Below are 72,089 nucleotides of genomic sequence, written 5' to 3' on the forward strand. Positions count from 1 at the left end.
AAACTTGTTTTGATTAGCTATAAACGGATTGATCGATTTGATTTTCTAGGGTTCTTAATCAATTTGGGGGTTTTGGGTTAATGTATTTAAAGTTTAGTTTCCATTCCTTAACTGAATTAGCCACTGGCTCAGTTGGCCAGTGCACTTGGGTTACACGGCTCAGGTCGCGTGTTCGAGTCCGGCTCAACTCAAATTTTTGTTATTTTTTTGTTAATCTATTTTAAGTATTTTAAAGGTTATAAAACTTATAAAAAATAATATTAAATATAAATAAACTTTTTCGTATTAAAACCGAACATCATTATAACCTGTTTTCTCGGCTCGACTCGTTAAACTAATTTTATCTATATATATATATATGTATAAATATATATTTATACAATGTTTAATAAATACGTTTTAATTAACTAAAAATCATAATAAATATTAAAAATAGTTTCTCATAAACTTATAAAAACCGACACTTTTATGTCGATCTTGTTTTAAGGTTTTCATGTTTATATATGTATATATATCTATATATATATATATGCATGTATGTATATATTGTAAATATATAAATAACGAACACTAACTTATTTAAACCTGACACCATCTTTTGGGTAAAGTTGTTTTCATAAAGATGTACATTTTCACATGATAAACGTAAGCCTTAAATCAAAATCTGTAAATTTGGAGCTTTTGGTGGTCAAATCGATCCCGGCCCGTTAAGGGGCATTTTAGTCAATTTTGGAATAATTCGAATACTCTATCTTCTGGTTAGAACTAGCTTTCGGACCAGAAGACTTTTCTGTTCATTATAATAATTTGAGTGTAGTGGTCAGAGCCCGACCCCAGACTCGCAGTTCGGATTCTGAACAGTACCAGCTCGCTTAAATATTGTTTATTTCATAACTCAAATTCTAGACATCCGTTAGACCTTATTCCAGCGGCTACGTTCTCTTTTTTAATTGCATATTATTCCCTCAAAGTTTCAGGTTTATTTATTTTCTGACCAATCAGCTCGCTTAACCGCATCCTTAAATTTCTCGTTAACTTTATTATTTCAAGGTGAGTACGTTCATACCCCGTTTTCCATATTTCATTTTGGGGGTGATATTGCAAATCTATTTAAACTAAATGTTTCATACTTGAGTTTTAAACCACAAACTTGGACGTATACATTACTTAAATAAATGCTCGATTTGGTGTTATATGCTTACATGCTTAAATGTTTATTGCTTTGGCGGGTAGCCACACTTGAATGCTAAACTTTGAATGCTAAGGCAGGTTGGCCTCACAAAATCCGATCTATTTGGTATCCCCTTATAGACGGTATCGCGATCCGAATCGAAATCCCGAATCCATTTGGTATTCTCTTATGGAGGGTGTCATTAATGTATTCTTATTAACGATAACTATTTAGCATGAGGCGGGTAGCCTCATGGACACTATGATCCGAGTATACTTGGTTGTTACCATTTAAAAAGGGTCCGAACTATTTATCTTTTGCATATCTAAATTGTTACTATTATTTATTGTTTTGTATACAAGATTGTGGAAATTTCATATTACTTACATATTGTTTAATCTATGAATTTGCTCACCAACATTTGTGTTGACAAAGTTTATTTTATCCAATATTACAGGTTTACTACTTGGTTGATTTGGAGACGTAAAGAGTTATTACCGTGAGACCGTTAGGTTATTAGCAAAATGAACAATATATTTGTTTACTTGTATTCAAATTGTTTTGTACGAACAAGATGTATTGTGTATTGATTCATGAAATAAATGAGTTAATTAATTATTGACACTTTAATAGTGTCTTGTGTATTTGGGCAATCGGTTGCACCCCGGCATGTTCCGCCGCCTTTGGTTGGGGTGTGACATATTCATCTAACAAACCCTAAAGAACCCTTGATCGCATCAAGTAAAATCCTAAAGAATAATTATTAGATTATTAAGCAATCAGTTATATTGATTCAAAAGGGGGTTGCGGCGCAGCTTGTTGCCCGTTTGTCTGCCACTTTATTGTAATCGTTTTATAGTAATTTTTTGTAAAATATAAGATTTAACAAAAAATAAATAAATAAATAAATAATTAATAGTATCTAAAGCAAGCAATCTTACGAAATACTAACCCTAGATAACTTGATAAGCTAAACACGACATCATGAACAAGGATCAACACAATAAGCAAGAATATTGTCACTAATCTATCCTATCATGCGATTGACCAAGACACATAATCAACTCCTCACCTTACAGCTATTGGAATTTAGCTGAACATTCAAAACCCTAACCAACTATCAACAAGCTTCTATGATCTAATGGGCTCATTCAATCACAATAATCAAAACACCAAGTATTGATTAGACATAAACCCTAAATCTAAAGAACACAATCAAGAGATAAAAGATCTATGTGAAGCAATAGTTAATAATCAATCAAGATAACAAATACTCATATGCATCATGAAAACAAAATCAAGTCTTTTACTATTAAATAACGAAATCCATAATCAAAACAATTGTCCAAAGCAAGAATCAAATCAACACATGTTCATCAAACCTAGGTAGACATGAAGTCTAGCCTAGCAAAGTCATAATCAAAGATAAATAACTAAACCAAAGAACAAAGAGAAACATCATGAAAGATAATGAACAAGAACAAAGATAAAGAACGAGAGAACCCGTCTTAATCGACCCTTGAACACTTGTATGAAAGCTTGATAATCCTCCTTGATTCCTAGCTCCAAAACACCTTCAATATTAGCTCTAAACCTTGGAAAATCGGCTGCAATATTTACTGTCTTCGTTTAGGTTTATAGACCTTTATATATTAAACGAGATGGGCCTTGAACAAGCAAAATCCGCATATCAGAACCCCTAGACGCCGCGCGACGGGCGTTGCCTCCCCCGGTCGCGCGGCGCGGCTTGCTTCAGGTGGAAATGTTTTTTGGTTTTTTTTATATTCTTAAATCTTGTAAAATCTTTTCCTTGAACTCCAAGTAACGATTAGAAACTTCTAGATCTTCTTTTCCTTGACTCCAAAGCCACCATCTACATGAAAACAAATCAAAACTCTAAGTGAACTAATCATGTAATCATTGATGAGCAAAAACGAACATAAACTTCGCATGAAAAGATATAAGAACTAAGTTGAACATGCAAGACACCAAACGAATCAAAACATGATAAATATGAAATACTTGACTCAAAACCTTAATTAATAAAAGATAAACGAAACACGAACTAAACCGAACTCAAAACATTAAATAAGCATAACTTTACAAGGGATTCGAGATGTATAAATAGATGTATATCACTTACCTATTCATTTATCTCTTGCTTATTGCTAAGGTGAGTACCACATTCCCCTCTTTTTACTTGTTTTCCAAGTTTTGGGGACATATGCGTAAATTATATTTTTTATACATACTTATACTCAAAACTGCAACTATTGTCTTATGTGTTAACAACTTATACCTTACTTTTTATGTATTTATTTGCTTTATATGCTTCCGCATTCGGAGAGGTCCAACATAATCTCAGTCTAGTATGATCATACGCCAGTCGTTATACCCTTTGTGCTTCTCGACATCTCCGTTATACTTACTCATTTGGTTAATTTGTTATTCTCATATGACTTGTTGCAAATTAATTATTTTTATATATACTATATGTACATTTAAACTGGTGTGTTGCTCACTCAGCATGTGTTGTTGACAAAATTCTATTTTCTACGCATATGCAGGTTATCGTAGAAATTTAATGCAGGTTGGATAAGACTTAGTGAAAAATTTAAGTTAAAAAATAATTAATCAAGATCATTTGTGATATAAGTTGTATTGTTGTATGTGTATGGATTTTGTATTTGTTTGTATTTGATTTATTTGAAAATTTAATATAATTAATAGATATTGTCATTTAAATAATGTTGCATGATAACCTTTGAAAAGTTGTGAGCAATCAGTTCGCGCCCCGACATTTCCGCCGTAGGTTGGGGTGTGAGAGGCACACCGCAACACACTTGGTCATGTCCTTCTCCACGATGGGCCGGACCTAAGTTATGTCCGAGTGAGACTGATAATGTGCATACGTATGGTACCTAAGTAATGTCGAACGCCGCGGTGTTTGCTGGGGTGTCTTGTGTGAGACTTAAGTTTACAATTGTGTGTTTGTTTTAAAAGCTTGATTATTCCTAAGCCACGATGGGCCGGACCTAAGTTATGTCACGAGAGGTAATCAAGTAAAAGAAAATATTTTAGCGTCAGCATATTCACCAGCATGTGTTGCTGACGTATTTTCTAAACATTTTGCAGGTAATCAAGAATAGGAGCTTGGAGGCTCGAAGTTCATAAGATATCCGATGGCTCGGATTATTTTGTTAAACTTTAAATTATAAAATGGTGGTTTAATATAAACTGATCTTTTGTATAAAAAACTAATACATTAAACGGGTATTTTATAATCCCGTCTTTTGTAATGTAATTATTACACTTTAAATCCACATAAATATAAGACTTCCACTTTTAATACGTAACTCTGATTTATTTACAAATGTGGTACCAACATATGAGTCACACGCCTAGGCCGTGGTCTGGGGTGTGACAAATGTTGGTATCAGAGCCATCAATCTTAGCGAATTAGGTATTAATTAATAATACCTAAGCTTCTATCCAAGTGAATAGGAAAACTATATTTTTATTACTTGTTAAATTTAAATAGTCATAAGATAGGCTGATAAACCTTTTCTATCCCTCCTCAATCTAAACCACCCAAACCTTAGATGTCGTTCAATAAGATGATGGATGGATTCATGAGAGACACAAAAAGAGCTGGAATTCCCGAACCTCTACCAAAGGATAACATGAGCGAGGACTACTACGAATCTTTCTTCAATCAAGATCAACCGATTGACCGAATCAAACCAATATACTTCCTGGAACCGAGCAATGTTCGATCAACTTACCTGATAGTCCACCAATGCAAAGAAACGATCCCCCAAGACACTCAAGTTACCATCCATCAAGCATACCGATGTATCATCCGTCCGAGATCCCGACGTATTATCCATCTGAGATCCCGACTTATCATCTGTCTGATGTTCCGACGTATCAACCACCCAATCCTCATCTGTCGTATGCATTCCTCTCCAACAAACAAATCAAGGAAGAACCTGACTCCGACTCGTCCGACTGGATGCATGCCATTCCGACTAAAGAAGATGGCATACTGGAACCTCAACTCCGTTGACTCTCACCCCAACAACTATGATGGACCTTCTCGAAAGCCAAAGATGAGGGTTATGATGTCGTATGAAAGTTTTCGTATGCACCCTATAGTAAAAGAGACTGCCCAGTTGATGGAAGAGGAAGATCCTGAAGAGGAAGAAGACCCTGAAGAAGAACCTGATGTGGAAACGACTCCAATGGAGGAACCATTTGATTGTGACTGCCCACCTGGACAAGGATGTGTGCAACCGTTCTTCCACAAAGACTTAAGTTATGGCTCCGTGGACCCATACATGCAATATCTCCAAGAACTCAAGAACAAGTCATCATCGAGTTTCCCACCGTATCATGGCAAGATTCCGTCAGTTGAAGAACAAGCAGACGAGATCCGTGAGCAAAATGAAGCGGTTGAAGCTTTCTTCGATTATCCGTCTGACGTGACATCATCACCATACCCCAAGAACCACTACGACATAGTTATGATGGGGTACCGCGATCCGCCACCACGATATGGACCAGCATATGTTGCTGACGTTATGATGGGCCGGACCTAAGTTATGTCTCGAGGGGTAATCAAGTAAAAGAAAATATTTTAGCGTCAGCATATTGTGACATCCCACATCGGTTGGGAAGGAGAACTAAGCCTTCATTATAAGGAGGTGGATACCTTCCCCATCATAGCGCGTTTTGGGCGCTTAATGGTAGTAGATGAGAGGAGAATTCCACTGTTAAGCGTGCTCAGGTGGGAGAAGTATGAGGATGGGTGACCAACTTGGCAACCGAAAGCAAATCCGTGAGGCGATGGTGGTACGTCCCGGCCAAAGCGGACAATATTATGGTGCGGTGGTATCTGGGATGTTACACATATTCACCAGCATGTGTTGCTGACGTATTTTCTAAACATTTTGCAGGTATTCAAGAATAGGAGCTTGTAGGCTCGAAGTGCATAAGTTATCCGATGGCTCGGATTGTTTTGTTAAACTTTAAATTATAAAATGGTGGTTTAATATAAACTGATTGTTTGTATAAACAGTAATACATTAAACGGGTATTTTATAATCCCGTATTTTGTAACGTAAATATTACACTTTAAATCCACATAAATATAAGACTTCCGCTTTTAATACGTAACTCTGATTTATTTACAAAGGTGGTACCAACATATGAGTCACACGTCTAGGTCGTGGTCTAGGGTGTGACAAATGTTATTGTAGTTTTATGAATATTATGTCATTGTTTTTTGACTTTTATTTAAATTTTTATGTTGAATAACTATTTTATTTGAATTGCAGCTTATTTAAAAATTTCTGTTAAATTTTAGCAGTCAGCAGATGTTAAAAAACAAACAGTCTTCTTCTTGCAAACTACAGAGGTTTGGTCCACCTCTTCTGCTACAGATGCCTGCAGATGTGATCCACAAACTGCAGACAGTTTACCTCTTAAAAAGCAAACAGCGCCTAATCACTTGTAACATCATTACTAGAACTATTTCTATCACTTTAGTTTTTATGTTTAAATCTAATTAAATTAAAACAATATTTTTTAAATTCATAAAATAAAATAAAGTAAAAATGCATTTTCATTAATTAAAAAGATACATTAAAATACAAATTCAAATAAATGCATTATCACAACCATGGCCATCTTTAAAAAACAAAACAAAATAATTATTTCGGTAAATGAAGTCTCACTTTAAACGTCTCAGCATTGTCCTTTAGGTTTCGACAAAGTTTTCATTAGAACTTCATGAGCCCTTCTTGATCACATCTCACACATTTTTTTTCTTTGATCCCCTAGTATCTTCTGCCACTTTGGCATCATCACAAGAAATTCAATAGTAGAATCAGACGAGTCAGGTGACAATAATGAGTGGAGTGGGAACAAAGTGATTGAATCCTTCATTTGAGTAGATTATATATATATATATATATATATATATATTGTAGAGATTATTAAGTTATGGTAGAGTAGAATACGAAATGTATGAAAAAGATAACCGGGTTATCTCTTTGGCAATGGTGGATTCAAGAACTTTTTCCAGTGGGTTCACTGTTTCCGTACGACTGAACCTAAAAATTTCTAGTTCGGTTTGGGCTAGTTCAATGGTTCATGTCGGGTAAAGTTCATCACATAAAATAAATACGATACAATAAAACCAAATTGTGGGTTTTCATCTTTTGAAAAGGTTGTATTACATATTCGACTGGAACTTGTTGAAAGAACTTCTTTTCAATGTAACAAATGCAAGAATCGTTTAAGTATACATCACCCATCCTATTACGCAATTCCGTCCTCACATGCTTCATTGAAGAAAAACATCTTGCAACACTCTCGTTGTTACAACCGCTAAATAATTACACAGTCAAATGTGTATGTTCTCAACACCAAAACCAATATGTTCTCATGGTTCTTTCTTTATAAATACTTGCTTTAAAGTATTGTGGTTATGGGGAGTTAAGATCATAAACTGCAAATTCAAATATAGGTTATGGGTAGGCTCCTATAATTGAAGTCAAGGTTAAAGCATTACGAAGGTGAATAACAAAATATGAATAAGGAAACAAGTACCATAACAGTAGGAGAGTGTGGGATGCAATAGGCAAAGACAAATTGTAAATTATTATAGAAAGTGGCTGGGGGTAAATGATTTAAAGCCTAAACATTATTCAAAAAATAAAAAAACGTGCTGGTAGAGATAATCGAACTCAGGTTCTATCAGTTGCAAGGCTTTATCTTTATGACTTCACCATATTTCAATATATGTATGGGTTCACTAATCAATTTACATATGGGTTCACTCTCATAATTTATATTAGAATTCTACTAAAAATTCGAAACTCAATGAGTTCCCGTGAACCCGCAACGATATATGTAAATCCGCCCATGTTTGGGCCAAACTACCCCATCACGTGCAACGTACATTTAATTCCAAAAGTTAACTTGGTTATCTTTTTGGACCAATAATGAAACCAAAGTTGATGGTTAGAGACGTTGCATGCAAGTTTTAAATATTAGGGATCATGCGTAAAATTTGACTCAAACCACAGGGACCATTCATGGAATTCTCTCCTGAAAGTATTTAAAAGTTTTGTTGGTTTTTATATAGTGAATTTTTCTTTTAATTCTTTTAACACTCTTTTGATTGTTAAACAACGTTCATGATGTAGATTTCATGCTCTAATCAAAAACAAGTATTTATGATGCTTAAATACCTATAACTAGTATGGGTAAGTAAGGTCGTCTCCACAGGGAATTAGTGGAAAGTGCAAGCAAAGTTCATAATTATTAATTAATTAACTAAGGTGGACAGACGATGTCAAGCGATTTATAAAAGATCACGGTTACTTGGAAAAGTTTGTAAACAATAATGAGAAAATAACCAAACTCTAGGGTTCGGGTTTTTCAACAAGTTAAGGAATTGATAAACTTCTTTGGACGGTTTCTTGTTAAAAATATGTAAATCAAAAGACTTAACTATTGGCTATGTTGATCGTCAGAACTGAATCCGAACAATTGACACGGCTTAATGAAAATCTTATTGATAATCGATTTTACTTATTAGAACACAAAATCAATAATATGGTTAATGATAAACGGGTCAATAACGAAAGAACTTAATCATAATTGTTGATGACCACAAATCAGTAACTGACAAAAGATTAAGCAATCAATATATAAAAAGCGTTTAAGCACAAAAGCAAACACAAAGAATTGATCAACCAAATGATTAACCAAATCTAAATCCAAAGTTAAAGTTAAGAATATCAAAACCTAATCATGCAACTCAACCCTACACCCGGAGATGGTTATGGAGCCTTTAGCCTTGCATCTTGATCTTCATGCTCTTGATGGTTGTGTTGAGGAATGATTTCATGGATCAATTTTGGGATTAGGATGGGATATGATGGTGGAATATCGCCTCCTCAAAGTCCCTCAACTGATAATTATTGAATGAGATCGACATTAGGGTTTTTGGGCCTTAAATATGGAAGAAAAATCACCAAATACCCATTTTCCGTCAGACCAGACCGTAAGCTACGGTCTGGCCACCGTAGCTTACGGTCAGACCACTCTGTCTTACGGTCCTGCTGGGCCAAAACTGTTTTCTTCATAAAATCTTCGTTTCAACTCCGTTTTCCTCCCCGTTTGCGGCCACGTCTTCGTATTTCAATTCTCTATCATCTCATAGATCATCACATTTACACTCCATCATGAATGCTCCAAATTAGCTTCTTTAAGCTCCAAGAAGCTCCGTTAAGCTCCGCACACCTGTAAACATAAAACCAATCAAAGTGTTTGTGTTCGATACATATAAACAAGTAAAACACACAATATAAAACACTTAAGGCACCTTATATGTAAAGGAGAGGTGGCCAAACTCCTAGACATTGAACTTCTCACTAGAATCTGCATGGTTACTTAAAAACTTGGAAGAGATCAATGTTAAAAATATATTATCCTTCAAATAACCAGAATACAAAATGAATAAGTAATCAGATAGATATTACCGATTTTAGGATCCTTGATCCTTTAAGAATAATATATTCTTTCAGGATATTGGATCCTAATTAGAAAAAATATTTCTTTAGGTGGATAGCATTCCATGCTCTTGGTAGTCTGTTGCCTTCCGTTGTAAGCAAATGATATGCCCCCTTTCCTGCTTCCGACTCAATCTGATAAGGTCCTTCCCATTTGGGAGCTAGCTTCCCATCAGCCGGATTTGTTGTGTTTTGGAAGGCTTTCCTTAACACCAAATCTCCTTCTTGAAATCTTCTGATTCTGATATTTTTGTTGTATGCCCTAGCTACTCTTTGTTGATAAGCTGCCATTTTGATATTTGCTAGGTCTCTTAGTTCTTCTATAGTATCCAAGTCTTCAAGAATGATACCCTCATTGGCTTGAGGATCACAGATGCTCGTTCTCATAGTAGGAACCACCATTTCTGTGGGAATTACTGCTTCGGATCCAAACACCAGTGAAAAGGGTGTTTGACCTGTTGCATTATTTGGAGTTGTCCTGTCTGCCCAAAGAATGTAAGGAAGTTCTTCAGCCCATTTTCCCTTCTTGGATCCTAGCTTCTTCTATAGATTGTTGATGATGATCTTGTTGCTAGACTATGCTTGATCATTGGCTTGAGGATGAACCAGAGTGGAAGTAATCATTTTGATGCCCCAACTGTCACAAAAGTTAGTGGTTCTGTTCCCGATAAACTGGGAACCATTATCACAAATAATTTCAGCAAGAATACCAAATCTAGTTATTATATTTCGTTTAATAAAATATATTACTTCCCTTTCTCGGACTTGTACAAATGCTTCTGCCTCAATCCATTTGGAGAAGTAGTCAGTCATGGCAAGCATAAAGACTTTTCCACCGGGTGCTTTTGGTAACTAGCCTACAATATCCATCCCCCATTTCATGAAAGGCCATGAGGAGGATATTGGATATAAAGGCTCCGCTGGCTGATGAAGGATGTTTGCATGTCTTTGACAAGCATCACATTTCCTTGAATACTCCACTGCATCCTTCTTCATTGTTGGCCAGAAGTATCCAGTTCTAAGTATTCTAGAAAATAATGCTCTTCCACCTGTGTGATTGCCGCAATCTCCTTCATGAAAATCCTTGAGTACTTCTTTGATCTAAGGATCCTCAATGCATCTCAAATATGGACCTGCAAGAGATTTTCTATATAGTATATCATTTAATAAAATGTACTGTGATACCTTGAGTTTGAAGGATCTGGGATTCTCTGTTGTTGGAATTTCTCCTGTTTGTATGTACTTTTTGATCGGGAGGATCCAGGATCCTTGATTGTCCGAGGATAATGGATCCCAAAGCACAATCTGCTTATCATTTGTTATTTCCCCAACTTCTTGATCTCCTATTGCTGGCGAGAGTATGTGGATTATCGGGATTTTCAAATCCTCAGGAATCTTCAGAGATGAGGCTAAGTTTGCCAAGGCGTCTGCCCCAGCGTTTTCTTCCCTCGGTACCTGTGTAATACTAAATATTTCGAAGGATTTCAATAACTCCCTCACAACATCTAAATATTTCATTAGTTTCTCATCTTTAACAACATACGAGCCATTAAAGTGATTAGTTATCAATAAAGAATCTACATAAACTTGAAGATACCTGATCTCCATGCTTTTGGCTAATTGCAAACCTGCGATTAGAGCCTCATACTCTGCTTCATTGTTTGTTTCCTGGAACTCACAAGATATGGATTGGGGTATTATGTCCCCCTGTGGCGATTTCAGTAGGATCCCTAATCATGTTCCTCTTACATTGGATGCTCCATCTGTGAAGAATATCTAAGGATCCTTGGTCTTTTCCAGTTGTTGGACCTCCAAGTCAGCTTCTTTTTGTAGATCACTAGTGAAATCAGCCACAAAGTCTGCTAATGCTTGAGATTTGATTGCTGTTCTTGGCTCATATTGGATATCAAATGCACTTAATTTCACAGCCCACTTGGCCATTCTACCTGATAATTATGGTTTCCTAAGAACATTCTTCACAGGATAATTAGTTCTCAGAATAATAGGGTGAGTTTCAAAATAATGTCTCAGTTTAGTAGAAGCCATAATTAAAGCAAGAATTAATTTTTCAAGATGAGAGTACCTGGCTTCTGCATCTAACATACTCTTACTTACATAATATACGGGGTGTTGTTCACCTTCATGATCTTTAACAAGAACAGCACTTACTGCATTACCTGAAACTGCTAGGTATAAATATAAGGATTCTCCATCTACAGGCTTCATTAAGGATGGTGCTGAGGATAAGTAATCCTTCAACGACTTGAGTGTTGCCTCATGCTTTTCTGTCCATTCAAACTTCTTATTCTTTCTGAGAATGTCGTAGAAGTCTTTGCATTTCTCGGAGGATCTTGAGATGAATCGGTTGAGAGCAGCTATTCTTCCTGTAAGCCTTTGGACATCCTTTGTGTTTGCAAGAGATTTCAAATTGAGGATGGCCTCAATTTGTTCGGGGCTTGCTTCAATTCCTCTCTTAGTCACCATATATCCCAGAAATTTTCCAGCCTTAACACCAAAGTGGCATTTTGATGGATTCAATTTCATGTTATATTGGTCGAGGATATTGAATGCTTCCTCGAGGTCTCTAAGGTGATCCTTGGATTTCTTTGAATTTACCACCATATCGTCTATGTAGACCTCCATTTTCTTACCCAACTGATCCTTAAACATCATGTTGACTAATCTTTGGTATGTTGCCCCTGCATTTCTTAGTCCAAACGGCATAGCAGTATAACAATATATGTCGGTAGGAGTCATGAATGCTATATCCTCTTGATCAAATGGTTCCATCTGAATTTGTTGAAATCCAGAGGAAGCATCCATAAAGGTAAGCATTTCATGTCCTGCCGTTGCATCCACCATGGAATCTATATGTGGTAATGGGAAAGGATCCTTGGGGCATGCCTTTTTTAAATCAGTAAAATCGACACACACCCTCCACTTTTCATTCTTTTTTGAAACAACGACCACATTAGCTAGCCATCGAGGATATTGAACCTCTCTGATCATACCGGCCTTAAGAATTTTTTCAACTTCTTCTTGTATGATCTTGTTCCTCTCAGGAGAGAATTTCCTTCGCTTCTGATGGACGGGTTTAACAGATAAATCAAGGCCGAGTTTATGAGTGATTACCTCTTTTGAAATACCTGTCATGTCCGAGTGCTTGAAGGCAAAGGTAGATCTTCTTCGCTCCAAGAAGGATATTATATCCTCCTCAATCTTACTTGGGATACTGGATCCTAGGAACACTTTTATTTCAGGATCCTCGGGGTCCAATGATACTTCTTTAAGATCTTTCTCCCTAGCTTGCATCACGTCCCTAGGATGTTGCTGTAGTTGCTATGCTATGGTTGGCTTGGTTGTTGGCTTCATCGATGATGAATAATAGTTCTTGGCCTCCGCTTGGTCACCTACTATCTTTACAACTCCCCAAAGAGTAGGTAGCTTGATGCACTGGTGATAAGTTGAGGCTACAGCCTTCATTCCATGGAGCCACGGCCTACCTAAAATAACATTGCAACAGGAAAGGTTATCTATAACACAAAATTTTTGGTATGAATTTAACCCTTCGATATAAATTGGGAGGTTGATGTCCACCAGTGTCTTTTTGGTTTCGCCACTGAAGCCAACTAGCACCGATGTTATGGGGATGATTTCTGAATCCGGGATATTCATTTTCTTAAGGACATCATGTTGGATAACGTTGACCGAGCTGCCACCGTCTACTAGGATCCTGCGTACATAATGGTTAGAGATAAATAAAGTAATAATCAAACCGTCATGATGAGGATCCTGAATGTTCAGCCTGTCTTCTTCATCGAATAAGATTCTCTTGTCTGTTGTTAATGTGGTTGACACTATTGGACGATCTCCGTTATCCATCTTGATCTCCTTGGCAAATCTTTTTGCAGCAGAGAAGGAAGTTCCACATATGTCTGAACCTCCCGAGATGAAGTTAACTGCTCGCACATCTGGCTTGTCTTGTCGAGGATCCTGGATCCTTGAATTAAAAAAGATTCTCTGATCAGTCACTCGAGTAATGGGGATGAGTGGTCTTCTCTCATTATCCAACTCGAATTCTTCTGCGGGACTTTCTGCTATGGCACAAGAATCTCTAAACAATTCGTAGTCTCTGGAGACAAAGTTGATCTCATGAGCATCCGGCGGTGGCGGTGTTGCCTTCTGTGGAGGATCTTCAGGATTCTGGATCTTGGATTTCTTCCTTCCCAAGAGTTCTTTAAAGTGACCCTTGCTCAGGAGGTATCCAATTTCTTTCCTTAAGGCGATGCACTCGTCTGTAGCATGGCCAAAATCTTCGTGAAAAGCGCACCATTTAGACTTGTCTTTGAAACGGACAACCTTTTCATTCTTTCGTGGCCACCTCGCTTTTTCTCCCAAGTCCTTCATGGCACAGATCAAGCCATGAGTGTTCACAGAGAAACAATAATCGGAGATGCAAGGATAGTCTTCATTGTCATCTCCTTCATCAACTGCCCGTACGTTGTGATTATTGGGTTTGGCGTACGGTTTTGAATTGTTGTTCCTATTCCAGGATCCTTTATTCTTTTCAGGAGTTTCTTGCTTCGTTTGTCCCCCGAGACGATCCTGGATCTTTTTATCTTCTTCTAAGCGGATGTATCTTAATGCCCTGCTTCTGACTTCATCTAATGTCCTGCATGGAGTCATCACTAAATCATCATAAAAATGGGAGCTCTTTTGAATTCTCATCTTGAATGCTTCAACAGCAGTAGTCATATCAAGGTTTGGTATCTCTAGAGTTTCCTTTCCGAACCTTGTAACGAAATCCCTAAGGGATTCATCACTAGGCTGGATAACACGATATAAATCACCGGTTAACCTCTCAAATTTCCGACTACAGGAAAATTGAGTGTTAAACAAATTAACTAAATGAGAGAAAGATGTAACCGAGAAACGGGGGAGACTTAGCAGCCATTTTAGTGCAGCTCCCATTAGTGTGGCTCCAAATCCTTTACAAAGGCAAGCCTCTTTGAGTCTCTCAGGAACAGGATTAATTTCCATTCTCTCCCGATATTGGGCTACATGTTCCTCAGGATCGGTGCTCCCATCATACGTCTTCATGTTGGGAGTTTGAAACCGTTTCGGGATTTCAGCATCACATATAGGCGGAGCGAATCTGGATAATTTGTGACTTCCCTCTGGTATTTCAGGGATTGGACGCATCACTCCCGAGACGTTGGATATCATATCCTTTAGCTTCTGTAATTCTCTGGCCATGGCCTGGTTGATACCTGAATCCTGCATGGGAACATGGTTAGTATCTACAGATATAGGATCGTACCAGTTACCTCTCTGCTGGGTGGAGTTTGGTATTCCAGACGAGTATCTGGGATAAGAGGAGTCAGGAATCGGAGTAGGTCGTCCAGAAGCTATGGTCTGCATGGGGATTATATCTCCTTCATGGACTTCAGAGGATCGTTGATGTTGGACGCATGAGGATCCTTGATTCGGAAAGAAGGATCCTTGATTCGGGGTGAAGGATCCTTGAGGTTGGGTACTATAGGATCCTTGTGGAAGGATGACCGATCCTTGCCGATAATATGAGGATCCTTGATTCTGCTGACCCATGGATCCCTGTTGAAGGATAGATGATCCTGGCTGAAATGGCGAGGATCCTTGAGTCTGTTGACCCATTGACCCCTGTTGAAGGATAGATGATCCTTGAGAGAACTGAGCCATGGATTCTGGACTGGTGAAATCCAACATCCTTGGCATCAAGGGGGTGAGATCCTCTGTTGGCCTCTTGGTCTTCTTAAGATCTTCTATCTCACGAAGGATCCTCTGGTTGATCTTGTTCTGCTGCTCCATATATGCTTTAACCTGCGAAAACATAGATGAAACATCATTGTTAGTATTAACCACCGGCACAGCAGCAGCGGTTTTAGAGCTCTGGAAGACTGGTTGTTGCGTCTTGCCCCCAGCAGCAGCAGCCCTTGGTGCTCCCGTGATTGGCGGAGGCATCGGTGGCAAAGTCCTTGATGAGAGAGAAACCGAAGACGGCATGGTTGATGAAGCAGAGGTTGATTGAGAGGCCGTTGAAAGTGATATGGGTATGAAAAAGTTGAGAATGATAAGGATAATATGGATTATAGCACCAATTGCCCCACGGTGGGCGCCAAATTGTTTTGGATAAAAATCTGTTAAGGATCAAGTATCCAAATCTGTTAAGTGAGGTAAGGTGCTAACTTGATAATGACAAGTGTGTAATCAGAATATTAGTGAACACAAAGGTTTGATCACGAGGGAAAAAACCCTTAACCAAGATAGTCTTACTTCGGTCAAAACTTATCAAGGTGATCTTTGGTAAAATAACTCCGGTCAAGGATTAATAAGATAATCTTTGGTTGGATTACTTTAGTCAATGATCAACAAGGTAACCTTTGGTCGAGGAGTATATGATTATCGTGATCTCCGGCACAAAAAACCCCCGGATGGTGAAAACTATCACCGTCAAGTTTATTAATCGAAAATCGGGTTACAATGGTGGAGATTATGATCAGTGATACAATGAAAGCTATGTGTGTGTGTGTGTGTGTGTGCTGCTACTGAATTCGTAGTGAGCAGAGTGTATTGTGTGTTGTTGTGTGTTTCCTAGCTGATCATAACCTCTATTTATACATAAAAGATAATAACTCTAAGGAGTTATAAATAATAAAGGATAATAACTAATAATCCCTAAAAATCCGCCTTATCTTGAATATAATCGTAACTGCCTCTTTGACCACGTGCTCCATCACTCAGGCTGCGAAATAGGGGGAGGACCAGGTCTTGGAGCCGTTACACTTGATAAATATCAGCCTTCATATAAGAAATAACCGTTAATAGCACCAAATACGGTGGATCCATGATCCTGACATAGCTCCGGAACTCTTCAGAAGGATAATGGATCCAACCACGTCTTCAAGAATAACATATCCTCAGTACTCAGTTATTTGTGACACAACAAGAAGTCCTATAAATCCGCCATTATCCCCACTAAACGTGTTACAGCCATTTGACCACGTGTTGCAGGTGCCTTGTAGCGAAATATTAGGTAGACCACGTCCTATAGCCGTTATACCTATCAAATATTAACCTACACATGAGAAACAATCGTTAGTAATACCAACTACTGAGGGTCCTTGATCCTGACAGGATCTGTCTAAGGATAACCGATCCTGACAGGATCTGTCTAAGGATAACCTCAGGATAACGTATCCACAGTGTCAAATTTCCCTGCCCTAACAATACTAGTGAGGTGTAAGGTCATACCCAATTCCCATGAACTGACACTGTCAAGGTTGATAACCCACCAAATAATTTAGTGATACATTATAAAACTATGAAACCGCCCAAACGAGTGTACTTTGTTTCCGGTTAAGGCACACATGTTCATACCCTTCATAATATAACATCTCTCCTCTCGGTTTAATATCTGGACCAGCAAAAAATGTGATAGTGTCTCTCTGCCCTCAATACCAAGTATGAACATAATGTAATAAGCTTGGGAGCAAGTCATATCTCCACCCATTACCCACCGGTTGCATAAAGAAAAGAACTAAGGGTTTTGTTATGGTTTAGGTTAGGGCGTGGAAGTGGATTTATTTAGTGACTTATGGTGGATGAAACCCAATTTATTGACGCCAACAAACAAACGAACAAACAAACTCACTAACTATTACTTACAACCAATAACGACTTTAAACACGAACTCTTTTTGAGTTTTTCTTTGATTTTTCTTTTCTTTTTTTTCTCTTTTTTTCATTTTTTTTCTTTTTCTTTTTTTAAACAAAAACTAATATCAATATACACAAACAAATGACCTGAGGCATACGTACATTGTGTACTATGCTCGACAAACAACTTAAATACAACTCTTAACATACCAAGTTTCATCCACATGTTTAAAACAAAAGGCCAAGGCTAACACGGCTTGTAATGTGGGTTTAAACAAACGAAAGGGAAAAGGCACAAACTTGGCTCCTAAGGATAATGTAGGGTAGGGAGTATTATTTTATTTTTATATGTAAGGCCAATATAAAGTAGGTTTTCTACAGTCCTATTTCTCCATATAGGTAGTGGTATTAAGATCTCGAAATGCATGAGACAACCAAGTTCTAGATATCATGGACATACTGGTTACTCTCTATAATGGCATTCAAATGACATGTGTATATACTATATATTATATGTGTGTTATATATAAGGCAAATCTTACACACGTACCAGAGGGATTGGGCTGCCGACATGAAACATGTGTACATGTCCCCATGACTCGTTATCCCCATCTAAACGGTCCATTTTAATTTTCTTGTTGAAAAACATTTGCATGGGAAAGACTTTCAAGAAGCTTAAAAACTGACAATGACCAAAGACCTCTACTTGGCATTAATACTAGAAATTAGCAAGTTACAATTCCGGCTTTTGCGCACAATCAAGGTACTCTAAGGCCAAAATTTTCAATTTTTCCCTCATCCCCACACTTGAGTTTGACATTGTCCTCAATGTGTAAAAATATAACTTTTAAAAGAACATTAACGAGGACGGGGTTAAAATTTACTGCTTATTTTTTTAAAAAATTTTAAAACCGGGTTTAATGTGATGGTCATAACAATTTATACAATTACACTTTTAACAACGCAACTAATAAAACAAAGAAAATTATGAAAACGAAATCACCTGATATAGGTAAATCGTGTGCACTCGTGCTTGCTCCAGATGAACATGTCTCCTCAACTCACTCAACAATATCTGCAAACTCTCACACGTGTAGAAGCATGCTTCTCAAAATATTAGAATATGCCTTTTAAATTGTTTGCAAAACTGTTGATTATAATTACCAAGCCGAGTTAAATAAATTTCATAATTAAATTTGTTAAACGAGTAAAAATATTAAAAGACCTAACTCACTTTCGTAGAAATCACGATTGCATTTAGCATATGCAACAAGCCCTTTAAACCTCCCGGTAGCCCGGGTGGACGAGTAAGGTCTCGTGAGGGTTTATAGTGAACTACACCCAAAAAGTTCAAATACAACAAAAATATACACGTACCTGAATCAACCGTAGCAAAGTATGAACACACCTTGGGTAGTTGCAACTGATGTCAAAATGATTCTTTACCAAAACATTGCAAACTCCGACTTTTCCATGTGTGGCATCCCCACACTTGACTTTTGCTACAATGGCACGCTTGAAATAAAACGGTTAAACAAACTACAAAAAAAATAATAAAATAAAATACAAATTGAAAATAAAATCCGGCTTGCCTCCCGATCAGCGCTAAGTTTTTGTTAAGGTATTTAGCCAGGTCGTTACCTGATTTGGCGGTTATGGTAGTCTAATGGAACATTTACCTATCGAATTTCCCATATAAGCTCGGTAGTTAGTTTGCCTTAACTCTGTTTCCTCTTTCACGTTCATCAAGTCTAATGAACAAACGCGTGCCGGTGTGAATGCACATTTACCTTCAACGTTTCCCACATATGCCCAGTAATTCACACATCGAGCCCGCACCCTCTTTCTTGAGATTAAAGCACTAGGATTCGGTCGTGGTCGAACTGAACATTTTCCCACCGAATTCCCCGTGTATGCTCGGTATTTGAGGTGTTGTGCCCATACCTTCCTCCTCATGGTTAACATGTCTGTAGAACCCACATGACCCCACTTCTTACCATTTTTCACACTATTCTTCCCCTTCACCTTCTTTTTATTCGAGTTCAAATCATCATCCCCGACTTTATTAATATGAATAATGTGTAACAGAGGATTATCGGGATAATCTGAAACTATCTTAGTCTCTGCTTCTTCTACTAATATCTCTTCATCCGAGTCTAGGTATTCTGTTCTATGCTCCAACAAGTTTGGATCATCTCCTTCAACTTCATCATCAGCAACTATAACCGTTGCATTCAATGGCTCTTCAGTAACCGGAGGAATTGGTGTGGTATTAGTCTCCACAACCACATTCTCAACTTCATTCTCTGATTGATCAAGATCCTCTTCTATCACTTCCTCATCAACCATGGCACCACTAGCCAACTTTTCTTTTTCTCGTTCAATTTGAGCCACCTCTTCTAATAGTTGACTCACCAGTTTATCTTGAGCAATATTAAACGTTTCCTGGAGTTCTAACCTCCGATTTAAAGCCTGATTGTGAGCTTCTTGATCTCTCTTCATCTCTTTCAGAAGATCCATAACGTCTTTCCAAGACACTTCTTTGTTACCCGAGGAATCTTCTTGATCTTGCTGATAATTTCTTTGATATGTACCACCATGATTATAATATTGAGGGTCCTCCTCGTATATTGGTTGATGATGTTCATGGTAGTAGTAGTCCTCCTCCTCTTGATAACTTACAAAACTTGGCATATCGGACCCATCACTATCATACTCCGAATCATCCTCAAACTGGTAACAATTAATTCTCTTTTGAGATTGAGAACTGCTTTGATACGAGTTTTCATGGTTACCTGTTGTTGACCCAAAGTAACCCTTATAATCAGATTGAGGCGATGAATAATTTTGGTACCGCATGTTGAGACCCTATTGGTTGAAGACCCTTTGGTTATCTGACTCGTAGAAGCCTTGAGAGTTTGGTGAAGGTGGGCCATGATATGAATGTGTACGGTACGAGTCATCGTCCTCCACGACCTTATATCCTTCATGTGGGTCATAGACCCAACTCCACGTCATCTTGAGTTACCTACACACATAAGACACACAAATACCAAGCGTAAAATCAACGAAGAAACAATTAAAAACAAAAATTAAAAACTAAGCTAAACTAGCACTTTGCGCGTTGATTCCCCGGCAACGGCGCCATTTTGATCGAGATGTCGTGCTCTAATCAAAAACAAGTATTTATGATGCTTAAATACCTATAACTAGTATGGGTAAGTAAGGTCGTCTCCACAGGGAATCAGTGGAAAGTGCAAGTAAATTTCATAATTATTAATTAATTAACTAAGGTGGACAGACGATGTCAAACGATTTATAAAAGATGATTTAATAAAAACACACGGTTACTTGGAAAAGTTTGTAAACAATAATGAGAAAATAACCAAACTCTAGGGTTCGGGTTTTTCAACAAGTTAAGGAATTGATAAACTTCTTTGGACGGTTTCTTGTTAAAAATATGTAAATCAAAAGACTTAACTATTGGCTATGTTGATCGTCAGAACTGAATCCGAACAATTGACACGGCTTAATGAAAATCTTATTGATAATCGATTTTACTTATTGAAACACAAAATCAATAATATGGTTAATGATAAACGGGTCAATGACGAAAGAACTTAATCCTAATTGTTGATGACCACAAATCAATAACTAACAAAAGATTAAGCAATCAATATATAAAAACCGTTTAAGCACAAAAGCAAACACTAAGAATTTGATCAACCAAATGATTAACCAAATCCAAATCCAAAGTTAAAGTTTAGAATATCAAAACCTAATCATGCAACTCAACCCTACACCCGGAGATGGTTATGGAGCCTTGCATCTTGATCTTCATGCTCTTGATGGTTGTGTTGAGGAATGATTTCATGGATCAATTTTGTGATTAGGATGGGTTATGATGGTGGAATATCGCCTCCTCAAAGTCCCTCAACTGATAATTATTGAATGGGATCGACCTTAGGGTTTTTGGGCCTTAAATATGGAAGAAAAATCACCAAAAACCCATTTTCTGTCAGACCAGACCGTAAGCTACGGTCTTGCCACCGTAGCTTACGATCAGACCGTAGCTTATGGTCAGACCACTCTGTCTTACGGTCCTGCTGGGCCAAAACTGTTTTCTTCATAAAATCTTCGTTTCAACTCCGTTTTCTTCCCCGTTTGCGGCCACGTCTTCGTATTTCAATTCTCTATCATCTCATAGATCATCACATTTACACTCCATCATGAATGCTCCAAATTAGCTTCTTTAAGCTCCAAGAAGCTCCGTTAAGCTCCGCACACCTGTAAACATAAAACCTATCAAAGTATATGTGTTCGATACATATAAACAAGTAAAACACACAATATAAAACACTTAAGGCACGTACTTTTACCCACACATCAGTTCATCTCGACCGTGATAGTGATCACAAAACCCTCTATCTCCCTCGTGATAAAATAGGTTGGGGCGGTGTACTGTGATGACCACTCAATAACAAATAGGGCTGTAATCGAGTCGAGTTTGGGCGAGCTAGGCTCACTAACTTTATTAAGATGAAAAATCAAGCTCAAGCTCGACTTGTTTAAAGCTCAGGCCGTGCTCGAGCTCGAGCTCGTTAATTTTTTCATTTATTTTTTTTATTTTTTCATGTATTGGTATATAAACGACAAAAATAAAAAAATTAACATCAATTTTTATTAAATTTTTAAACCAGGGAATTTATACATTATATTTTTACTTTTATTACTTTTTATAATGTTTTAAAGCTTGAGTGGCATAATATATGCATTATTATTATTATTATTATTATTATTATTATTATTATTATATATTTGAATTTAGGGTTATATCTAAATGAGCCAACGAGATGAGCTGACGAGTTGAGCCAAGACCAAGTCGCGAGCCGAGCCAACCCTGGCTCAAGCTCAGCTCGTTTAGCTTCGAGCCAAACATTTTTTGAGCGAGCTGCGAGCCACAAACGTTTTAAACAGTCTTAATCACGAAGATCCATCACGGTACTACCCCAGGTGCCCAAACCAAACGACATAACCCACAACTAATATTATAAAACACACGTTGTAAGACAAATAATAATAGTACATCAACTTTATGTGATATGCTATGACGTAGATTCGTGGATTATAGATGGTACCGGTAGTATAACATCTGGAATTAAAAGTATTAAATTAAATAGGAGGTCCATGGCAAGCCCATAGAAATTTGATCATTTGGACCCTACTTTCCTTCTGTAGTTCCCTAGCCCCTGGGTTTGCACATTGTTTCTATAATTTATTGAAGGAGATTATACACCGAATACTAATTACAATTTTTTTTATAAATCACTAAATGTGAATTTGTTATCCCACCATGTATAACTAATACAATAAACTTTTCATTTATACAGGGGCGGATCTATGGTACAAATGGGTGGTTCCTCGGAACCACCCGAGTTTTGAAATAATAGTGTATTTATGTATAAAAAATATTAAAGGAACCACATTATAAATTGGAAAGGAACCACCTCATTCTTATTTGACGCGCTTGTACAGCTGGTAAGTTGTTGATTTTGCAACCTAGAGGTCACATGTTCGATTCCGTTTTTTTACACTTATTTTTTTAACTCACTCTTATACCAATTAGGGTTTTATAATAATAATACACAAACACCACAAAACACACTGCAGCGCCTCTCCCCTGATCCCTCTTCAAGACTACCAGTCGTCCCCGTCCGTTCTCCGACCACAGCGGTACCGCCGCCGCTTTTCCGGCCGTCCTTCTACACTCCTCCCGCCGCTGCATAACCTTCCACTCTTCCTCGAAGCTCGATTGTTCGAATCCTCCCACTTTGAAGGAAAAGTTGCATTCATTGTTAGATGTTAATTGTTCTTTTTCTTCATTGTTAATTGTTCTTAACTGTTATTGTTGGTTTCAATTTGTTAGGTTGTTAGAAAGATAAGCTGCAGAAGGTTCTGCAGAGTGGATTAGAGGGTGTTTGTTAAATGTTGAATTATTATTATTAAAAGTGGAACAATAATAATAATGTTGATTGTTTGTTGAATTGGGTGTTTTGATTTAAATGGTGTTAGTTGCTTTTGGATTTTGAGAAGGTTGTTATGCTTTGGATTCCGGCTTCCTACTGTTTTAATGTATTCTCTCTGTTCTTTTAAGCGTAGTTGTCAAAGGCGCAAGGCGCGCTTAAAATGTCCTTAGATTAACAAGGCACGTAGCATAAGCATATCGTTTTTAGGGGCAATACGCATTCAAGGCGTTGTGACTTGTGAGCCTTGGGTCTAGGCATAGCTTCTTAGTTTTTAATTTGCTATTTTATCGTATTTTTATTTGTTATGAACTTTGCCCGAACTATCGAACCGACCCGAACCTCAAACCGACCCGGAATTTTTTATACCCGACTATATGAAATTGAAACAACAAAAAGTAGTGCACCACCTGAAAAAAATTCCTGGATCCGCCACTGCATTTATATTACCATAGATAATATTGGTGTTGATAACTTAATTTTAACATTATAAAAATTACAACTTTACTAATTGCATAGACATAAATTTCTAGCAATTGTTTGTAACGAAATCCACCAAGAACATTAGGTGATCCACGGATTTGGTTGTTACACGTACCACATTCTCCCCGCTGGTAATAGTCCGAGTATATATAAAACAAGCTTCAATAATCTCAGTCTTCTCCCCAGTTATTAAACTATATCTCCATCGATCGAATACCTTTTGTTGAATACTCATCAATCGGGTTCTCGAATATACCTGTTTATGAACTTATGCGCTTCAAAATTATAGAAGGGGGTTGGGTTCATTACCCGAAACCCAATATTAAAGTCATCTGAAATACTAACTTCAATATCAAATACTCAATTACATTTCTAACACATTTAACAAGCTGTTTATTATATTCTTTAAGATCATATAACATCATACATGCCCCAAAGTCCCAAACCGTGAAAAATTTTTAAAACGAATCTCATCCCCGGATACTTCTAATATCAACAACCTTTATATTATAATTTATAACCATATAAAATATCATGTCTTGTATTTAATTTGGTTTTGTATACGGCGTACTCTTTTGAACAAAATGTTATTAAATAAAGTAAGAATTAAATTGTTAGGTAATTAAATGCATATCTGCGGATGTATACGTCGTGCATGTATGGCATGTGGAGACCTACGTAGCTTTCTCAGTCCATCCATTAATGCACTCGATCTCCTCTGTTTCCTCTTATATAAATGCGTACCTCTGACTCTGAGTTCTTCAACACCAATTCATTACGTACATTACATTACATTATCACATAAATGGCTAATTCTAAACTTAAGGTTTTCTGCAATGGTGCCAACAGAGTCTTCATGGCTGTCACAACCTGCATCGTCGCTCTTGGTACGTTTACAAAAATTTCAATTTATAGACACAACATTAATTGTTTGCGCGTTTTTTTTATATATAAGTTGTTGAATTTATGGGTTTCAGGAGGAGCGAGTGTGGGAATGGTAGCGGGTACGATTAAAGGACCCACTATGGAAACTGGGATCGTCCGTGGAGCGTGTGTGGGTGCGATCACTGGCGCCATCACCGCGTTACAGCTCATGGATATGATTATCAATGGCGAGCCGTTTTCGAAAGTTTCGTTCCTGTATAGTCTGTTCAATGGTCAAGTGTTTGCGGATTGGGTGTCTCCTGCTTTGCTCAAAGCCTACCAGTGGCAAGTAAGTAGCTTCTGTAAGATGGTAAAATATTGAATTTATTGATTATTGAAGATTGACTTACAATCTATAGATATCATAAAAAACATAAATATCTTTAACGGTATGTGGGCTCATACTAGGGGCGGCTCTGAAAATTGGAAAAAAAAAATTAAGCCGAAGGTGAAAAATATTTTAGGCCTAAAGTAAATAAGAGTATTTTGTTAGGTTTAAACAATTTAATTTTAAATTGACTTTCTTGTTTATAATTTAGGTTGTTTAAAAAACTAATGTATAAATATAGGCTAAAACAAGTTTCAAATGAGGCTAGAACCCACAACCTTTTGGTTGGGAGTCATACTCATTTGCCACTAGACCAACTTATTTGTTTTGTAATTGTGTTAAAACATTAAGTATAGATATAGTTTTTCATCAAAATACATATAATTTTAAATAAAAAATTCCAGGCCTAGCGGGTAGTCGGGCATATGGCCGTCGACTACCCTGCCATATGCCATGGCCGGCCTTGGCTCATACGAATAAATAATACTTCCTTCGTTCCATTCAAAGTGTCATGGTTTGAAAAACACAAAGTTTAAGGTAAATTGAATGATTACTTTTTTTGTTTACTACCAAATGACTATAATGCCCTTGGAAATTAGGTCCATCACCAGTAATACTGTTTATTAATATAATAATATTACTCTGTAGTTGTGTGTGTTTAAGGACAAACTTAGAAATTAGCTAATAAATTTTGAAAGTGAACATTTGGAGTGAGACAAATATAAAAAACATACAGACGCTTTTAGCGGGACGGAAGGAGTAATATAATCCAATACTCTTCGCAGTCAAAGCCGAAGGAAACTTAGATTTAAAACAGGAAAAAAAACATACTTTATTTACGAATTCGGTCAACGAAACTTCTGCCAAAATTCCATAATCCTGCAATCTACAATTATATACAGTCTTTGATGTAATCAACACATTTCAAGGTTAAATTATTAAAACTGATTTTGGGTTATGATTATGCAGATTAGTGGAACTGAAACCGATTTTGCGGATCTTTTTGACGGGTGTGAGAACAACGGGTCGAAAGGATTGTGTGAAGAATCAATAAACAAATTACCAAGATTCGTGTTCGGGAATTCTTGCAAAATGATTAAAAGATTTGGAAGCCATGATAGCAACTGTGCTATATGCTTACAAGACTTCAAGAACAGGGAAGAAGGAAGAGAACTGCCTGATTGTAGACATATGTTTCATTTAATATGCATTGATGAGTGGCTGGTTATGAATGGTTCTTGTCCTGTTTGTAGAAGAAATGTTTAGGGTTGTTTTGTTAATTTGTAAAAGTTAAAGGGGTGGTTTGACATGGTTACAAAAGTATAAATGAATTTCTGTGTTTTTTTGGGACCGAAATGAATGTGTTAATTGATTTATTTAGAAACAGATAAAATTTAAACAAGTTAAAAAACCGAATAAGATCAAATGGACCAAATATTTAAAGTTATGGACTTATGGTATGCATATTATTTTTTATAAACCCTTGAATTATATGGACCATTTCATCTACTTATTAGGTGTTCTTTATTTTCTTAATATATAATTATATATATAACTTGCTTTAATAGTATTTAATAATTAAAAGATTATATTTCATAGAAACATACAAACGATTTACAATTAACCAGATCAAGATCAATCAAAATCAAAGTTGGTTTTGACTAACTTAAATAGTATCAAATAATCAATTATTTTCTCTATTAAATTTCTTTTTCTCAAGGCTTTTTTGTGTGAAGGATCTAGAGTTTTATTGCCAAAAACTAAAATAGAGCTCGTTTGATTGATTATTATAAAAATACAATAAAAAAAGTTAACTTCAATAATATATATTATAACACACCTTACGGATTAATAATATATAAATAATAATAATAATAATAAATAAAATTATACAATTCATAAATCTCTAAAAACCTATTTAAATACAAGATTGGACAGTGACATGTGTTATTAGAAGAAATGTTAAGATTATTATATTTAAATATATTCAAAAGTTAATTTATAACATACTAATAGGATATTTAACGAAATTGTATATATATATATTCATTCATCTACAATATTCTGTAACTAATTTGTTGGGATTTACAAATATAACATAACTGATTTGCTTGATAAAATAAGAAACTGTTCACATGACATTTACGTGACATCCTATGTGAAAGCTCTAGGAATGACGTCATGTAGAAAAATCATCTTGTTTTAATAATATAGTTATATTGTTCAAGCTTGCTTACTCACATTTAGAGAAACGACCTTAGTCACACCTCCATTGGTTATGTCATTCACCGACTATGAGCGGATTGGTTTTGTTCATTACAGGTTAATCAAAACTATATAAAAGAAGTCAAAAAGAAACTTTAAGATAGACATAAAAAATAGTATAAGGCCAAATTATTTGCGAAATATTATAAACTATAACAAACCGTATCCTTGAACCTAAAATATATCAAACTTCTATAATTTCTTTTCAACTAAGCTCCAAATTTATATACATAAATGTAGTCAACTTGTACCAGACACTTTTGACCCGTAGATCTGTAATATCTCTGTCAAAAAAATTCATCAAATTGATCTACCTGTTGAAACCAATCATTATTTCTTAGGTAATAACTTAATTTAGATAATTAGAAAATGTTAGAAATTCATAATTGATTTATTGAGGTAATTAATATTAAATACTAATAAATGCATTAACTGTTATATCATTTAACATAAAAATTTATTAAACTGAAGGAATGGTAATTAAAAATTAGTTAATTATATATAAATGAAAATTGATTAGTTGGCATCCCATGTGGATAACATATTTAATTGTCATGTAAAAAACATTTTTTGCTTTAATATAGTAGTTAGATAGCCAAAAATTGTGTGAAGTTATTATTATTTGCTATGCGTAACCCCCCCCCCCCCCCTCTTTAATTTTACTAAACGTAGGCCTGTAAATGAACCGAACGTTCGGTGAACTGTTCTTGAACCGTTCGGCTAGAAGTTCGTTTATGTTCGTTTATTTATTAAACGAACGAACACGAATAAAAAATTTGTGTTCGTTTAATTATATGAACGAACATGAACACATGTTCCGTTCATTCATTTATGTTCATGAACATTCGTTTATGTTCGTTTATTTATGTTTGTTTATTTGTGTTCGTATATGTATTAAAATAAAATAATTAATTATTATCTGGATGACTCATCTAATTAAATGTTTTATATTTTTTAATTTGTGTTCATTGAAGTGTTTTCATTTATGTTCGTTTATTTTTGTTGTGTTCACTTACATTTGTTCATCTATATTCATTTATGTTCGTTTATCTTTGTTCAGTTATGTTCTCTTAGATTAGATTATAAACAAATGAATATAAACGAACACAAATGTTCTTATTTTTAAATAAACGAAAAGGAACATAAATATTTGCTCGATTAAGAGTTCATATTCGTTTAAAGTTAAATGAACGAACACGTACGAATATGCCCTTGTTTGTGTTTGTTCGATTCCTTTACATGCTTTCATTATTCACATTGATGAAAACGTCGGTCTCAATCTCTAGGCTCTGTTGATTTTATTTGTGTCCGCTTGTGTTTGTGAACCGTTCGTGAACACATTCATTTGCTTAATTAACGAACATGAACATAAAATCTCGTTCGGTAAGTGTTCGTGAACCGTTCGTGAACACATTATTTTTTTAACGAACGAACACGAGCGAGACCTTGTGTAACACCCTTGGCAAACACAACATCGTCCCACTCTTAGGCTATCCCACATCGGCCGTGGACAAGAGAGATCACTGGTTCATAAGTAATGTCATGCCTTTTCAATCACCAACGCGTTTTGGGCAACTAAAAACAAATCCGTGAGCTCTTCGTGGGCAGAGCGGACAATATTGGTGGTGCGAGGGGCCGGATGTTACAGTTGGTATCAGAGCCAGGTTGTGCCGTTCGGGATGATGGGACATGCCTCATCGAGGACGATGAGTCCAAAGGGGGGTTGTTTGTAACACCCTTGGCAAACACAACATCGTCCCACTCTTAGGCTATCCCACATCGGCCGTGGACAAGAGAGATCCTTGGTTCATAAGTAATGTCCTGCCTCTTAACATCACCAACGCGTTTTTGTAAACCAAAAACAAATCTGTGAGCTCTTCGTGGGCAGAGCGGACAATATTGGTGGTGCGAGGAGCCGGATGTTACACCTTGTTCGTGTTCGTTCGGTTCATTTACAGCCCTAACTAAACGTATCCCCTCCTCTAAGTTTCACGTTTTTATCGTTTAAAAAATAATACAATTTAAACTTGCTTTTCTACTTTTGCCATTTTGTTATATTTTATCATCATATATTTTAAAAAACGTTTTATCTTTACCTTTTTTAAATAAAGTTTTTTAATATATATTATAAAACATTTTTTAAATTATTTTAAGCAACCAAAAACGTTTTTTCTTCTTTAAATCGTTTTTTAGTTTACTTTTAATTTTTTACAAAGTTTTTTTCAAAAATAACCGTGGAGATAGCTTGCATAAAACAAAAGTTTTATTAATTTTTAGTATATAACAAAAGATTAAATAATATATGACTTGATCAACAAGTTTGGTTTTGTTCTCAAATGCCATTAATAATATTCGCACAAATCTAATGAAAAAAATTCAAATGGTTTGACTTTTTGTGTGTGTGAGGAAGAAAAATAATATATATAATATATATATATATACACCATGCGTTTTGTATCGTGTCTATATAGACATAATGAAGAAGCTAGCTATATAAATACTGTTAAAATTATATTAAAATTTTTAAAGAAAGTATTCTAAAGTTATTATATAATTAAGTTTTTGTTTAGTATTAAAAGCATTTTTTGAAATAAAAAATAAAACTTTAGATATTTTTAGAATATTTTAAAGAAGACTATAAAATAATAAAAAAAATAAAGGAATGTAATATATCAATTGTTAAAATAATCTATCTATTATAATAAAAGACTACTCATTCATGCCACTTGTCAATATCTTAGCAATCCTCATTTTTTTCAACTCATTTAATATATGGTCCTTATCTTTTTAACCATTTCAACATATGAATTCAATATTTGTATTACATGTAAATTCTAACCAATTCATTCATTAACATTAGTTGTGAAATAAGAAAATAAGGATATATCAAAATTGAAGTTAGACGTGTTAGAATAAAATTTTAAAGTCACACATAATTGCAAATTAAAGAAAATAAAGGTACATCATTGTCATAAAATTTGGATTTGTATGGTAAACTACAAATTATTTTTAAACTGGGATTCAAGTAGCAATGCATAATTTTTTTATATAAGGTTGGTCTCAAATTTAGACTTTAAATTTTCTCATATGCATTTGAACCTAGGAAAATGTGTATTTTTTTAATTTTCTCCCAACATTTGTATAGATATTGCAAACATAGAGAATACATATTATATATATCTTGAACATTATAATTATAATCCATATGTATAACGATTTGCTATATGAACTATTTGTCATTTATTTATATGATATTTTTGTGTAGTATAAATGGTTATACCAATAAGATCAAAAAAAATTTAATATTTTATTCCATAACTCATACCAAAATGGTTCATAAATATATATATTTTATGGCTTATTTATATATTTTTTTATATAATAAATATATTTACTTGAATATGCCTTATAAGACAAATTAGTTAACTAAAAGTTTTCAAAAGATGAAACCAAAAAATCTGGTCCAATGTCATTCCTCTATTTTTGTTTTTTAAAAATCATTTACGATATTGAAACATAGAATATCGTTTTCATCAGTTATTTACATAATTTCAATATTATATTAACTTATTAATTTTATAGTTATACAAATACAACGAACAAGGGTTATGTTGGTTTTACCTGTTGGTAAATAAACAATTAAAGTGTTTATTATGGTTTATATTCAAAATAATAAAGTTATAAACAATTTTTTTAAAAACAACTACAGTTAAAACATTTATTATTAAAATTCATTAAGATTCACATCTTAATTATAATGTAACTTAGTAGAAATATATATTATTTTTATTTTTTATTAATATTTTAACTTAATCACGCTCCTCATTAAATTTCAGGGATATTCCATTTTCACATTATCTTTTTTAAAAAAATAGTTAATCCGCTTAAAAATCATTTACCATGCTTCCATAAAATCCGAAATCTTTGCTTCCTTTTTTATCTTTAAGTTGTTAATATATATATATATATATCGATTAGTTAAATATTCTAACAACTTCTCATAATATTAGCTAATAACATGGGATTAGTATTCAAAATATAAACATTCATAATCCAATACTTTCAACTATTATAAATAAGAATCATTACATTCACTTTATGTAACTTTAAATTTTCAATTATTCTGCTAACTCAGAATAATTATAGTTATTTGAACATGCTTCAAGGTTAATATGTATTTGTCATTTTTCTAGCAATTACATTCATATGAAATGAAACTAATCATCTTGTTATATTTTAATTTTTGGTTTTATATGTTGTTGATTATACAATTGTTAATTGTAAAATATTAAATCAATTAAAACTTTGTCATGCACATAATATTAATGACAACAAATTTATCACAATCAATCAGTTTCAAATTCTAAAGATTCTAAGGATGAATCTCTCATCAAAGTTCAGGTAACCTGGATTTTGGATAAAATGAGCTGACGATGATGATATTAATTGATTAAAATGTATGATATTTTATGTGTATGAATATTTTTTTTGTTTATTTCATGGATACATTATCATTTATCTAGGGTTGGTATGTACTTGAAAAACCTTACTCGTTACAAGGAAGAGTTATAACTAGACATATATGTTACCTTATCAAGAGTTATAAATGTACTATAACTTTTGATTTTTAATAAACAATGTATACCGATCAATACAATCACAAATGTAGTGTTCAAGGAATATTTTACTTATATGTAATATATTTGTATAATCTTAGTTATGTATTTTATGTAATTTTAATGTATATTGTAATTATATTAACAATATTTGATTATATTATTGTTACTTTTAATTTTTTATAAAGTATTTTTTCAAAAATAACCGTGGAGATAGCTTGCATAAAACAAAAGTTTTATTAATTTTTAGTATATAACAAAAGATTAAATAATATATGACTTGATCAACAAGTTTGGTTTTGTTCTCAAATGCCATTAATAATATTCGCACAAATCTAATAAAAAAAATTCAAATGGTTTTGACTTTTTGTGTGTGTGAGGAAGAAATATATATATATATATATATATATATATATATATACCAATGCGTTTTGTATCGTGTATATATAGACATAATGAAGAAGCTAGCTATATAAATACTGTTAAAATTATATTAAAATTTTTAAAGAAAGTATTCTAAATTTTTTATATAATTAAGTTTTTGTTTAGTATTAAAGCATTTTTTGAAATAAAAAATAAAACTTTAGATATTTTTAGAATATTTTAAAGAAAACTATAAAATAATAAAAAATATAAAGGAATGTAATATATCATCATCGTACTCAGTATATCCCACCAATAGCAAAGCTATGGTAGGGTCTGAGGAGGGTAAGATGTAGGCAGCCTTACCTCTACCCCAATAGCAAAGGAATGATATATATTAATTGTTAAAATAATTGAAAATATAAGAAAGATGCGGTATGACAAGTAGAGGCAAATTGTATCACCTAAATATGGTTGATTTTGACTATATTTAGAGTTAAATAAAGACAAAATATTCGTAACGCTTTTCTTATTATTCTAGAACAAAATTAAATTAAAAATAACATAAAATTCAAACATGTTTCACGTTTTTCTTACCAAAAGGCATTTCTTGATTGTCGTGTTAAATTTGATTTGCACAATATGATATTTTTGAAAGACAATGCAAAAAAATTCTGGAAAATTGCAAAAATAATTTGTTTTTTTTTTACAAATTTTCGCAATTACATTTTTTTCTCTTAATTTTACTAATTTTGTCAACTTTTAAAAAAATATTTTGCAATGTCAAACTATTTAAAAATAAAAAAAACCTACACAACTTGTTATTCAGGTAAAATATTTAGGATTAAAGCATAAAAGAAACTTTAATAATATATTAAAAAACATTTTATAAGTGACCTGATTAAAACAGTTTTAAAACATGTTTACTATTTTATTTTATAAAGTAATTCCTTTTTGAAAGTTACATACCTAAATTTATGGTTTATGATTCTAAAGTCTGGCATGCTAAATGCCTTTCAGAAAATTAAGCGGTAACCGATTTGACGACTTTGCCATTTAACATGAATCACGAATGGCCTAAAATTGACAAATTTGCTTGTTTTTCTATTGGTCAATCTTTGGTGGCTTTTGAACAGGAGCGTCAATTTTTATTATGACCGGAAATATATAGGAAAATGATCACGACTTGGATTGTTATAAAGATAATGTATTTATGTTCATTTTGACTTGTTTAACTCATTTAGTTCAACATGTTTACCCGATAACCTATTTAAACATGTCTAACGTGGTTTTCTTACAACCCATAACTTGATTAATGTAACATTTGTCATTTTCGATCTTTTTTGTATTTGTATTTGTATCAAAACCTGACCCGATTTGTAAACCAAATCTTTCACTAATATAAAATGTTGGATTTTTATGTTTCATAATCATCTCTTACCTTTTGGATTTTTTACTAGATTGTATTATTTAAACCTTTTTTTAAAAAAAAAACACATGCAGGTATTGATATAAAACAAGGAAAACAAGTTTGACTCCTTCCCTATATAAACAACCCCATCCTCTTCATTATTCTTTGCTCATTCATCTTCTTTCTCTCCCAAATAAAGTTCATATCTCTAACCTCTAAGATTCTTAATAATCAAGCAATAACCTTCTTTAATTCTTGTTTGTTACTTATTAATTCATATCTTGTGGCACAATATATATATAATATGCACCCCTTGTTTCCTTCGGCTTTCATCTTCTTCGGGAGGTGATATCTACAAGGCAAGGCTACATGGAGCACTCTTTGTAGTTCTTGTTTATACTATTTTCCTTTAATGCTTTCCTAGTCTTGTTCATATTGTAAGTAGTTTAGCTTTTAATTCATGTGTAAAGAGTTTCATGGTATTGGTTATGAAGTTACTAGTCTCGGTTTTATCCCGAGATTAGACCCGAATCAAGACCGAACCAAGACCAAACTCTTGTTTATACTATTTCCCTTTAATGCTTTTGTTTATATTGTAAGTAGTTTAGTTTTAATTCATGTTTAAAGAGTTCCATGGTGTTGGGTATGAAGTTACTAGTCTCGGTTTCATCCCGATATTAGACCCGAATCAAGACCGAACCAAGACCGAACTCTTGTTTACTATCTTTTGTTTTAAATAGTTTTGTTTACTAGTTTTGTTTAAAATAGTTAAATAAACATGTTTATAAAAGATTTGAACCTTGTAACTTCTAAAACCATTTTGATAGTTTGGTATGTGGCAACCATCCTCGGTATCATTCCGAGTCAAGGACCGAACCAAAACCGAACTAAACCGAGTTCACTTGCCTAAGACACACAAGTGTGTTTTTGGCCATCGAAACTCATCTTTTCTTCAAGAATGTATTTTAAACTAATTTTAAGTATTTTATCAACTTACTTGGTGTGTCGGTATCCAACTTGATCTTATAACAAGCTTGGACCGGTGATACCAAATACACACTTAACGGACGTTAAGGTTCTTCATAATAGAACTATATACTTGGTTAAGTCTTTCGATTTTATTGAGTTATCTCAAAACATTTTGGAAAGTTAACTTTGAATTTAGTTAATTATCTAGACCCAAGTTAACAAATCCGAACACTCGATTAAAACCTTGTTTTGGTGTTCATATACCCAAAGGGTCTTGCATTAGTGCATTATAACCCACATAAGTTACTTAACATAGGTTGAGTAATAATTATGAATGAAATACCAAGACCCGGTTTCGAGTAAACTTACTTTTTAGAACATGTCTTTAATTTCCCAAGTATTTACATTTTTAAACCATAAACTTCATTTATTTACTTTACTTGTCATATTTTATTTTAAACCCTTCCAAGACTACCTACTAACTTAAGACCCGTTTAATCTAGGTCTTGCTCGTTAAACCCGATCTCCGATTATTAACGAATCAATCTTTCAAGTTGCTTAGTTAACGTGAGTACATTTCATCCCCCGTTTTCACTTTTATCTTTTGGAGGTAACATGCATACTTATTCAAACAAAAATGATTTATATTATACTCATTTCTTAAACCACAAACTTTAGGGTATATAATGCTAGAATACTTGTTCTATTGGGTGTTATATGTCTCATATGCTTTACGCGTGCGAGTGTTTATTTTTATGTTGTTGTTGAGCCTCATTAAGTATGATCATACGCTCCCCTAAATACTTAGCCTTGTGCTAGTAGAATAGGGCCTCATTATCCAAGTATGTTGGTATTCTTACCGATTAGAAAGGATCCTCATTTACATATGTTTTATATACCATGATTGATGCTTTTATTTATAGTCTCATATACGTTTGTGGATTTCACTCATATTATATATACTCAAAACTATGAAATTGCTCACCAACATACGTGTTGACAAATGTTATTTTATGCATGTTACAGGTTTGATTATTACTTAAGTTGGAGTTTGAAGACGTCATTCTATTTTGATACCGCTAGGTTATTAGAAGAATGAACAATATCTATTTTTTATGTTTTGATGTTATTTGTATGAACAATATGTGTTACTTTGGTGATTGAATGAAATTAATGAGTTGATTAAATATTGTCACTTTAATAGTGTCCTGTGTATTTGTCCAATCACGTTGCACCCCGACATGTTCCGCCGCCTTTGATCGGGGTGTGACAATTAACAAGTTTACAACTTGATTAATACCCCCCAACAAAGACGTCAATTTATTTGACACATTCATATAACCAGGGTAATCGGGTTGTGTTCGGCAACACAAAAAAAAATGTTTCGATTAAACAATTTAATCTATAACCCGTCAACCCGATACCGCATTAGACTCGTTACTTTTCTCAAGGTGGGGAATCTAGCACCGTAGCACTGTCCACTGATACGTGACTATGTGGAGTCAGTCATGACAAACAAACGACACATGTACGTTGGTCGAAAATCAATAACTATATTAATTAGAATTAAAATTCCTTTGTAGAGTGGTTGCTTATTTTTTTAAGTGTTTCATGGCCGGCACTACAATTTTTTATTACAATTTTCGGAATGGGCCCATCAAAAACCCAATAATAAAATTTACATTTATTAAATAACAAAAAGAAACCTAAACTAGGAACTGCGCATGTTTTACTACCAAAACCCGTATGGTACGAATATGGTATGCATTTCAGTATCAAAATTTGTATCCGGTAATACTTGAAAATCGGAACCGAGTTTTCCAATATCTGAAATCTAGTTTTTCAAATACCCGATATATACTCGAAAAACACCACAAAAGCTCCTTAATATCTAATCTATACTTAAAAAATACTCAGGAAAAGCCCAAAAAATACAAAAATAGGCGAAAATAAGGTTATTCAAATACCCAGTTTTCAAATATCCGACCCAAACCCAATGCACATGGGGTATAGTTTTTAAAAACAATACCGGACCAAAACCTGACCTGGGTATTAAAATATTGTAGTTTCAAATACCTAGTCATATCTAAACCCGATTTCATACCCAGAACCAAGTGGTTAAAAAACTCGATTTATGCATCTTTAGCCCGGCACTAGAATTTTTTATTAAAATACTCCTACAATTTTCTGAATGGGCCCATCAAAAAGCAAGCCCAATAATAATAATAAACTTTATATTCCTTAAATAACAAAATAGCGTCTCGTTTCCATATTCCAGCATTCTTTCTTTCAGTCTAACAAAGTCAAGTGACGACAAAAACACACAGGATGGCTTGGACGGCTTCTGGCTTAGCATTCGCACGCTCCTTCAATTTTCCGGCGATTAATACCGGCGTACTTCGAAGCCGTGCTCCGATCATTGCCGGCTTGGCTTGCGCCTACGTCGCCGGCTCCAGATTGCGGTGGTCAATTGCGCCTCTGTTCTCCAATCGAAGTCCATTTGCCTGTTTCAGTGTTTCTAATGATGCTAGTGAGCAATCGGTTATTTATATATATATATATATATAATTAATTTGATGTTTATGTGTTGCTTGAATTGGTTGTGGAGTTTGAATTGTTACTGTTAATTTGGGATATTAAGTGAAATGATCGGTTGCTTGTTTGAACTAATTTGAGAAATGATTTGTAATTTGATACTTGGCAGATGAATTTGTGATAAATGAAGTAAATTAGAGCGTGTTTCCAATCTTTTGAATGTTGATTTAGCTGTTACTTCTTGATATGCATTATCTTGAATTTGCTTGTATACAAATCTACAATAAGATGAATATTTGTTGAAAGCTATACATTCAACATGATGAGGCTTGTAAACAAACCGAATGTTCAGTGGGAAGTTTGTTTATGTTCGTTCGTTTGGTAAATGAACGAACATGTATGAGGAATTTCGTTCGATTAACTAAATCAACGAGCACGATCATAGGCTTTGTTTGTTTTAAATCGTGTTTGTGAACGCTCAATAATGTGTTCCTTTACATTTGTTTGCGTTTGTTTATGTTCGTTAATTTTTGTTTTTGATGACTTCTCTAATCTTATCATATAGGTTTAAGCAAAATTATTAACTGTAAAACAAAAAAAGTATGAGTATTACATGATAAGTTTATGTAAAATTAGCATATGATAATGAATGTTAGAAGAAACACCAAAACAAATTTGGCAGCTAGAGTGAACCTTTGGCATTGACCATTCTCGGTTAGCCTAATCAAATAAAACATTTGTGTTAATTTGTGTTCCTGAATAAGTTCACATTTCCTTAATGATTTAACACGAACAAAACAGTTTGTTCACTTAGTTGTCCGTGAACCGTTCGTTTGGCCGATAAAAGCTTAACGAACAAACATGAACAGGAACTTGTTCGGTTCGGTTCATTTACAATTCTATATATTATTGATACATCTTTTTTACCTTTGTCGATTTTCTCTAAGCTATAAGGTGCTACCGTTATAACTTTATTCAACTAGATACATAAATGTTATGTTACTCATATTATCTGCAGGTATTAAGGAAGCTGTTGTAACAGACAAGGCTCCAGCATCTCTAGGTCCCTATTCCCAGGCAATTAAGGCCAATAATACTTTGTTTGTGTCTGGCGTTCTTGGTCTTATTCCTGAGGTATATTACCAATCATCATCTCTTATACTCAGTATACGTAACCATAATATTAATATGTTAGTTATGTTACTATACTTGTGCAGACGGGGAAGTTTGTGTCAGACAATGTAGAAGAACAAACAGAGCAGGTATCAACCTTAATCTTGAATCGTTTAAAAAGGTGGATTTTATCTTGTATTTACTTTTAATGTTTTTTTACGTTTATCAGGTTCTCAAGAATATGGGAGAGATACTGAAAGCTAGTGGAGCAAGCTATTCCTCAGTTGTTAAGACCACAATCATGTAAAACCATATTGTTTGCATATTTAATATTTGCAACAACTAAACATTTGATTGGTTGTCATATATTTTTCTGGTTTCAGGTTAGCTGATCTGAAGGACTTCAAGAAAGTCAATGAGATTTATGCTAAATGTGAGTTCACTGTTCACATCTTGTGTTGTTAATTGCATCTAAAAAGACTGAAATGCCCTTAAATATGTTGTTTTGCAGATTTCCCGGCACCAGCTCCTGCAAGGTCAACGTACCAGGTTGCAGCGTTACCGCTTGATGCTAGGGTTGAGATTGAATGCATAGCGGCACTCTAGTGTTTGTTTGACCCCGAGTTTCTATAACTTGAAATGTGACATATAATAAGGTAGCCGTGTTGTATATCGGATCCTTTTTTTTACCCAAAAGGGTCATTTGGATGCTGAAATTGACGGTTAATTTGCGAATATTTGGATATTGGATTAAATTAAGTTGTTTTTCTATGCAATGTGGTATGTACTATGTGGTATGTCTTATGGGAAAAAAATTCACAGCATTAAACATTGATCAATTGTGTTCAATCAAGCAAACTGAGAAAATGAACATTAAAAATGTCACTATATTGAATGTGTTTTGTACAAAGAAAAAAAAATGCAGTTAAAACGTTAAATGAAACCACTTACAGTTTCATTGTTATAAAATAACTGCAGATGGTTTAAATCAATATCGGGCGTTTGGTCTAGTGGTATGATTCTCGCTTTGGGTGCGAGAGGTCCCGAGTTCGATTCTCGGAACGCCCCAGATTTGTAGATTTTACACTATTATTATTATTTGTTGTTTTTAATGTGAGCGTTTTAAGAGAAAATAAAAGGATACCCTTGTAAGCTTACTTATGTTTTTCGTTTTGTTTACTTTAATAAATCTTTGAATGTGTGCTAGTGTTAACTAAAATCATAATTTAGTTACATTAGAATACATATTGGCTTACATTTTAAACTGGCTTAACTTATAAATGTAATACTTGTATTAAACCAAACATGTAACTTGTAAGATCGTTCTTTCAATTGGTTACAAAAATAGATGAACAATTATCTTGTCCGCTTGAAATTTGAATAAGCCATAGGTAAACAGTCCGCTCTTCATGTTGGATTTCATTTAGCCCCAACCAGATGACAATGATTTTTACCCGAAATATATATAGAGAAATATTAGAATGAAAACCCAATCTGTACTGAAAACTAGTAAATTCAGTAATTTGTTTTGAACATAAGTAATATATGTTATTACATTTAATACAAAATAAATATAATATAAAGTTAAGTTGTGTAGCAACTTGTTACGTACGTGTTACTAGAGGTGCACAATATCGGGTTTTTTTAAAACCCCGAACTGGGTAGGAACCGGTTTTTTGTATTCGTGTATAGAATGGAACCGGTTCCAGTCAGGAACCGGGTAGGAACCGGACCCGACCCGGTGGAGAAATATGGGAACCCAGTGGAACCGGGTAGGGTAGGAACCGGACCCGGGTTTTACGTAATAATCGGGTACACCGTTTTTTTTTAAATCTAAACAATTTGACCGTTAGGAACCGGTTCCAACGGCTATATAGCCGCTTTTGACCGTTGGAACTGGTTTTTTTTAACTATATTCAACTTACACACATACTATAAATAGCAAGGTGTTGTGTATAATTTGTTAAACCACTTTCAAAACTCTAAAACACAATCTAAATCACAATTAAGCTTAAACCGACAAACAATGGCAAGTAACGACGATGTTGTTATGGTCATTGAAACAACACGATGCCCTGAGGTTTGGGTTCATTACGATTTGTGTGTCATGACCGACTCACAAGATATGGTCCGGTGCAAGTACTGTTCCAAGTTTCTGAAAGCGAGGTCGAACTCTACCATTCGCAAGCATACCAATAAGTATTATCGTGAAAAAAAAATTTGGATGTCAAGAAAGCGGAAGCGGGAGAGTCGTCCGGCTCTACAACTCAAGCACCTACCGTGTAACATTCGTCATTTTCGGTTCTTTTTGTATTTGTATCAAAACCCGACCCGTTTCGATCTTTCGGATCCGTCGTTATTAATGAAATATTGAGTTTTATGTTAGTTTATGTTACACAAGTGTCGGATTAAGAAACCATCTTTTTCAGTGAGTTAAAACACCTCTTTATGACTAAAAACAACTTAAAACGAACTTCAGGGGCCTAAATCGTCAAATTTCAAAAGATGGAACAACCCCCCCCCCCCTGAAGGCGCCGCGCGACCACCCCTTCCATGGTGGTTGCGCAACGCCTAGTGCTAGCTGCAGATTCCATTTCGTTTTTGGTGTTGTTTTGTGCCTTGTTTGACCATTTTAAACATACCCATTTACATGTAAACCTTAAAAGAACCTTTATAACCCACCCTTCACTCTTTCTCTATATAAACAAGCTCATCCTCTCCATTTCACCTTGTTCATTCATCTTCTTTTCTCTCCATAACAAAGAACAAAACTCCATATCTTCAAGGTTTTTTAATAATCAACAACAACCATTCTTTAATTTTTGTTTTGTTACATAGTAATTGAAGCTTGTGGTACAACATATATACAATATGCACCCCTTGTTTCCTTTGGCTTTCACCTTCTCCGGCCATGATCGGTTGAGGTGATACGCTACAAGGCAAGGCTACATGGAGGACTCATTGTAGTCCTTGATTATACTATCTTCCTTTAATGCTTACTAGTCTTGTTTAAATTATAAGTAGTTTAGTTTCTAATTCATGTTTAAAAAGATTCATGGTATTGGGTATGAAGTCACTAGCCTCGGTTTTATCCCGAGTTGAGAACCGAACCAAAACTGAACTCTTGTTTACTAGTTTTATTTTAAATAGTTAAATAAAAATGTTTATGTAAGATTTGAATATTATAGCTTCTAAAATCATTTTTATAGTTCTATGGTATTTGGGTATGTGGCAACCATCCTCGGTATCATTCCGAGTCAAGGACCGAACCAAAACCGAACTAAATCGAGTTCACTCGCTTAAGACACACAAGTGTGTTTTGGGCTAACGAAACTCATCTTTTCTTCAAGAATGTATTTTAAACTAATTTTAAGTTATTTTATCAACATACTTGGTGTGTCGGAATCCAACTTAATCTTATAACAAGTTTGGACCGGTGAAACCAAATACTCGCTTAACGGACGTTAAGGTGCTTCACAATAGAACTATATATTTGGTTAAGTCTTTTGATTTTTATTAAGTTATCTCATAACACTTATCACTTTGGAAAGTTGACTTTGAGTTTAGTTAATTATCTATACTCAAATTGACAAATCCGAACACTCGATTAAAACCTCGTTTTGGTATTTATATAATCAAGGGTCTTGCAATAGTGCATAATAAACCAAATAATTACTTGACATAGGTTGTGTAATATTTATGAATGGAATACCAAGACCCGATTTCGGGTAAACTTATTTTTTAGAACATGTCTTTAATTTCTCAAATATTTACATTTTAAACCATAAACTTCATTTATTTACTTTACTTGTCATATTTTACTTTAAACCCTTTCAAGACTACCTACTAACTTAAGACCCGTTTAATCTAGGTCTTGCTCGTTAAACCGATCTCCAATTATTCACGAATCACTTTTTCAAGTTACTTAGTTAACGTGAGTACTTCATCCCCCGTTTTCATTTTTATACTTTTGGGGGGTAACATGCATACTTATCCAAAACAAGAACGATTTATAATACTCTATCTTCAAACCACAAACTTTAGGGTGTATGATACTTAGAATACTTGCTCTATTGTGTGTTATATGTTTCATACGCTTTACGTGCACGAGTGTTTATTTTCTGTTGTTGTGGAACGCAATAAGTATGATCATGCGCACCCCTAACTACTTAGCTTTGTGCAAGTAGCATAGGGCATCATTATCCGAGTATGTCGTTGTTACCGATTAGAAATGATTCTCATTTACATATGTTTTATATACCACGATCGATGCTTTTATTTATAGTCTCATATACGTTTGTAGATTTCGCTCATATTATATATACTCAAAACTATGAAATTGCTCACCAACATACGTGTTAACAAATATTATTTTATGCATTGTTACAGTTTTGATTATTACTTGACATAGAGTTTGAAGATGCCATTCTATTTGATACCGCTAGGTTATTAGAAGAATGAACAATATTTATTTCTTGTATTTGGTGTTTATTTGTATGAACAATATGTGTTACTTTGGTGATTGAATGAAATTAATAAGTTATTTAAATATTGTCACTTTAATAGTGTCTTGTGTTCTTGAGCAATCCGTTGTACCCCGACATGTTCCGCCGCCTTTGATCGGGGTGTGACATACCGCCACCGGTAACAACGCTTAATCATTGTAGAACGCCGGATTAAAACGACGGACCTTGTTTTTTATTTTAACTTGTTATGTTTAGTATCGTTATGTTTTAATAATATTTGTAATATGTGTTGTTTTTATAATAAAATGTACGTTGTTATTGTAATCAATTGAAAAAGTAACAACAAAATAAATGACTAATAAGAAATAAAACATTACTAGTAATATTCAAAGCAAAAATAAATATTACTTGATATTTGATCGTGTTACAAATTATTTTACTAAACCAAATAAAAATTACAAGTCTTCTTAGGCTTCATCCTTGTTTTCTTCACCACCCGAACTCCCGAAAGAAAGCCCTTCCTCCACCTCCTCTTCATGAATAAGACGCTCTATTGGTATTTTGTCTTAAGTTTGCCTTGTGTTGTATACGATCCATCGCATCCAAATGATCCTTTAGGAAAATGCAAACCTCTAGAGACTCGGGAGTTAGTTTTGTTCTTCTCATTGATAAAACCCTTCCACTAAGAGAAAAAACCGATTCGGAAGAAACCGTTGAGGCTTGGACGCTAAGCAAGTCACGAGCCATGGCGGATAGAATAGGAAATTCGTTTTGTTTTCCTTTCCACCAAGCCAAAATATCAATGTCGCGAATTTCGTCGACCGTTGCGCCCTCAACATAGTTTGCTCCACAATATCTACCAAGTTCGCTAGTTGGTGTGTTTCCTATTTGCCTCTTAGCGGCCGATTCACGTACCGCATTCATCAAATTTATAAGTTTGTCCTTGCACGGCTTACTTTTCGTTGTTTGCCTCACAAAAGTCGACCTTGCGCTTGGACCATAAACTTGAAATGATGGTCATAAAGTTCTTGAAGGTTTTTGTTAAACTTTTCATTCGCTTCCGTCGACAACTTTGGGTCGATCTCGTGCATGCCCATGTTGTCAAATATTTCCTCGATCAATGTCTCAACCCCGTTAACATTCCAATACGGGTTTAAAGCGACGACACAAGTAAACACCGGCGGTATGTCTTCATAATATTTTAAGAATTTTTCCTTCATTACCACAACAATATCATTGAAGAGATTGTTCTTCTCCTCAAACTCTCTAAAATTCAAAAACATGTTGTACAATTCTTGCAAAACCCAACAACTAGTAGGATAATAAACTCCCGATAACTTAGTTGTTGTGGTTTTGAACACATCAAGATACTCCAACAAATAACCGACATCCACCAAAACATGGTAGGGAAGCAAATCAGCCTCGCATTTATCAACAAGATGGTTATAAAAATTTTGTAATGTTTGGCGTTGAGCAAAGCACACTTGAGCATATGACAAGTTGAGTTCCAACGGGTTGGAACGTCCCAGTTCGGCCCCAAATCGACACCCATGCTTTCATTGCCGAGACCTTGTTGAACAACCAAATTGATAATATGTGCAACACATAAAACATGAAAAAAATTCCCGTAACAAGGTGGTGAATATTTTATGATAAACTTTTCGGCCGCCTTTGTATTGTTTGATGCGTTGTCAAACGACATCGAAATATTTTATGTTTCAAGTTATAAGTCGTTATAGCCTCATCAACCAGTTCAAACAATTTTCTGGCGGTATGTGGGTACTGGAAGTTTTCAAAAGTGATGGTGCGTTTCATCAATTGCCAAGACACCGGATCAACCCAATGAGCGGTGATGGTGACACATATGTATGATTTGGGTAACCCGTGTGGTGCCGACCAAACATAGCTAGTTAAACTCACCATCGATTCTAAAGTATGAAAAAAGCCGATTACCTCTTTTTTTGCACACTCCCACAATTTGATGCAATGACGTCTTAGGGTAGAACGACTTACATGTGCGTATCGCGGTTGTAGAGTTTCTCGAATCAACGACGTCAAATCCGGGTCGTCAAAGTGGTTAAACGGCAAACCTCTTGAATAACGAACTTTTCCATTCTATCTTGAACTTGGTTCATGTTGTAATGAAAGATTGTACCATCTTTGCGCAATTCCACTTTGTCGGTTGCACGAACGCCTTTCAAGGCCTTGCAAAATGGCTTTTCGATATGCTTTCTCAAAGTCGAGTTTGAATCGTGCTTTAAGAAAGTTCCACAAAGTGTGCAACGAGCCTTAGTATCACCATCGGTAGTGATAACCAAATCCCAATTCTTCTATACTTCTTTGTTGCGGTTATGGTCGAGGACCCTAACAACTCTTGGGTCCTCAATAGCACGAACCGGGTCAATACAAATGTTCTTGTTAGCCATGTTGTTAGTATTTTTGGTGGTTGCCATAATATTTTTGAGTCGGATGGTCGGGTTTGTAAATCGAGAAGTATTTTAGATTGTTTTTTGAGTTTGGTGGTGAAAAAAGGGGTAAATAAGCAATTTATATAAGCTTTTGGACAAGAAAAACCGGTTCCAACGGCTATATTACCGTTGGAACCGGTTTCAACGGCTACTTTTTGACCTGTAGCTGAGTTAAACGTAAAATACTCGGCGGAACCGGTTTTTCCGGGTAGGAATCGGAACCGGGTATAAACAAAAATCGGGTACGAACCGATTTCGGATATAATATGTAGACCATGGTTGGAATTTCGGGTATATAAATATCCAAACCGGGTTTTAGGTACACCAGGTACGAACTAGAACCGGTACCAGGTCAGGTACACCGGTTCGGGTCCGGAACCAGTTTTTTTGTGCACGTCTACGTGTTACACATTTGTTACAAGAGAGGTGAAAAGTTAAAATATTGATGCGTAACATAACAATTCGTTGCATGATTTTTCTAATTTTTTTTAATTTAAATGTGATAAAATATATAACTTACGTTTAAGGAAAAGACTGTTACATCAAGTTTTCACGGGTTTTCATAACTAAAGTGGGTTTTCATAATATATATATATATATATATATATATATATATATATGTATATATATAGGGGAGGGTTATCCTAAAAATAAGTAGTTTCCTAGGAAGACTAGGAATAAATCATGACCATTGGATAATGTTAATCAATGGTTGAGATTTAAATTTACTAAAAACCGACATAGTTTCCTAAAATTACTCTTTCATCAGTATAACCGATATAGTTTCCTATAATTGTTCTTTCACTGTCATTTGTAATGTCAAGTGTTAAAAATTTGTTGGTTCTTACCATTCCTATGAAACTCATTATTCTTATTTAAACCATTTTCTATATATATATATATATAAAAGGGTTCAAATAAAAAAAAGTTGTTTCTTAGGAATGGTAAGAACCAATAAAATTTTGACATTTGACATTAAAACCTATGGTGAAAGAATAATTCTAGGAAACTATGTCTATTATAATGGTGAAAGAGTAACTATAGAAAACTATGACGGTTTTTGGTAATTTTAAATCTCAACAATTGATTGATATGATCCAATTGCTATGATTTATTCTTAGTCTTTCTAGAAAACTACTTATTTTAGGATAACCCTCCCCTATATATATATATATATATATATATATATATATATATATATATATATATAGGGAATGGATATTTTGAGAACCTTGATGAGTTTTAAGAACTCAATTTTGGACTACACATTTAATTAAAGGAAATGAAATATGTGGCTGAGATTAAATGTAATAAAAAATGAATCAGGAGAGAGAATAAGTATTTTTTTATGATTACACAAGTTTAAATGCTAGTTACACATGTGTAATAAGTCGATTCGGTGTGTAAAAAAATACTGTACTTTTTTGTACATTATTTGCACTTACGTATTACACATGCATAAAAAAATTGTTACGTTGAGTTCTTTCAAGTTCTTAAAACTCAAAGCATTTCTCAAAAGAAATCAATCATATATATATATATATATATATATATATATAGGGGAGAGATATTTTAAGAACTTGATGAGTTATAAGAACTTTAAGAACTCAATTTAGGACCACATATTTAATTAAATGAGTTAGAATATGTGGCTGAGATTTAATTTGATTAAAAATGAATAAGGAGAGAGAATAAATATATTTGTTGATTACATAAGTTTAAACTTTAGTTACACATGTGTAAAAAGTTGATTCGGTGTGTAAAAAATTAAGGTAATTTTTTGTACATTACTTACACTTAATGTAATAAATTATATATAGCGTAAGTGTAAGTAATGTACAAAAAATTACCGTAATTTTTTACACACCGAATCGACTTTTTACACACGTGTAAACTAAAATTTAAACTTGTGTAATCAACAAAAATATTTATTCTCTCTCCTGATTCATTTTTTAATTAAATTTAATCTCAGACATATTCTAACTCATTTGATTAAATGTGTGGTTCAAAATTGAGTTCTTAAAGTTCTTACAACTCATCAAGTTCTCAAAATACCCTTCCCCTATATATATATATAAAAGGGTTAAAATAAAAAAAAACATAGGTTTGTAGGAAGAGTAGGAATGACACAAAATTTAGAGTTAGAAAACTATATAGCATAAATCCTTAATCTTAAGAAACTATTTGGTATTTTAAAAATTACCAATCTTAACCACTAGATCATAAATTCAATCAATGTTGTAAATTAGAATTACAAGGCCGAGTACTCTCCAAGTACTCGCTACAAGGTATGTCGCCGAGGTGAGTTAATGTAAATTTGCCTAGTTACTAAAAATTGGTCAAATGTGGTCAATCTCAGCCAGAACCACATCTTATCGATGAACTTGGACCAATTTTGACTAAAAAAATAAAAAAAATTCGTATTTCAATAATATTAACGAACAAGTATCATTTTTTTTTAATTAATGATTAGTAATTTTTATATTATTATTATATATATTAAAAAGGAGACTTGGTTCTCCTCACAAATCTACTGTTCAATTTCCTGTAGCTTCTTAATGCATGTCTTTTATTGTTTTATACTTTTATTATACAAGGCTATAACAATTAAAGCAAAGACTAATTCCTTTTTTGGTATATTACTAAAAATCTTTATTTTATTATATGTTATTCATATATGTTTTTTCCCCACACCATGTAATGGTATTTACTTCATTTGTTTTACTTTTATTTTCAACTATTATAATATTTAAAAACTATATTTTAAACCTTTAACTTAGACGAATGCCGGTATTACATGTTTTATTAATCGGTTAAACGATTTTTTTAATGTTTGCTTTGGTATATTTTAAAGTTAATCTTTACAATGACTGGAATTTTTTTTCATAATTTACAAATATCCCGTCATCACATGTGTTTTTATTTGTGTTTCTTTGTTTGATATCGCACATTTAAAATATGTTTTTTTCCCTACTAATTTACGTTTACGAGTTAGCGTCGGTACGGCCACTGCCAACTGAATTCACATCGATTCGTAGTTGTAACATACCCTCTTTTTTGGTGATTTTGTTCTGATTTCGTGAACCAATACAGACTGAATTCACATCGACCTGCAACACGTTTGTGTTTTAACATTTTTACATATTTTTTAATTGTTCAGTTAAACAATCCCGTTGCGAAGCACGGGGCCTAAATACTAGTTTTATTATTTAAAAATGTATTTCTTTTATTTATATTGATTTTTACCTATTTTGTTATAAATATTAGCAAACTTATTATATTTGACATATGCATAATATCCAAAAATTAATTTTCTTTATATTTACCATGTCCGAGTACTCTCCGAGTACTCCGACTACACCCAACTTCTCAGTCGGCTGCTGATGTGTTGTAAAACACACCTATTTTCCGTACCTTTTTATCATCTTCTAAGTGCTTAATTATATAATAATTGATAATTTTAACTCGTTTTAACATAATCTTACAAAGCTTAATACTTGGTGTAGGTTATGAGTTTTACAAGAGAAAAAGTATGGGTTTTAGAAGAGAAAAGAGGCCTTTTTGATCAATTTTGAAGATTAAAACTCAAGGCTCGACCCAACCCCACAAGATCAAAGCCTTACATGATATTATATAAGATTATTAACAAAAAAAACAAACCCTAACCAGCCCTAAATCCCGAAATCAACACCCCCTTCACCAAGAAAATTCGTTTTTTGCAATTGGCAGCTAAGAAAGAAAGAAAAAAGTTGTGTGGAAGCTTTGTGGCGGCTAGAGGAAGAAGAAGAAGAAGGCTAAGGGAGACTTTGGACAACAGCTAGGGTTGTTATTAATCAATAAACTCAGCCCCAATTGTAGTAAACAATCTATAAACTTTACTTTCTTGTTCAAGGTTCATACTTGTTGAATTGATCTTTAAACTTGAGTTGTTTTGCAATTGAATTGAAGATTGAGTTGTTATTGATCTTGATAGATTGTTGAATGATTAATATGATGTTTATGATGATTAATATGGTGTTTATAATAAGATATACTTGTTGTCCAAAAATAATGTTAGGCTAAACTTGTTAGTTCTACCTAGGGTTGATGAATATTGTTAGGTTTTAGTAAGTAATGTGGATTGTTTGATCATCATGACTTGATTTGTTAATGAAAGTTTGTTTTAATATTGAATTAGGTTGTGTTTATTGGCTGTGATTTTGTTAATTATACTCATATACCCCTTGCTCTGATTGATTGAATTAGTTTTGATTGATTGTTGCTTGTTTGACTCTTTACTTTGTGTCTAGAGATTGTTTGCGGTATGATCAACCGTAGGGTTTTAGTTGGGTGTGTTAATTGGTTGAATTCAGCGGGTAGGCACCTTCTTAGAGACCGAGAGGTGATAGGAAGTAAAATCGTCTCATAGCTTTTACTTGTTAGGATTAAGATCGCGCAAGAGCGGGTTCGGTTCTTGTCGGGTTTGGGTTTGTTAGCGATTAGTTGATCTAGTTTAAGTTAAACCAAATTGTTCCTCTATCCTTGGTTGCGTAGTATTCGTTTCCATTAGGGTCGTGTGTCGGTGAGACCTAGAGGAGAGTCGACATTAGAACACTTTAACAATTCGTTTCCCGATTTGTTCTTAAAATCAATTAAGTGTAAGTTAGGGTTTGTTAGTGAGACCGAGAGGTGATCTAGCTTTCTTGAGCGAACCTTAGTTGTGTTGTCCTTAGATACCGGTGTCATGAGATTATTCAATCCATTAACTTGTTAGACCTTCAATATGATTCTTCCCTAGGTAGACGTTTTCTCCATTGTTAAGTCTCATTTTTAAAGTTTCGTTGTCTTGTTAAGTTTAGTCTTTTTAATTTGGTTAAAGTAAGTTAGGTTAAGTAGTTTAATAATTAAAAATCAATTTAAAAATATTATTCTTAGGAAGGTCTTGTCTAGAGTTAGTGATCAAAAACGTTTTCACATGTCCTTGTGTTCGATACTCGAACTTCCTTAGTTCTATACTATTTAAGATACACTTGCCGGTTGTGTGTGGATTCATTAATAGGAGTTTCGTTTTATAAATTTAAAGCTTAGTTGTGAGTTACTTAGAAAGAGCATTCATTAGCCGCCTAGGGTCCGCCTAGCGACTTTTGCAACCTTGGATCCAATGGCCTAGATTTATTCTTACTTTTCCTAAAAAACTATTTTCTTTTTATAATAACTCGAGGATCTTCGACATGCCGGAGAAATATAATTGTCGGAAAACTGTCCCGTCGCCTAGAACTAGTGCTGCTTTAGCGGGATTGGGTGGCATCAAAACGTGAGGGGCGGTGGCAGGGGATGAGGAGGACATACAGCGGTTACGTAACGTCTGGTAGGAGAATTTATTGTTGTAGAAGAAAGTCACTTGTAATTTCCACCATCTTGTTCGAAATTTTATAACTTTATCATACGTTAATAAATTTTTAAAAATTATACATAAAAACATATATTTTTTCTAAATGAGTATATAGTATTGCTATATTTCTTTTAAAATAATTTGTGGTATTTGATATATTTTTTTTAAATTGAGATATCTATGAGGAAAAAATAATATCAAATAAATATACAAATCTCTTTTTTATGCTCTGTTTCCAATGCACTTTCGTTTCTTCTTTTTCTATGTAATCGCTTTTTTAGACTTACGTCAATTTATGCATGGTCGTATGTAGATAAGTCTAAAAGATAAAGGTCGGTCAACGTATATAGTCCTATGCCAAACTCAAAGATGCATTAATAAGTATCATCAAGATACAAATTGACATAACTGCTAGTGCTACCACCATAAAGCCATAATATGTTATTACTTATTAGTAGATTATATTTCACTAAATTAATCATTTAAGTCAATCACGTATACACTGAACTATTGGTCTAATGGTATAGATGTATATAGTATTTACTTACAAGAATTAAAAAAAGTTTAAATTCTTGCAAGTGCAAACTAAATGTGAAATTTGTTCGTTTTACAAATAAAATCAACTTAAAAGCTTTTAAAATTTTATCTAAAATTAAGTTGAGTGAGTATATAGGGTGATATATATATGTATATAATTAAATCGTCTATAATTATATCACCATCCATCGTTCACGAAACAACCACCGATGCCTCACATGACACCACTAAGCACTAGTCACGCCGCCACACCATACAACGGCGCCATCATATGCCATTGAACAATCGCCACCCACATCCTTGACGTCATCATCTTAGCCCCCAATTTGTTTATCTATACTAATCAATTTAGTTTCTTATTTCGTTTGTAATTAAGCTTATTTAGTGACATCTAATTTATTTTAATAGTTTAATGAATTAATTAGCTTTAAAAATAATAACAATGTCTAGTAGGTAAAAATAAAAGGTACTACTATTTTAAATTGCATAGAAGAAAACATATTTTACTTGAAAAATCAAATAAAATTATGTTTTGATATATGCTAAATAATATTATGATTCATTTAAAATAATTATAAGAAAACTAGTAGTTTATAATCGTGGACCTATCTAGCTATTATAAAAAGCACATGCTTATGTGACACATGACATACTATTGATTGAAATTTCTTAAAACAACTCTTATCATTATCAATTATAGATATTATACTTACTAGGTTAGGTACCAGTGTGATACACGGGTTGGATAAATTATATTATAAAAAAGTTAATGAAACTAAAGATTCACTCAAAACATCTAATATATTACAATGAAGACAAATAGAATTATATGACATAGCTCTCATAAATCTCTAAAAATCTCTTTATATACAACGTTTGTAGTCTTATTTGAAACTTGACCATCTTCATAAAAAATGAGTACTTTGAGCCCTTCTCTTGTTGTAACTCTAGACAGTGCAACATATAACTGGTCATGGACGAAAACTGGTTGTCTAAGAAATTTTATTGTGTTGACTTATTTCTTATATGGAAACGAAATTTCAAATTATTATCAGATTAGTAGTCAACTCGAATTCACTATATATATATATATATATATATAGACAGAATTACAAATTTTGTCCTTTAAAAAAAGCCAAAAACCGGTTCGTGTCCTTTTCTAAGTTTCCTTGCAGGCGGTGTCCTTTAAACTTTTTTTTTCTACACGTTATGTCCTTTACGCTAACTGGGTTAGAAAAACTCAGTTAAATGCCCTCACGTGAGACGCATGTGAGGGCATTTTTGTCTTTTTGCCTACCCTTCTTCTTCTTCTTCTTCAGATATGAACACCTCTAAATAAACCCAGATTCCGGTCAAACTCGCCAAGGGATCACCACCGCCACCATAGCTCCGCCACCAGCCACCGCCGGAGAACCCATAAACCCAGATTCCGGTCAAACTCGCCGGAGAAGACACAAACCCATCTCCGGAGAAGACACAAACCCAGATTCCACTCTTTATCCCCATCTCTTTCTCTCATCTCTCTTTCTCTCATCCCCATCTCTTCCAGATCCAACATCAGGGCAGCCACAAAACCACAAAACCTAATTAACCTACAACAACAATTCAACATAATCGAAGCAGCCACTTGCACACCATACCACCAAACAACCATAATAACACCATCGCACTTAATATCTAAAATTAGTGTTCTAAATAGCTTATTAGGTATGAAATTAGGGTTTCCGACGGACAACAACCACATCGCCGTTAAGATCTAAAATAAGGGTTTCCGGCGGAACACTAATCGAGGTCTTGGTACACTTACCGTCCCTTTATTCATTTGGTCACTAGTCCGATTGGACTTCTAATCATCGTCTAATGCTTCAATCACCACCAATCGCTACAAAGGGAGCTTCTTTTGGTCGCCGGAAACGAGAAGGCTTGTACCCTTTACTGTCGTCGCAAACAAGCAACCTCGTGATGCCCAAACCATGTTAGTATACACCGGTTTTGTGGCTGCCCTGATGGTGGTGGTGTTAGTAACGGTGGCAGGTGGAGGTCATGGTGGCTAGGAGAGAGAGAGATGAGAGAAAGAGATGGGGATAAAGAGTGGAGGTCATGGGAATACCGTAATTGTTACCGGATCTGTGTGTTAATAGATACAGAAGAAGAAGAAGAAGAAGGGTAGGCAAAAAGACAAAAATGCCCTCACATGCGTCTCACGTGAGGGCATTTAACTGAGTTTTTCTAACCCAGTTAGCGTAAAGGACATAACGTGTAGAAAAAAAAAGTTTAAAGGACACCGCCTGCAAGGAAAGGACACGAACCGTAATTTGGCTTTTTTTAAAGGACAAAATTTGTAATTGGGTCATATATATATATATATATATATTGGTTTGACTTATTTTGTATTTGAAAACAGAATAAAATATACATTTTATTCAAAATATATATTTTATTTAAAATATTAATCATCACAAGTGACAACCTAAACAACTTCAAAACATACGGTATGTGATGTCAAAACAAAATTTTTATATTAAAGATTTTTTCGTCTCCTATATATACACAGAGTTAAAAGCATGTTTAATATATATTTAGTTACTATATTAGTAGTCAACTAAAATTGGTGATTTCAAATACTATCCATAATTTCAGAGATTTACGAAAAAATACACAAATGAAAATTACAGAGTTTACCCTTAACATGAAACATACTCTTTTACCATTTTACCATTAACATGAAAACTGAATAATGAATAGTTCTTACCTAAATCTGCGTCCAAGATGAATTTGTCAATCTTTGTAATCTATAACTATACTACCTTGAGAAGCCTAATGTACAACAACATAAAATAAGTTTTTAGAAAATTTTATGCTAATGTGTAGGATGGATATGCTTACTTTATTCTTTAAATACTCGGGATTTGTTGACAGAGATTGAATGAGGGCACTTCGGTCCTGTTTAAATGAGAAAAAGGGATCATTATATAAGATGATGATGATATGTTTTATAATATAAGAATTATAGATGAAATTAAAAATAATGTCCAAACAAACCTTTATCCATAGTGCTGAACAATCAAAGTTGGTTAAAAACCATTTATGGCAGTTCATGTTATATGAATCTGCTTCTTCTATGCCATTCAAATGATGACGATATTCAGGGCAAATACAAGCACTTCCTGCATATGCAGCATCCACATGACACCATATTCCATATTTCTGTCAAACAGTTAACATAGATATCATTTCAGAGATGTGTTAAAATGGAAAGCATACTTTGAATAATAATAATAATAATAATAATAATAATAATAATAATAATAATAATAATAATAATAATAACAGAAGTACATAATTTTAAATAAAATTCAAAGATCCATAAATATGAATATGATTATTCGCTATCATATTCATCATATTCTTATGTTTTTAAATTCATCCAACAATGCTAGTAATATCTTAACAGTAGCCTAAAACAAATAATAAGAGAAAAAGATAACATTTTTACCAGGTAATCTTTGTGTCAATTGCAGTTGAATAAGCTCGTTACGTTGGTTGTCCAGCTGGATATTCACATAATCCTCTGTGTCATCGATGTACTCACGAGCATGCGTTTTAGAAAATAACAAATAAATTCATATGCCGGCCTTTAATAGAAACAATACAGACGGCTCGGATCATTGCATAGTGGGTCAAACCATGTCAAGTCAAAAAGAATAAGTTCAAATGGGTTAGGTTATTAATCATAACACTTGTCTGTATACATCTTTTAATTTGTATGTTAAAACTATTTTTCTTCTACATCAGGAACCCCATCCTCATCCTATAAATTATGTGGGAACCTACAATAAACCCCCAAATTTGCCAGTAATATCTATGTTTAATACACTTCCAAAAAATTGTTTTAGAACAGACTATGGATCCGACGGTTGGTACTTTGTTGATAACGTCCTATTCATTAGATGATTAACAATTTGAAATAGGGATATGGGTTATTAAACTATTAGGGTTTGCATACAATCTGAAATTATAGATTTGAATATGGATTTGTATAACGATTTCAAGAATCGTTATTTAGGGTTGGCAAAACAATATAATCAATCTACTTTGTATAACGATTTCAAGAATCGTTATTTAGGGTTGGCAAAACAATATAATCAATCTAGGGTTTGGAAACATACTGATTTGAAGATCCGGATTTGGTGTGCAAACTAAAGACGTAATTTGAAATAATAGTAGATAGACGTGATAAGTGATAGGATAATAGGGAATGTTTTAATGTAAATCTTAAAATTAAATTTTTATTTTAATATAATAAATTTAAATAGAAATTCCATGGGAGTGCCACTTGGCATAATATTGGACCAACTAAGGAGAATATGGGACAACCAACATTTTCATATATTATAATAGTAGATTCAACCGGTGAAAGACCTAAGTATCTGCCAAACATTATGTTGATTGCTTTAACGCTATCATTATTCTTCCGTGTTTTCGATCCAGTTTTATTATAAAACTAAGATTTATGTATTATCTCCATTCATTCTACGCTAAATAACTTAAATGTTACAAATTATTCTAATATATAAATATCTTTCCATATTTGAAACTTTGATGATTTCTGCTTGTATGGTATATTGGTATACGAGTAACATAGTTAGTGTAATGCTAAATTAACTTCTAAGTTCTGTTACACCACCATTTGCCGACATGAATGGCTTTGTATATATATATATATATAATCTCGATCGATTTTCTCCTTCAATACAAGTTATTATTTTATAACAATATTGTTTTATATGAAAAATAATGATACGCAGACTTATTCGCGGGACCCGTCACTTTAGTCATGCCCTTATTTTCCAACTCTTCGTACGTACTATATATGTATATACAGCCAGTCAAATTGAGAGGGCGTCGCAAATTCTATTTTTGCCATTCCTGAATATGACAGGAAGATCCGGCCGAACTTAATATATAACTAATGACTAGAAAATCCGGTTTATTAATTTTATCAAAACGAAAAAAAGCATAAATCGGTAGACATTAGACCATTTAGGATATACCCTAACGATAGATCAACCATCCAAAGAAAATGCTAGTTTAAAAAAAAAACACATTGCTTTTGAGTACTAAAGATCAAATTAACGACTTTTACACTGTGTTCCTGAGTCTCATTTGACAAGGGGAGTGGAAGTAAAATAGAGGAAAATATAAAAAAATCATGTTCCAGAGATTTTTTAAGAAAGGGAGGGAAGGGGATATGAAGGAAAATGCTCGAAAATTTAAGCATATTATCATCCTTTCAAATTGGAGAGATTATGAAAGAAAATATTTGTGTCTAATTATAATTTTTATCAATTCCTAAATTACCCTTATATTTAACTCCATGTAATAATTTACTTAAAGATTATAATAGGAAAATGAATCTTTATTTTCTTTTCCTCTTAACTCGGGAACACCTAAAATGTTTAATTTCTCTTCCTTTTCTTTCCTTTTCATTAAACTCGAGAACATGAAATAAAATAACATATTTTCCTTCCCCTATCTTTCTTTCCTGTCATAATTCCTCTTCTTTCTCATCCCCTCGTTAATGGTATAAAGTGCTGGATAGATGTGTTGTTTTTTAAAATTGTGAGTGTGCAAGCCCCGTGATTAACATAATTACATAAAATGTATAGATTTGAAGTAGTGTAAGGGAGTATATGCGTTTTCCGTTTTAAAGAAAAAAAAGTACTATATGGTTACGAAAAAAGGCGGAAAAAGAACGGATCAGCTAAATTTATAAAAATATATGCGTATAACAATTAATTAAAAATACTTATACATTATAATATTGTTTAATTCTTATACATAATGCTTTTTTTTACTATTATATATAAACTTATATAGATATAAACTTATATAGATAATTTTTTTTTATATATTTCGGTCAATTAGGTTTCAGAGGCCGTATCCAAATCATGCAACCTGGTTTTCCAAACTGTAAACCGTAAAGTTTACCGTCTGTCTTGTCGAAACAACTAATATAATTCTGTTTAGATGGTTTGAATGATTTATGAACTCCTTGAATTCAATAATTAGTAATTACAAATCAAAGGCATTTTGTCTAGGGTATTATAGAAGTGCTAATAAGACCTTTTACTTCAAAGAAGTGAATATGGTTAAAAGTCTGTTATCGTGTAAAAAAACCCCGGTTTTGAATTAAACCGGTAGGGTTTGCGGTTGAACCGTTTAATTAGATCCGTACGGAAGTGAACCACTGTAGAGATTACGAACAATGTTTAAAAACCGGCATTTTACTTGTACCGGATTGGGCTAAAAAACGGTACAACCGGTTGAACCGGGTTATACCGGGAGGTTCAACCGGTTGAATAGTTTACCTTATAATTTCCTATAGATGTAACTTCCATCCAAACATAACCCAAAACTAAATGATTCTTATAACAAAAAGTAATCCAAAAGTTAATCCATATTCAAAAGATAATGCAAAATCACTCGATTTTAAAAAAATAGTCATAAAGTTTACACGTTTGAATGCTAATTGTTGAGTTAAAAGTAATTTTGAAAAAATATGAGCTGCAAATATCAAAAATTTATCAGGGCTTAAAACCGGTTTACCGGTAAAAAACCGGTGTTTTTGAACCGGTTTTTAAAACACTGATTACGAATAACGACCATTGGTCAAACTTTAACTTTTGCATGCAACTGGTTCAACTTTTCAATCCGACGTGGCAGTCCAATTCCAACTCCCAACTTTCAAACTTCGTCGTTTGCTTCCTATATATATAAACTTATAAACTCACAACCCAACAACTCCTGTTTAACTAATTATTATTATTATTATTATTATTATTATTATTATTATTATTATACTTAACATGGGTAACTGTATCAAAATACAGCCAGCAGTTCAATCTGACGACGATGACTGGGTGACACCGACTACGTTATACGAAAACAAGCATTTTTCGGGCAACCAAGAGAAGACGGAAACGACGGAGGTGAAGATAAAGATATCGAAGAAGCAGCTGGAGGAGTTACTGGGAAAGTCGGACGTGCAAGGGTTAACGGTGGCACAAGTGCTTTCTCGGTTGATGAACGCTGGTGATCAAGGGTTTGAATCGCATCAGCAGTCATGGAGGCCTGCTTTACAAAGTATTCCCGAGTAGTTATTGGATATATATGATATTGTAACTCCGAGCTGAGGGTACCCGGTTACGAGAGTTTTTTTATTTGTTTGTTTGTTTTGAATTTGTTATATGGAATTTGTTTTAGCTTGGTATATATAATTTATATGGTTTTTTTTGTTAAAACTTTGATAACAATCTACATATAATCTTTGAACTTGATTATTTCACATCGGGTTGTAGTGGCGGCCTAAGCTTTTCAGAGACATCGATCAAACTAGTTATCAAGTTAAGGGCCTTTAAAGAAAAAATCATATGAACTCTCTCCTCATTTACCTGGGCTTGGGACCTGCAATAAAAACAGAAAAGTTTATAGTTAGGTGGAGTTAATTATTATTTGTTTTAACTTATTAAAAAATGTGTACATAAAATTTACCTTTCTGGCTTTATTTGATACAAATTATTTAATACCATAATCTTTCAAATAAGAATTATAGCAATTAGTCACATAATGGAGGAAATCAGAACAAGAATCGACAGGACCCTCCACCAAACCGCGACCCTCCTTATGCCACTTGTGGGAAGCCACATAAGGGTCTATGTCGCCGAGCCGAAGGCCTTTGCTTCAAGTGCGGAGATGCTACACAGAATTAGAGATTGCCCTCAGCTTGACCCTGGAGCTAATAATGTAGAAAATGCTAAACATGCGCAAAAAGATAAGTTCTTGGGAAATGCAAGTCATGAATCGTTATGCATATCCGTATTTTTTTCCGTCTTAGTACTCAGTTTTCTATCAGTTAATGTGGGTTTGATTTAGTCTAAATTGGGATTTTGTTAAAATCATATTTCTCCGTTTTATTATCTGTTATGTTAAGAAACTTTCATATTTTGATACGTTTAAGTTTTGTATATCTAATTTTAGAAGTTTGAAGTTATGCTTCATATCCGTTATGGCGAAGTTCATTGGTTATCGGTAACTAGCAATTTTAAGGTCGAAATTTTAAAGGAAGATAGACTTGTAATACTCATAATAAGTTTAAGGTTAATGAATTTTTACTTTCAAAGTTTAGGGTTAAATAGTGTAAATAATAAACAAAAAGTTTTGTTTTGTAACTAACTGAATTAACTAAAAACAAAGTTACCTCTTCATCTCACGCGCCAACTTTTCAGTGAAAATGGAGATTTAGGTGCTGTTTGTTTTTCAGAGATAAAATATCAGAAGACTGCGAAACCACATCTGCCAACATCTGTAGCAGAAGAGGTGGACCAAAACTCTGCAGTCTGCAACAAGAAGACTGTTTGTTTTTTAACATCTGCAGACTGCTAAAATAAGCTGAAATTTAAATAAACTGAAATATAAATAAAAAGGTCTTCAACATCAAAATTTAAATAATAGTCAACAACACTGAAATAATATTCATAATACCACAAACATTTTTTAAATCATTTATTCCGTATTTTGCATTAACTGCTCAGCAATTTCATCTCTTAACTGAGTCATATATTCCCGATCTGATGCAGTGCCAAGTGCTTCAACCTCGTCTTCATCAGCATCAATTTGCCCACGACTATTTCCAATCGACACATTGGGTTGATCGTATTGTGTAAACAACTCATCGTCCAAACCTTGTTTGAGCAAAACCAAACCGTCGATATTGAACCGTTCACGAACAAGTTCATTTCCTTAATAAACGAACAAATATGCATATCAGGCAGTATGCAGTGAGCTTTTTTGTTTGAATAATGCAGTGTGTAAACATGTAGTAAAGGATGTTTGTAGGGCATGAAAAGAAGCCAAGGTGTCACACCCGGCCCTGAACGGCGGAAACAGCCGGGCGCGCGCGAGTGGGGATTGATAATTAAGCACGGGCCATTGCAAACATTCAAAGTAAGATTTTCATTGCGCATGAAATGTTTAATACAAATACATTACATTGTTTAAAAATTACATAAAAACATCCAAGTATGAAAACTGTTGAAGATTTCCACGCCATATCCCCTTTGAGCGGCGGGAACAACCGCGCGCATCGAAGGGATAGAACTAAAATCTTCCAAAAAGCTAGTTTTAGATGTTCAGCGTGAGGTGCTCTAAGTGTGACTCCATGCGCTATCTAGTTATCTCCTGAAAGACACGTAAAACATTTGAATCAGTATAAACTGAGTGAGTTCACAAGTTTTAGTAACTTGATAATTCGTATTGCATCACAGTCTTAATAAAAATCATTCTAAAACATAATTCTGATAGCATCATTAAAACACATGCTTAGTAAAACATAGTTCTGATAACGTATTCTGATAAAATCGTTCCGCGGGCTACGCGCGAACATTTCTGGGAACCGTGCTCGTCTGTGTAAGTGGCGCTGCCACTACGAGCGAAATAAGTAATACCGTCCCGCGGGTTACGCGCGGACACTTCTGAAAAACCGTGCTCGTCTGTGTAAGTGGCGCTGCCACTACGAGCGAAATAATACCGTCCCGCGGGTTACGCGCGGACGTTGTGCCGGAAAACAAGGCGCTCGTCTGCATAAGAGGAGCGACCTCTACGAGCGGGCTCAATCCCATAGTACTGCCCCGTGACATGCTAGGCACTCGTCTGTGTAAGAGGTGCGACCCCTACGAGTGGGTGGATCAAACCAGCAGTCCCTACCCTTAGAGTTCCAATGGTAAAGTGATCACTTACTCGTATCGCACTCTCATCGAAAACCATAGATAACCGTTTGCATTGCTCGTAAATATACCATAATGAAACATTATTTAAACACATAATTGCTTGCATTGCTTGTAAGAGTATCATGATAAAACATAATTTAGGTACGTGTCCCTCGCCCCAAAAACAGTTTAAAAATAGTGAAAACAGTGAAAATAGGGGCTGTGAGACTCACCTGTGGTTCTTGTTAAGGGATTTATCGAGATTCGGGTTTTCTTGGTGTTGGCCTCGGAATTGAAGGTCTAGAATACGATTAAATAACAAGAAGTATATATATTAAGATCAAGAAATAGGAGAATATAAGGGTTGGAAAGTAGTTCTCAAGGTTATAATCTCGGCTTACCTAGTAATAGGATCGGAAATGAAAACAACGGATGCTTGGGAGATGATTAGTGCAAGTTTGCAGTTCTTAAGAGAGAAGTTTGAAGTGTGTTTGGGTGATAATTTGGGTTACATATTTATAGGCAAGATTTAGGGAACACAATCCCTTGCTTTAGGGGATTGTAATCTTTTCATATCTAGGTGTAATGATGATAAAGTATGGAAATTATTATTATTTATTTAAAAGTGGAGGAGTGGATAAAAGATTTTGATTTGATTTGGACAGGGCATGCAGGTCTGTGGTTGGTGGGAGTAGGGTGGCTGACAGTTGACTTTTCATGTTACAGTGTGCTTTTTCAGGTGCTTTTGTCAGTGTACAGTTAAAAAGTAGAAATCTCTGAAACACGCATCTGTTTCCTTTTTTGGGCGGGAATAATCCCCTTATATCTGGAGATTAGGCTAAGTGTTCTGCGCGTATAACTTTGTGCGCATAGCTTTCTGTGTGAAGGACATTTCCTTGCTGCGGGTAGGTGCGTAACCTTCTCGCAGTTAGGGACATTGAGTTTCATTTGTAGATTCTCCAGGTGGTCTTGGTATTTCAACAAAGTGATCAGTCATGTTGAAGTCAATTCCATCTTGGAGCTTCAGACAAACTAGCTCTCAATGTTCCCGCCATGCGGGGAGGTTAGTTCCCTTTCCGCATGCGCATAAATGTTTTGGGATGCACCCGCCTTAGCATCATGCGGGACGGTCAACCCATCAGACAACATAAAGTTAAGTTACATGAAAACATAAAGCCAAAACATTCGCGCATGGCGCACATAACATATGCCCACGCTGGTTCTTACATCGCGCGCTCGCGCAGGGCGCACATAACGTGCCCGCGCTGACTCTAACATAGCGCGCTTGCGCAGGGCGTATATAACACATGCCCGCGCTGATTCTAATATACCGCGCTCGCGCAGGGCGCACATAACGTGCCCGCGCTGACTCTAATTTAGCGCGCATAATATTCACAATCACCTAATTATTAGGTTGATTACTTAGTTTATAGGATTGGGAAATTACCGGGTGTCACATTTTCCCCCTGTTAAGAGAATTTCGTCCCGAAATTTAGGAGACGTCGCTGGCAGAAGCCATGTTCTGAAAGAGGTGTGGGTATTTCATGCGCATCTGGTCTTCTCTTTCCCAAGTGAATTCAGGCCCACGCCTCGAGTTCCATTGAACCTTTACTAACTTGATTCTGCTTCTGCGTAACTTTTGTTCTTTCCAATCGGTTACTGCTATAGGTTCTTCTACGAAGTGCAGTTGTTTGTCGATGTGAATCTCTTCCAACGGCAAAATCAACGTTTCGTCAGATAAGCACTTTTTGAGGTTGGATACATGGAACGTATCATGAACCCCACTGAGTTCGGCGGGTAAACGGATTTTATAAGCAACCGGACCGATCCTTTCCAGGATCTCAAATGGTCCAATGTAGCGTGGATTCAACTTTCCTCGCTTGTCGAAACGGGGGACTCCTTTCCATGGAGACACTTTCAAAAGTACTCTATCCCCTACTTGAAACTCCAACGGTTTCCTTCGCACATCTGCGTAGCTCTTCTGTCTGTCGCGCGCTGTCTTAAGGCGATCCCGTATCTGAAAAATCTTGTCTGTTGTTTCTTGGATCAATTCTGGACCAGTCATTTGCTTGTCACCCACTTCAGCCCAGCACAGTGGGGATCTACACTTGCGCCCATACAAAGCTTCAAACGGCGCAGCCTTGAGGCTTGTGTGATAACTGTTGTTGTAAGAAAATTCAACCAATGGGAGGTGAGTATCCCAGCTACCTCCGAAATCGATTGCACACGCGCGCAGCATATCTTCTAATGTCTGGATTGTTCGCTCGCTTTGCCCATCCGTTTGGGGATGATATGCCGTACTCATGTCAAGACGAGTACCTAAAGCCCCTTGTAACGATCTCCAAAACCTTGAGGTGAACCGACTATCTCTATCAGAAATGATGGACACTGGGACTCCATGTTTTGAAACTACTTCTCGAATATACAATTGGGCTAACTTTTCCATCTTATCGGTTTCCTTGATCGGTAGGAAGTGCGCTAACTTAGTTAGCCGATCTACAATAACCCAGATCGTGTCATAACCCCCAGGTGTCCTTGGCAGTTTGGTGATGAAGTCCATAGAGATTTGTTCCCACTTCCACATGGGAATTTCTGGCTGCTGAAGTAACCCCGACGGCTTCTGGTATTCAGCCTTTACCTTCGAACACGTCAGGCACTTACTGACATACGTCGCGATGGCGCCTTTAAGATTGGGCCACCAATACAGCACTTTAACATCTTGGTACATCTTGTCTGCGCCAGGATGTACAGAATATCGCGTTTTGTGAGCTTCGTTTAATACTTGCTCGCGCAATCCTCCCTTGAGAGGGACCCATATGCGGTTAGCAAAATATCGAGTGTCGTTTTCCTTGATCTCCAAATTCTTAATCATACCCCCAAGGGATTCGTTTTTAACAAACTCTGGTTTCAAGGCTTCTTGCTGAGCGTCTCTGATGCGGGTAGAGAGATCTGCGCGAATGGTCAACCTTAGAGCCTTGACTCGTAGCGTTTTTATTCGCTCCTTCCTACTTAGCGCGTCTGCTACCACGTTCGCCTTTCCAGGGTGGTACTTAATTTCACAATCATAATCATTCAACAACTCCACCCATCTTCGTTGCCTCATGTTTAAATCCTTTTGATCAAATATATGTTGAAGGCTCTTGTGATCCGTAAAGATTATACACTTTGTACCATAGAGGTAATGGCGCCAAATCTTTAGCGCGAAGACAACCGCTCCAAGTTCCAGATCATGCGTTGTGTAGTTCTTTTCATTGGCATTGAGTTGGCGCGAGGCATACGCTATGACTTTGTCTCGCTGCATAAGGACACATCCGAGTCCCTGATGTGAAGCGTCGCAGTAAACGACGATGTCATCCGTCCCCTCGGGCAGAGACAAAATTGGCGCACTACATAACTTCTGTTTCAACATTTGAAATGCCGCTTCCTGATTTTCGCCCCAAACAAACTTCTTGTCTTTCTGAGTTAGCGCGGTCAGAGGTAGAGCTATCTTGGAGAAGTTCTCAATGAAGCGTCGATAGTAGCCAGCTAGTCCTAGGAATTGCCTCACCTCAGATGGGGTTTTTGGCGCTTCCCAGTTTTCGATGGCCTTGACCTTGGAAGGATCGACGTGTATTCCTTTCTCGTTTACAACGTGACCGAGAAAGTGAACTTCTCTAAGCCAAAACTCACACTTGGAAAACTTCGCGTACAACTTTTCCTTCCTCAACAATTCCAAAATCAATCTCAGGTGTCGCTCATGCTCGGCCTTGGTCCGAGAGTAAATCAGAATATCATCTATAAACACAATCACAAACTTGTCCAAGTATGGTTTGCACACGCGGTTCATCAGATCCATGAATACAGCCGGCGCATTAGTTAGCCCGAAAGGCATCACTAAGAACTCATAATGGCCGTATCTAGTTCGGAAGGCTGTTTTCGGCACATCTTCCTCATGGACCCTAAGTTGGTGGTATCCGGACCGTAGATCTATCTTCGAGTAATAACTGGATCCCTGCAACTGGTCAAATAAGTCGTCAATCATCGGTAAGGGGTACCGATTCTTGACTGTCAGCTTGTTCAGCTCCCTGTAGTCAATACACATTCTGAACGAACCATCCTTCTTCTTAACAAACAGTACTGGAGCTCCCCAAGGTGAAAAGCTTGGGCGTATGAAACCCTTATCCAATAGTTCCTGTAACTGATTGGATAGCTCTTGCATCTCAGATGGAGCTAATCGATAAGGCGCTCGAGCTACTGGCGCAGCTCCTGGGACTAAATCAATACGAAATTCGACTTGTCGCGGCGGCGGTAATCCGTGCAAATCTTCAGGAAAAACTTCTGGAAATTCGCGCACTACTGGTAAGTCTTTAATTCTTCGCTCATCTCCTTCCTTCTCTACTACATACGCCAGGAAGGCGTAGCACCCTTTCCTTAGGCACTTGCGCGCCTTTAGGCACGAAATCAGTTTCGTCGCAACTCCCCTTCTTTCCCCTTGAATCACCAAGGTTTCTTCGTTCAACAGTGGGACCCGAACCTGCTTCTCATGGCAGATAACCTCCGCGTGGTTCTCGACTAACCAATCCATACCTACCACAACATCAAAACTTCCCAAGTCTATTGGCAACAAGTTAATATTGAACCCGTGACCTCCCATGACTATTACACATTGTTCAGTTCTTTCGTTCGCGCATAACTGCCTACCGTTGGCTAGTTCTATAGTATAAGGTGTGTCTAGCCTACTGGTTGCTAGGCCTAGGGAGTCTTTAAACTCAGCGGATATAAAACTTAGGTCAGCGCCAGTATCAAATAAGACAGATGCAAAATGGCCGTTAAGCAAAAACGTACCGGTTACCACATTCGGCTCTTCTTTAGCTTCGCCCGCGCCGATCACAAAAGCTCTCCGCGAGCTTGGTTTCCCTTTTGCGGGCAATCCCGACTAAAATGCCCTGGCTTCCCGCATGCGTAGCAGTTGTCACTGGCTCCAGCTTCCTTAGCACGGCAATTCACCGTCTTGTGCCCTGGCCTGTTACATTTGGCGCACGTGACGCTCGCGCATTCACCCTCATGGTGAAACTTGCATTTGTTGCACCATGGGTAAGGCCCGCTGTATCCTTTCCTTGATGGCTCCGCGGCTTGGATCGCGTAAACCCTTGCGCTTTCCTGCTTCTTGAACGGTGGCTGCTTGGAGTCGGACCCTCGGTGGTGAGAGTTCCATTTCCTCTTGGAGTCAGAGGTTCGCTGCTCGTTCCGCGCGTAGTCAACATACCCGCACGGACCGTATCCCTTGTAAGGGTGATGGCCCGCGCTACCGCCTCATCAAAGGTTGGAGGCGCTGCGGCGTTGAGCGGAACCCTAACAACAGGAGGTAACCCAAAGATATATCTCTCGATCTTCTTTTCCTCCGTGTTTGCCATGTCTGGCACCAACTGGCAAAGCTCGTTGAACCGGTTGTTGTAGGCGTCGATATCCGTTCCTACCATGGTGTGGTTCCAGAATTCCTGCTGTAGGCTCTGAATTTCTGCGCGAGAGCAGAACTTTCTTATCATCATTTCCTTCAGCTCCTCCCAGGTCTTGTGAAGAGCAACTTCTCGTCCCAAGGTCTTCACTTGAAGCTTCCACCAAGACGAAGCTGCTTCTTGGAACATGCAGGTCGCGTAAAGGACCTTCTGGTTCTCACTACATCTGCTAATGGAGAGAACTGTCTCCATCTTGTCAATCCAGTTGTAGAGCCCAATGGCCCCTTCTGTGCCCTTGAATGGCCAAGGCCTACAGGCCATAAATGTCTTATAGGAGCACCCTTTGTCCAAAGCTCCTGATTCGGGTTCTGGGGTCTCGTTCTGACGACCCTGACTTGATTCGGCCTTGCTGGCCTCATGTGTCGCGATCGCTTGCGCGATTATTTCCGCGAGTTCCTCGGGTGTCATGGTAATTCCCTTGGCTCTAGTTGGAGGCATTCTCGCTTTAAAAGAGTGAAAATATATATCAAACTTAGCACATGTACTCTGAGCACATAATGTTCTTTATCTTTATTCACTAGACACTGTGCGACCCGTGTTCCTAAGTGTGTGTATAGTTTCTTTTGAAAATATTTTCCTTGAAAAATATTTCATGCGATTCCCCAACGGTTATAGTCTAGGTTAAAACTTCTTTTCCTAGTTCGCTATAACCAGTGCTCTGATACCAATCTGTCACACCCGGCCCTGAACGGCGGAAACAGCCGGGCGCGCGCGAGTGGGGATTGATAATTAAGCACGGGCCATTGCAAACATTCAAAGTAAGATTTTCATTGCGCATGAAATGTTTAATACAAATACATTACATTGTTTAAAAATTACATAAAAACATCCAAGTATGAAAACTGTTGAAGATTTCCACGCCAGATCCCCTTTGCGCGGCGGGAACAACCGCGCGCATCGAAGGGATAGAACTAAAATCTTCCAAAAAGCTAGTTTTAGATGTTCAGCGTGAGGTGCTCTAAGTGTGACTCCATGCGCTATCTAGTTATCTCCTGAAAGACACGTAAAACATTTGAATCAGTATAAACTGAGTGAGTTCACAAGTTTTAGTAACTTGATAATTCGTATTGCATCACAGTCTTAATAAAAATCATTCTGAAACATAATTCTGATAGCATCATTAAAACACATGCTTAGTAAAACATAGTTCTGATAACGTATTCTGATGAATCGTTCCGCGGGCTACGCGCGAACATTTCTGGGAACCGTGCTCGTCTGTGTAAGTGGCGCTGCCACTACGAGCGAAATAAGTAATACCGTCCCGCGGGTTACGCGCGGACACTTCTGAAAAACCGTGCTCGTCTGTGTAAGTGGCGCTGCCACTACGAGCGAAATAATACCGTCCCGCGGGTTACGCGCGGACGTTGTGCCGGAAAACAAGGCGCTCGTCTGCGTAAGAGGAGCGACCTCTACGAGCGGGCTCAATCCCATAGTACTGCCCCGTGACATGCTAGGCACTCGTCTGTGTAAGAGGTGCGACCCCTACGAGTGGGTGGATCAAACCAGCAGTCCCTACCCTTAGAGTTCCAATGGTAAAGTGATCACTTACTCGTATCGCACTCTCATCGAAAACCATAGATAACCGTTTGCATTGCTCGTAAATATACCATAATGAAACATTATTTAAACACATAATTGCTTGCATTGCTTGTAAGAGTATCATGATAAAACATAATTTAGGTACGTGTCCCTCGCCCCAAAAACAGTTTAAAAATAGTGAAAACAGTGAAAATAGGGGCTGTGAGACTCACCTGTGGTTCTTGTTAAGGGATTTATCGAGATTCGGGTTTTCTTGGTGTTGGCCTCGGAATTGAAGGTCTAGAATACGATTAAATAACAAGAAGTATATATATTAAGATCAAGAAATAGGAGAATATAAGGGTTGGAAAGTAGTTCTCAAGGTTATAATCTCGGCTTACCTAGTAATAGGATCGGAAATGAAAACAACGGATGCTTGGGAGATGATTAGTGCAAGTTTGCAGTTCTTAAGAGAGAAGTTTGAAGTGTGTTTGGGTGATAATTTGGGTTACATATTTATAGGCAAGATTTAGGGAACACAATCCCTTGCTTTAGGGGATTGTAATCTTTTCATATCTAGGTGTAATGATGATAAAGTATGAAAATTATTATTATTTATTTAAAAGTGGAGGAGTGGATAAAAGATTTTGATTTGATTTGGACAGGGCATGCAGGTCTGTGGTTGGTGGGAGTAGGGTGGCTGACAGTTGACTTTTCATGTTACAGTGTGCTTTTTCAGGTGCTTTTGTCAGTGTACAGTTAAAAAGTAGAAATCTCTGAAACACGCATCTGTTTCCTTTTTTGGGCGGGAATAATCCCCTTATATCTGGAGATTAGGCTAAGTGTTCTGCGCGTATAACTTTGTGCGCATAGCTTTCTGTGTGAAGGACATTTCCTTGCTGCGGGTAGGTGCGTAACCTTCTCGCAGTTAGGGACATTGAGTTTCATTTGTAGATTCTCCAGGTGGTCTTGGTATTTCAACATAGTGATCAGTCATGTTGAAGTCAATTCCATCTTGGAGCTTCAGACAAACTAGCTCTCAATGTTCCCGCCATGCGGGGAGGTTAGTTCCCTTTCCGCATGCGCATAAACGTTTTGGGATGCACCCGCCTTAGCATCATGCGGGACGGTCAACCCATCAGACAACATAAAGTTAAGTTACATGAAAACATAAAGCCAAAACATTCGCGCATGGCGCACATAACATATGCCCACGCTGGTTCTTACATCGCGCGCTCGCGCAGGGCGCACATAACGTGCCCGCGCTGACTCTAACATAGCGCGCTTGCGCAGGGCGTATATAACACATGCCCGCGCTGATTCTAATATACCGCGCTCGCGCAGGGCGCACATAACGTGCCCGCGCTGACTCTAATTTAGCGCGCATAATATTCACAATCACCTAATTATTAGGTTGATTACTTAGTTTATAGGATTGGGAAATTACCGGGTGTCACACAAGGTGTGATGTTGGTTTGTTGTATCAGTAAACGGGCCAAATCACCACCATTAATATTATAAGATAATTACCCGATATAGCAGGAGTGAAAACACCATCACCAATTGTCATGCATGTTCCAAGAAGAACAAAAATCAACACCATCACCAATTGTCATGCAGGAGTGAAAACAGATTTTGTAAATATGGTAAACCGTTTATAAACTTTGGCATTTAATGTGTTTTAAAGGTGGCACATTTGCACTGTACTCCTTATTATGCCGCCACGCAAAAATTAGCATGCTTCCAAATCAACAAGAAACTGATGAGAAACTATCTGCATAAGGTGTCAAAAAGACTGCAGAAACATGGCAAAGTTTTGCATTGAAATCTTTCTTTGAAAAACACACCAAGTTTAGAAAAGGATTGTTGATTTTTGTTCTTCTTGGAACTTGCATGACAATTGGTGATGGTGTTTTCACTCCTGCTATATCGGGTAATTATCTTATAATATTAATGGTGGTGATTTGGCCCGTTTAATGATAACGGGTCAAAAAATAAAAATAACACATAAAGTTGTATTATGTTCTCAAGTTTAAGCTCACAAATTCCGATTTTATGCTCCCCTGCTCGTTCTAATATGCTGCATTTGGGTATTGAGTTTAGAACTAGGCTAAATAATCCCTCAATGACTACCTTTAGCAGCAGTAGTAAGCAGCGGCCGTGTACCGACACGACGGGTCAAGTTATCGACGGAAGCAGACATACATATACATACACAAACACAAACACACTGTAGCATGCGATTAACAAGATTTAGCACAAATTAGAACCTAACTACAATACAATCACTTAACAAATCATTTTCAGTTTCACCTAATGAAAAGAATAGAAAGAAACCCTAAAATGAAAAGAATAGAAAGAAAGCATACCTTCAAGAAGATGCCGGAGCAGCGGCGGCAGCGTGGTGAATGGAGCGGCGGCGGCAGTGGAGAGGAGGAGGAGTGGAGTTAGCCGGCTTGGAGCGGAGGAGGTGTGGAGCGACCGGCGGCTTGGTGAGGATGAAGGAGTTGAATAGGGTTAGGAGGAGGATGATGATCGGTTATAAGCTAAAATGTGTAGAAGAGGTTAAAGAAGTGATAATACCAACACTTCTGGGAGAAGAGGGCGCGCAGACGTTTTTTAATGAAACGTCTTCGAAAAAACAAACACACTGCAGAGCCCAACGTCTGCGCGCCCTCTTCTCAGTGCAGACAAAAGAGGTGGAGAAGTCCTTCTGAGGAAAAACAAACAGCACCTTAGTCATGATGCACTTCAAGTGCCATATTCAAAATTAACTCATAAACCATAAACATTACTTAATTAGCACATGATCAACAAAAGTACTAATCTATTAACCAACAAATTCTTTTTTTTTCAAAGTTCCTCTCAGCAAATCATCATCTAACTACTGTTCTTCAATCTTAATTTCTTTCCAGTATACACACCAACATGCACCAAATTGTTAGAATTTAAAAAATCTACCGATTTCTGGGAGATATTTACTAATGCAAAATTATTAGCCATAGCTTAATCTAGCATCCAACTGCTTCACAGATGTTTGTCTCCGAGGCGTCCCAATCTCACAAGCATTGACCCTTGCAGCAAACCGAAGAGAACAAAGTGACTCATTAATTGAGCTAGGTGCTGGTGATACATTCACCACCATCAGAGTCTTGGAATCGCCGCCTAAGCAAGGCTGATCAATTTCAAATATCAAAAACAAATTCAGATTCAAATTCATCAACTGATAAATCATAAACATTAGGTGTGTACCTGAAGAAGATATGTAAGTTTTGAGTTCCTAAATGGTACATGTTCTTCCTTCTTTGCTAAAGCAAATATAACATCGCTTAACGATGACAGACTTTTGTTAATGGCTTGAGTTTCTTTCAAACGGTCCCCGGTTGATCCACTTAAGAACACCATGCACTTGTTGCTCTGTGCTCTACAACATTAATCAAGACTTCATATTTAACAAACAATATTAATGAAACGATATAAAGAATTAAAAAAAAAGAAAAACTGAAATTTCCCGTACCTCGTTAACTCCCGTTATCCTCATAGTGAACACAAAATGGCTTCTTGACGATTGTTCGTTCATTTGGGTCATACCCACAGACCTAAATATGAAACAAATTAAGTTTAGCGGGTCAAACATGTGAAATCAAAATGACCAGCGTAAAATGAAACGGGCCGATCCAAAGTATATATTTTGTGCATTAAAACTCCTTAATCATATAATTAAAAACAAATTACTAATACAATATAACCACTAACTACTGTTAAAAAGAAAACCAGACAAAAGTGTTTCAGGTCAACCCAACCCAACACAACCTGACCCAGAACGCTCCAATCCATTCAAAAATACCATTTTGACCCAGTATATAACTGTTAACGAGTGACTGAAATAAAAACTTGCAGAACTAATGTTCGGGTCAAACATGTAAAATTAAAATGACTAGCCTAAAAGAAAGCGGGTCAAACGGATCAAAAGTAACTATATAGCCC

At 35.6% G+C, this 72,089-nt stretch overlaps 3 protein-coding genes, 1 non-coding gene and 1 pseudogene across 5 annotated transcripts in view; 3 read left to right on the forward strand and 2 right to left on the reverse strand.

The window, feature by feature from the left end:
- Window positions 1-19,103: 19,103 nt before the first annotated feature.
- Window positions 19,104-21,107, reverse strand: LOC143550304 (uncharacterized). The gene is made up of 2 exons (XM_077040982.1): window positions 20,305-21,107; window positions 19,104-20,217 (listed from the first exon to the last, which is right to left on the reverse strand). Exons 1-2 carry the CDS (start codon window positions 20,307-20,309, stop codon window positions 19,104-19,106), a joined length of 1,119 nt encoding a protein of 372 aa, XP_076897097.1. The 5' UTR covers window positions 20,310-21,107.
- A 3,552-nt stretch (window positions 21,108-24,659) lies between these two features.
- Window positions 24,660-26,657, forward strand: LOC143550292 (NEP1-interacting protein-like 1). The gene is made up of 2 exons (XM_077040967.1): window positions 24,660-25,169; window positions 26,178-26,657. The coding sequence occupies exons 1-2, from the start codon at window positions 24,762-24,764 to the stop codon at window positions 26,472-26,474; spliced, it is 705 nt and encodes a 234-aa protein (XP_076897082.1). The 5' UTR covers window positions 24,660-24,761; the 3' UTR covers window positions 26,475-26,657.
- A 10,473-nt stretch (window positions 26,658-37,130) lies between these two features.
- Window positions 37,131-39,221, forward strand: LOC143550293 (reactive Intermediate Deaminase A, chloroplastic-like). Its single transcript, XM_077040968.1, has 6 exons — window positions 37,131-37,362; window positions 38,386-38,501; window positions 38,585-38,629; window positions 38,710-38,783; window positions 38,864-38,913; window positions 38,992-39,221. The coding sequence occupies exons 1-6, from the start codon at window positions 37,161-37,163 to the stop codon at window positions 39,084-39,086; spliced, it is 582 nt and encodes a 193-aa protein (XP_076897083.1). The 5' UTR covers window positions 37,131-37,160; the 3' UTR covers window positions 39,087-39,221.
- A 255-nt stretch (window positions 39,222-39,476) lies between these two features.
- TRNAP-UGG (transfer RNA proline (anticodon UGG)) lies at window positions 39,477-39,548 on the forward strand. Its single transcript has one exon. It is a non-coding gene; the product is annotated as a tRNA-Pro (tRNA).
- A 31,533-nt stretch (window positions 39,549-71,081) lies between these two features.
- Window positions 71,082-72,089, reverse strand: part of LOC143550294 (kinesin-like protein KIN-14N) — a 4,824-nt pseudogene continuing 3,816 nt past the window's right edge. The window contains exons 13-15 of the transcript XR_013138302.1: window positions 71,620-71,701; window positions 71,355-71,526; window positions 71,082-71,277 (exon numbers count right to left, since the gene is read on the reverse strand). The product of XR_013138302.1 is annotated as a kinesin-like protein KIN-14N (transcript). The remainder of the gene's footprint in view (window positions 71,278-71,354; window positions 71,527-71,619; window positions 71,702-72,089) is intronic.

The sequence above is a fragment of the Bidens hawaiensis genome, unplaced genomic scaffold, assembly GCF_021521415.1.
Source record: "Bidens hawaiensis isolate Kalapana, Puna unplaced genomic scaffold, B.hawaiensis_p1.1 tig00015993_1, whole genome shotgun sequence".
Taxonomy (NCBI): Eukaryota; Viridiplantae; Streptophyta; class Magnoliopsida; order Asterales; family Asteraceae; genus Bidens; species Bidens hawaiensis.

What these genes read in the sequence shown, in the direction of transcription:
- LOC143550292 (XM_077040967.1), top strand. Translation starts at nt 24,762, where the DNA reads ATGGCTAATTCTAAACTTAAGGTTTTCTGCAATGGTGCCAACAGAGTC. An exon ending in TCAAAGCCTACCAGTGGCAA is followed by an intron (nt 25,170 to 26,177) that starts GTAAGTAGCTTC and finishes ATGATTATGCAG; the next exon opens with ATTAGTGGAACTGAAACCGA.
- LOC143550293 (XM_077040968.1), top strand. Translation starts at nt 37,161, where the DNA reads ATGGCTTGGACGGCTTCTGGCTTAGCATTCGCACGCTCCTTCAATTTT. An exon ending in CAGTGTTTCTAATGATGCTA is followed by an intron (nt 37,363 to 38,385) that starts GTGAGCAATCGG and finishes TATTATCTGCAG; the next exon opens with GTATTAAGGAAGCTGTTGTA. An exon ending in TTCTTGGTCTTATTCCTGAG is followed by an intron (nt 38,502 to 38,584) that starts GTATATTACCAA and finishes ATACTTGTGCAG; the next exon opens with ACGGGGAAGTTTGTGTCAGA.